Source organism: Acomys russatus, chromosome 22 (genome assembly GCF_903995435.1).
Source record: "Acomys russatus chromosome 22, mAcoRus1.1, whole genome shotgun sequence".
Lineage (NCBI taxonomy): Eukaryota > Metazoa > Chordata > Mammalia > Rodentia > Muridae > Acomys > Acomys russatus.
In genome coordinates, this window is record NC_067158.1 from 59,777,457 (window position 1) to 59,838,404 (window position 60,948).

Genomic DNA, 60,948 nt, shown 5'->3' on the forward strand with positions numbered 1-60,948 from the left:
ATACATCATAAACATACTTACTCGCATACATACACATCTACGCACACTACACACTCACATGCATACACACACACACACACACCTTAGTTACAGTCACATTTTTCTAGCCATCTCCACATAGATAATTAAACACTGGCCAACACCATTGGGCTACCTAATGTATGACACAAATTTGATCAAAATGTCCCACTTTTTCCTCTAACCCTCAGATTCTCTCCACAATGAGCTCCCCATGTCTTCTAATGACCATGTAATCCTCTCAAACAGCAAGCTAAAATTTTCCAGACTCTTCTCCTTTAACTAATGATCCGATTAGGTCTCCTAGATTTTGACACTCTTTCATAGAGCCTCTGGAATCATGTTTCTTGTCGCTTCTACTGTACTGCCCCAGTCCTGGCCCACCTTATCCTCCCTCAGCACATCTATACCGCTGAATGAGAAATAGGATTTATACTTAAGAATAAATATCAGCTGGGACCAGTGGTGCAAGCCTGTAATCCCAGCACTGAGGGAGGCAGAGGATCTCTGTGAGTTTCAGGCCAGCCAGATATACAAAACGAGTCCAGGACAGCCAAGGCAACACAGAGAAGCCCTGTCTTGAAAAAAAAGTTAATGCAGAAGCAGAAAGAGTCAAGTGGTATATACTCACTTATATCTGGACACTAGCCCAAGGGATATGTCCCATGAAAGTCTTCACTTACCAGGAAAGTGGGTCAGAAGGGAGGACATCCTATTGGGATTCTAGGTGAGAGAAGCATGGGAGAATGAGGAAACAGAAGGATCCAGAGAAACCTACAAGAAGAACATTATGATAGGTGGATCTGGGCCCAGGGGTCCTGCTCAAACTATGGCGCCAGCCAAGGACAATATGTACAGTAAACTTCAAACCCCTACCCAGATCTAGCCAATGGACAGGACATTCTCCACAGTTGAGTGAAGAGTGTGGTCTGCTTTCTCTTTTTTTTTTTTTTTTTTTTTTTTTTTTTTTTTTTTTTTTTGGTCTGACTTTCACACAAACTCTGGTGCCCCATATTTGACCACCTTCCCTGGATGGGGAGACCTGGTTGCACTCAGAGGAAGGATAGCAGGCTACCAAGAAGAGACATGATACCCTATGAGCATATACAGGGGTAGGAGGTCCCCTTCAGTAACAGTAATAGAGGAGGGGAGTAAGGGGAAAATGGGAGGGAGGGAGCAAGGGAGGGACGGAGGGATGAGAGGATACAAGGATGGGATAACAATTTAGATGTAATATGAATAAATTAATAAAATATATTTTTAAAACCAAGAAAATAAATAAATAAATATCACTACTCCACCGTACTATGTTATAAGAGACAAATGAAAAACAAGAGGGGAAACATGACACAGATGTGCTTTCTTGAGCTAAAAAAAAAAAAATCTCTACAGGACCAAGCCAACATTAGACATTAAATACAACACTGGATTCTTGGATCCTCTAACCAAGAAAACAAAGAGGTGCTTGTCTGCTTGAGTTATGGTGTCATTTTTAGATATTTGCTCCCTTACAGTGCTCACGTCTCCATAACTCCACTCAATTATGGTTAGCTACCTGCCTCTACCCCTTTACTCTTCTTGGTCTTTGTAGCTACATGGATTTGTAAACTCCACTCTATACATTGGTGCTAATGTTTTGAGTATGGCAAGGATTCTTTTTGTTTTGTTTTGTTTTGTTTTGTTTTTTGTTTTTTATTTTATTTGTTTTATTGTAAGAATTCTAATTTTGCACAGCATACATCCTGATACATTGTAACAGACACAATAGTAGGTACTCATACGTTTGGGTAACACTGAATTTACTATTACCAACAAAGATACCAAGTCTGCCCAGAAAGCTCAGAAGGCATTGTAAAATCTTCAGAAGGAAAGAAAAATGTTTTGTGGACTTGTGTGTGTGTGTGTGTGTGTGTGTGTGTGTGTGTGTGTGTGTGTGTGTGTGTGTGTGTCAGTTTTAAGTTATTCGTTTTCAATATCAGTGCTTTTTAATGGAAACAACTTGACCAAAAATCTGTCACAGAATTTTGAGACCCATAAGAGACATAAAGAAACAGGGATTTAAATTAAGCTTTGAAGATAACAGATTTATTTGATTAACATACAAATAAGAGAGAAATAATATTCAATAGAAAAAACATCCTGTCTTTTAATGTTCACTTGCCTAATCTTTAGTGGTTCACTTAACCTTTGTGAGACTCAGTTTTACTATTTGCTGAACTAGGATGATATAATGTATTTCATGGTACCCTACTGAAAAATAATATATAAATTATACAATATGATTTTAAAATATTAGTCATTAGCAAATGAAAAACTAAAATCTCCATAAATAAACAAACCAATGTACAGGGCCAGGGCATATTGGACATCCCACTTAGAATAGAACAAAACTCTTAATATGGGGAAACAATGGTAGATAAAAATGGAGGGCATGATGGCTCAAGCCTGTAAACCTGGCACTTAGGAGACAGAGACAGGAAGATCTCTGTGAGTTTGAGGCTAGCCTGGTCTACCAAGCAAATCCAGAGCAGCCAAAGCTACACACAGAAGCTGTGTCTTGATAAAACAAAACAAAATTTAAAATTTGGGGGGTAAAAATGGCTACACGCCAAATTCAGCCACCATTTCTCTTCATTGTCAAATACCAACTATATCATTAAATTCACTGCTGGAATTTGTTTCTTAGCTTTAATTTTACAGGAACCCACAGTTGGATTTTAACAAGTTTTAAAAGAGAACTTAGTCTTTTAAAATGTTTAAATTCTTTTTTTAAATATATTTTATTAATTTTAAAATGTTTAAATTCTTAAAGACTCTGAGACGTTTAAAGTTTTATTATGCTTTATATTGTGGTGTTAACAAGAGGTCTTGGGAATATAGATGAAAGGAAAGGTTATTGGTTTAGTCATGATCTGTTTGTCAAGTTGACAGGGAGTCACTTGTGCTGGTTAGTTTTTCATCAGCCTGACACAAGCTGAAGTCATCTGAAAAGAGGAGAGCTCAACTGAGAAGATGCTTCATCAGAACAGACTATAGGCAAGTCTGTGAGAGCATTTTCCTGATTAATGACTGATGTGGGAGGATCTAGCCCATTGTGGGTAGTACCAGCCCTGGAAAATAGTTCTGGATTGTATTTTTAAAAAAAAGAAAGAAAGAAAGAAAAGAAACAGCAAACTGAGAGAGCCATGAGGAGCAAGCCAGTGAGCAGTGTTTCTTCATAGTCTGCTTCAGTTCCTGGCTCCAGTCCTGTCCTGCTTTGATTCCTACCCTCATTACCCTTCCTGATGGATGGTAACCCGGGTGTTACCATACCATTTCCTTCTCCATGTTGCCTTTGGTGATAGTGTTTTACCGCAGCAGCAGAAAGCAAATGAGTACAAAAGGTGTGTGTTGGTTAGGGTTAGTGTTAATTTTACACAACCTAGAGTTACCTAGGAGAAGGGAACAATTGCCCAATTCAGACTGGGCTGTATTAGTGTCTTTGAGGGGACTGTCTTGACTGACAGTTCCTGTGAGACGTCTTGGCCCACTACGGGTAGCATCATACCTAGGAAGGTGGGACTTGGCTATATAAGAAAACTAATTGGCTAAGACAGACAGATAGCAAGCAGAATTCCTCTATGGTTCTTGTCTCCAAGTTTCTACTTGAGTTCCTGCCCTGACTTCCCACAATGGCAGATCACAATCCAGGAGTGTAAGCTAAATAAATCCATTCCTTCTCAGTTGATTTTGGTCAAAATGTTTTATAGCAATGTCTTAGATAGATAGAATTTCTATTGCTGCAACAAAACAACATGACCAAAACAAAAGTTGGAGAGGAAAGGGTTTATTCAGCTTACACTTCCACATTGTTGTCCATCACCAAGGGAATTCAGGACAGGAACTCAAGCAAGACAGGAACCTGGAGTCAGGAGGCTATAGAGGAGCACTGCTTACTGGCTTATTCTCTGTGGCTTGCTCAACCTGATTTCTTATAGAACCCAGGACCTCCAGGCCAGGGATGGCACCACCCACAGTGAGCTGGGCCCTCCTAATCAATCACTAATTTAGAAAATGCCTTACAACTATATCTTAGGGAAGCATTTTCTCAGTTGAGATTCTCACCTTTCAGATAACTGATTTGTGTGTCAGGCTGACATAAAACTAGCCAGCACAAAGAGCAACAGAAATCAAACTAGAACAAGATAAGTAGACAGATGATGAAAAATAAATGGAAGATAAGTCATAGGTGATGGAGATAGATAGATAGATAGATAGATAGATAGATAGATAGATAGATAGATAGACAGATAGATACATAGATAGATAGACAGACAGATAGATAGGTTGTACTGATGGATGGATGATGGATAGATGTTACATAGGTAACTGGTAGATGTAAGTAAACCTGATAGAAAGATAATAAATAAATAATAGATCTAGATAATTTTATAGATAAATAATAGAAGTAGATAGATAGATGTCAGTAGTTAATAGAGATAGGTAAACAGATAATAGGTAGATAGAAGATAAAAATAAATGACTGATAGATCACTGATAAGTAGATAGCAGATGGATAATTGATATTAATTGATGACTGATATGGAGAGATGACAGGAGAGAGACAAATGATAGGTAAGAAATAGATGACTAACAGATGCAGGCTGACAGTTGATGGGTAGATATAGAGAAGGTAAATAGATAATCATTTCTCAAAGTAGATAATTGATAGAGATAGCTGATTGAGATAAATAGATAACAGAGATAGAGGGTCAGTGGGCACATGGACTACTGAAAGGAATCAGTGTACACGAAACGAAAAGGATCAACGCGTCCGTCTGTGACAATCACAGAATAACAGTGAATTTCCTTGGTGAGTGTTTGGATATGTCGTCTCTGCCCTCAGGTTGATGCCCACGGCAATATTCTCCTCAGCACCCTGGAAATCAGGAACGAGACCAGCGGCTCCGAGGTGCTCACAGGTGTGAGTGACCCCAAGGCCACCATGTACTCGTACGACAGTGCCAGCATCCAGTATCGCAAGCCACTGAGCAGCCGTGAGGGCTTCGGGCGCGGGCTGGACAGGCACGGGGTGCCAGGCAAGGGGCGCATCCGCAGGCGCGCTTCGCAGCTCAAAGTGAAGATCCCTGACTTGACTGACGTGAACTCCATAGACAAGTGGTCCCGAATGTTTTTCCCCATCACCTTTTCTCTTTTTAATGTCGTTTACTGGCTTTACTATGTACACTAAGGTCAGTCTCATGGTTCAGTTTAGACTACCTTCCTCCTTGCTTTTTTTTAACCTCACAGGTTCCCAACAGCGATAACCGCTGTGGTTTTTTGAGGTAAGAGATTCATCCTTACAATTGGTTTTTGATCTTGTGTGTCAGTTTTTTATTATCCCATCATGTTTACTTCAACAACAACAACAACAAAAGGTATGTTTTCCCGTCTACTGTGGTCCAAGTTACCAGCTCTGTAAGAGTTCCATCAATTGCTTTGTTTACAAACACAAAGAGAGAGGTAGAGGTTGTTTGCAGTCTTTCCCAGTTGCTCTGGGTTTTACTGAATTATTTGAAAACGAAAATGTACAGTGGATCTTGCTGACTACCTGCACTGTGTTCTGGGTAAACTGTAACCATCTCATGCTGCCAAAAAATTAAAAAAAAAAAATAGCAAAGAAAAAAACATAACTTCAGCATCTCAGAAGAACAAAGCCATTTACAAGTTGCAGATTTCCAGGAAGGAGAGATACGACACGCACAGTTCCTGTCCACTCTGAAGTTTTCCTGAGTCCCTTCTAGAAAGGCTTGGCAACTCTGTGGAAGAGGGACATCAAAGCTAGTGTTGGTCACTTTTCCCCCCAAACGCACCCTACTACATTCATCTGACAATGACCATAAATGGATATTCCTAAAATGCTCCTTTCTCAGACTGCCCAGCTGTTCAAAGTCTGCAACAGAATCCAGCCTGACCTGTTAGTCACTGAGAACATTTTTCTTTACTTCCCAAAGAATTTGGGGAATAATAAATATTTTTCTTCCTGGCAGTAATAGAAAGCAGCCTTGATGCCCTAAAACCATGTGATCGTATGTCCACAGCCCTGGTTCCAGAGAGAGAGACAGGGAGAGAGAAAGAATATGTGGAATGCAGCTAGTGAGGGCTTTGAAGGAGACAGAGACCATTTTTTTTTTCCTCGAGAAAGAATGCTATTTCCCTCAGGAGAGCAAGACTTACATGCTGTGTAAAGGGAGCCTAGGAGGTTACCTACACTGACAAATCTTGAGTCAATTTGTACATATTTCTTAGCTTTCCAGAGTGCAGCGTGTAATGGCGACCAGCTCATCACACAGGACTCTTCTGGCGCTCTCTGATTCTGCTTTCTGAGCTCAGCATTTCAAACCACAAAATGAGTGGCCCAGGAAATGCTCACCCTCCATGTCACTGTCTTCCTCCAAAGCCAGACTTGCATGTTTAAGAAAATCTTTAAAGTAGCAAAATCACAGAAAGAAAAGAAACTCAAAATGGCAAAACACTGAGCCTTGAGCCATGCACAGGAGCCCCTGAAGTGTGGACCCTGTTGTCTACACTCCTTAATCACTGTCATTCTGGCACTGCCTCATCTCTGCTCATGGATTATTCTGGGCCATGGTTCTCATGACTTTGAGTAAAAAACATGCTCAACAAGCTACTGTTGAGTTCTTCCCATTTTGTGTCATTAAAACTTCATTTTCTTTCAGCCTGAGTCTGTAAAATTCTATATGTTTATTTGCATGGTTGAGTGGGACCACAAATTGACCAACCATGGATGAAGCCATTTTGGCACACAATTCGTGCATGTATGAGGAGCTGAAGGAATAATCAGGATGGCTCTCCTCTGAGAAGAGAGTTGATGTCCAGAGTGTGAGATGCTAACCACTGTGCTCAAGTGTGAGATGCTAACTCTGTGGTCACAAGCGGAAAGGGAAAGCTGGGATTTCTACTAATGAGCCCAAGGGGAGAATGTGAAAAATAGTCATTTAGAAAGCAAGAACAAAAGAGAAATCTTAAATAAGTGAGGGTGGGTGGATATAATAGCATACATTAGTAAAAATATTACAATCCCACTATATCTAAAATACAAAAACAAAAAAAAACTGATTATAGCAAGTTCATGAGGACTTTTTTTTTTTTTAAAGATAGGATTTCTCTGTGTAACTCTGGCTGCCCTGGAACTCACTCTGTAGACCAGGCTGGCCTCTAACTCACAAAGATCTGCCTCCTTCTGGAACAAAAGTCATGCACCACCACGGCCCGGCTGCATGCTAGGATTTTTTAAGACAATTTTTCAGCTAGGTTTTCAAGTCTGGGAATATGCTTCTCTGGCTGAACTACTATTAGCCTGTGACCATAGTTTCATCTGAATAAAAAGCTCTGCTCAGTTTCCAGTAGGCTGAGATGCTCTGCCATGGATAATGCCTGAACAGAGTAGAATGTGGTCCTGTCTGTAATGGGGGGTTCCTAACACTCAGGAACCACTCAGCATTCATTTATTTTAAACATAGGAAGGGAAATTAGGAGTCTGATGCTGAACAGAAATTAATCATTCTGATGTCAAAGCTCTTTAAATGGCTCTTAAGAAAGAAATACTAAATCAGAAAGTGTCTACTTAGATCTTCTCATAAAAGATTGTGATAATTTCTTTTCAGTACTATATTTTTCTTTTTAAAATATGAAATGGTATTGTTATAGTTTTATATATAAAACATCCTTTGCATAAAAAAAAAAGAAAAGAAAAACCATTTTGAACTCTTGAATTGTAACCCTTTAAATGTAAGATGACTGAATTGCCCACTGGGCATGAAATGGTATGAGGATGACAGCCACCATTGTGCAAATATGACTAAATGGTTTAGATCTCAGAGACAATGGAAGCCTGAAGCATTGAAAAGCTACACTGCTCCTGGGTCATGATCTTTGTCCTAACTTCTGAACACTTCCCAAACAAACCCATTCCTCATCGCTCCCTTACCCAGACAAACTGTGACAGGGAAGCAGCTTCCTTCTCTGTTTTTTCCCTCTCTTCTTGCCCAAAATGTTGTAAATAAAACATAAAAGTCATGAAACATTCTTAATGCCCTTACACTTGAAATATTCAGATTACATTATACAAAGGTTATTATTTAACAATTATTGAGTGCATTTCCTTTTGCCCTGGAAATAACCATAATCCCCTGCATCAAGGAACAGAAGAAAATGAAAACTGCAGACTCCCTCTCCTATGAATTCATTTACATCCAGGGAACCCCATGTTTCTACAGTTCAACTGTGGGACAGATTGTGTTGAAGACTTAGCCTGCTGTGGGCACAGTAGCCATTGCACTTTTCACTTGGCAACCATGACTGCATATGCATCCCGTCTTTTTATGTTTTTCCTTGGCTTAAAAATATCAAATGTTCCTTACACTTAGCAGTTCTGTGAGGCAAAGGCCCAGGTAAGGCTTACTTCTGTTTGCGTGATCCAAGATTAATATCTCCATCTCCTCTGTTGTCAAACAGAAAACAGCAGCTGACTGGCAAGTCTGCTGAGTGAAAAATCTGTTTGCATACACACCACCTTTATTGTACACTAAAGTCGATGATGGATTTTTAAAATGAGAAAACTGTGGTGCATAGAAAAAGAGTGATGGCTTTAGGGTCCTGAAGGATAGGCTTTCCTTTAAGAACAAGTCATAAAATGTTCACAAAATCCATCTTCCTAAAACCAATGACATTTTATGAATACTTATTTAGAGAAAGTTTGGTTACCATCTGCCAAGTTAAAGAGAAAAGATACAGGATAATCCTTCTAGAAGAAAGCAGTCTCCAAGATTTCTCATGTCTGAAATTTTAGGGCAGTATCATGTCAAAAGGTGACATGGCACCATTTGTTTCTTAAAGTCTATCTTAAAGTTTCCTAAAGTGTATCTTAGAAAAGGATGAAAGGAATGTGCAAGCATTTGCTCAAGATGGTCCAATCAGCAATTTCTGGGGTGAGCAAAAGAGAAATTTTTCCATTTATCTGAAAGAAATTGCAAAGGTACATTTGTTAATGGAATGTAGATTACTGTGTAAACTTCCTTGTAAATTCTGTACATAGTTCACTGAACTGTTCCCTGTGGTGTGGTGAACCTCAGCTTTGGATGGATGTTTGGGGAAAAAATTAAGCACTGTAAATAATGTAAGCTTATAAAGCATTTGCTTTTATTCATAACGTGAAATGATTAGTGATTTGGACCCAAACCAGAATCTCTCCAGCTCTTGCTCTCTCATGCATACAGTTGTGTGACTCTGCTGTAAGCCATAGCCAGGTGTCTGTGATCACTGCCTCATGCCTTTACCCACTGAAAGGGACAGCAGCTGCCTAGAAGGCTGCCAACCTGTGGGGCCAAAGAACAGAGCACCAGCAGAAACAAGACATCAAGGAGCAATCTTCTCCTTGCACAGTCACGAAAAGTAGATAAGTTGTTTTCAGTCACTGTGGCTATTTGGATCATCAGGAACTGACGTACCGATGTTGCTTAAGGGGTCATGGATGGAAGGGATGCTCAAAATCCACAGGTAACCCAAAGCTTTATTTGCACCAATAGCCTCAGCTTCTAACTTCTCTTCCACTGTGTTTCTCAGAATGTCTAATAATACTACAAATGAACAGAGTGGATGGGTCTGATCAGGGTAAATGGTAATGATCCAAAGGATAGGCAGGGTACAGGTCAAGACAGAAAAATGTCCTTAATAACACTAGGTGGCAAATGCATACCTGAAGACACAAAGGTATCCTATGTCCTTATTCTTAAAGGTAAAGAAAAACTTCAGTGTGAATGGACTGAGAAGGCAAACAAGGGTATTTAACTTGGGGAAGGATGTGTGTGGTGTAAGCTATTTGAGTTTGAAGAACCTGGTAATTAAATGTTTCCAGATATTATTATTTCTTCCAAGTTTTCAGAGTTCTTTCAAATGTGGACCATATGCCACAGAATGTGATTCATGCCAACTAGCAATTCCAGAAAGGGTGACAGCACCAACGGATATTCAGAATATCCAAGCAATTGAAGGCAGAGGTTGGTTTCTTAGTGTTAGAGGGAAAGGTGGCCTCCTTGAAGGTAAGATTTCTTGTGTCATTTAATGTTTTAGGAGAGTACACACAAGGAATCATTACTTTGGGACATTTTAATTCCAAGATGTGACCCACCACTGACTGGACACACAAAACACACCTTGTCAGAACAAATCCCTTCTGCCAATTTCCAGGTTAGAACACATTGTGATTTTACCTTAGCTTTTCTTCAGATAACATATCAGCTAGAATGATTGAAAATGTAATTGTATGGAGCTGTAGCAAGCATTTGATAGAAGTTCTTTTTAATAAAAGAATTACAAAACAGAAAATATTAAGTTCCTAAAAGGGTAAGAATGAGTGTCCCTTGTTTGTTTTGACAACTCCCATGACAGAAAGTTCCCATCAAAATCTAAGCCATCTAGCAGGATTTTCTTTTTGTTTCCCTTTGACCTGTTCAGATGTCTTTGGCATATTAAGGGTCTCACATCAAGGGACTCAGAACTATTTTGACTGGCTCCCATAACTCTTGTGTATTGTGAATTTATCAAACAAACAAAAAAGTTCCAGTGGGAATTCAAGTTGGGGAAACTTACACTCCTGAACCAGTTACAAAGCAACTGCATTCTCCAGAACAAGCTACCTGCACATTCTGCCCAGTGGACAACCAAACAAGTCAGCACACAGAAGAGAGGCCAAAGAATCTTGCTCATTTGCCTTATGGATTCAGGGTCACAGATTCATCTATTAAAACAGTCTGATTCCAAGCCAAAGGATGCAAGAGCAAGACCATTACCTAGCTCTTGCTGCTTTCCTTTGAGGAGAAAGAGGAAAAAGAAGGCATCCCCAAATATATTTGTATATGTTCAAATAACTAAAATATTATATGTGAATTTTGCAATTTCGGTTTTTATAAAATATATAAACCATTGTTTTATTATTTTCCAACTATATACCTAGTGAAATCAATTCCTCTATTTATGGTTCATTTTGTTTCTGAAGGTCATATGTTATCTTGATCTTGTTTAGGCAGCAGCTTCAATCTTTGGGCTTATATTATATTTCTTCATTTAACTCATGAACAATGAATTATAATAGATCTCCCCAATTGTTACTCATAATGCCTTTAAAAGGTCTTCAGAGGCGAACCTTTTAATCCTAGAAGTCTCTGAACACCCTTGAAGTATTTTATTTCTGTTCTCTTTGTAAAGAGTGCACACATTTACAAAAGTCTTCTTTCTCCCAATTTATTTCAAAACACAGTAGAATGAAAATAATGAACTTGACTTATTGATGACTACAGTATCTACACCAGAACTTAAAGTGAGCATCATTTCAAAAATATCACCAAGGTAAATGTATACTTGTTTATGCATACCCTCCATTAGTCTTAACTATATGGTATTTAAAATTTTACTATTATTCTTCCCAGAATGCCTTATCACTCAAGTAACACATCAGTGGTTACAGATAATCTTTTAGGGATTCGATGTAATTCATCATTTCTGTACCCTTATCCTAGACTGATACTTCATGTATCTCACCTCATCTACTCCCCCTTCAGCCTTCTAGCAGATTTTACAGTTAGCAATTGCACAAACCATTATGCACTGTTTAAATTATCACCAGAGCATTGTGTAAGATGTATTTCCTCCATAAAGCATCTCTAAATAACAGAGCTCTCTAAACATACAAGAAACAATATGCACTATAATACTGGAAGTTAACAGTATGTGGTGAAGAGAGGGAGATATTGATGAAATGCACATTGGAATCAGGACTTTGACTCTTGCTATGACAGTGATGACTTCAAGTTCTCTTTCAGAACCAAGTTTCAAAGATTATTTTAGAGATGATCACTTACATAGGAATTTAAACAAACGACGCAGGTGCACCATGGCCTCACCAATCTAATAATATTCTTTATCACATGCCTTTGAGAGCTGTCTACTTGGCATCAAGTGAATTGAGAACTAGCTCATATTTCTTCCAAACCTCATCAAATACAAAGTTAAGTAGGCAAGCAGTAAAATTATTTTATTACTTTTATAATATTCTATACTGCAATCCTCCATTTTAGAAAAGTATCCTTAAGGGACTCTCAGATACATTCATACATGTGATCTGGTCTCTTTTTTTTTATCTTTGGAATTGTAGATGCTCTTAGACCATCCTCCATAAATCAGTCAAGAAAAAGCCATAAAACTCTCCCTTGTGGATGGAGGATGGAGAAACCAACTTCTAGGCAGCATCTGAACCCAACTGCATTCTCAGAACCTCCAGTTTTAAACTTCACTTTTTTTTATGTCCCTAAAATGAACTGAGCAAATATGTGTGAACTTTCAAGCCAGATACAACTTCCCATATAGATGAGACTCTCAGTCTTGTCCCTCCCTGTCCCCTGTTTCCTACTATAACAGTTATCAATCAAACTGGTCTCATATTTTAGATACAGTCATAACAAAAACATGAAAGTTTGAGCCGGCTAGAGAGATGGCTCAGAGGTTAAGAGCACTGACTGCTCTTCCGGAGGTCCTGAGTTCAATTCCCAGCAACCACATGGTGGCTCACAACCATCTCTACCCTCTAATGGCCTCTTCTGACCTGCACGTGTACATGCAGATAGAGCACTCATACACATAAATTAAATAAATAAATAAATAAATAATTTAAAAAAAAACATGAAAGTTTATTGAATTGTAATTAGTCTTGCAGTTATTCTCCAGCCAATGCACCTTCTCCATCCCAGTCTTTGAACATGACCACCAAAGTGATTTCTGCAAGTATTCCTAACTTTTATTGAATATGTATGCTTCTGCTGGGAGTCTCATAACTGTTGAAAGTTGTTAGGATAGTCTTTTCCGACCTGTGTTTCCCATACATGTGGCTTTCATTGTATTCATGTGTTTCTTCTACGCCTTACTTATTGAAAAATTTTATCATTTATTATATTGAATTTGTAAAAGAAAATGGTTAGGATGATGCCCAGAAATGCCATTTTCTGCTGTATGTCAGCCTATGAATGGAACACCTTTTTTTTTTTTTTTCAATATTAGGTGAGTATTCTGCTCCCAATCTCAAACATCCTTCAAAGACAATTCTCCCAATCTCCCCATGTGCTGGTGGACTCCCGTTCCTCTTAAAGCAATGAGACCGTTGCATTCTTTTCTGCTTTCCCATGATGTTTGTAACCTATATAAGATGCACTCCTAACAGTATCATTTTTCAGAAGGAGGAAGAATTCCTAAGTGTTTAAATCCTAAGATGAGGTTAGTATTGACTAACATAGGTAAATCTGCTGAGAGCCACTCAGATGCAAGGGACAAAAGATGACTCTTCAAAGAATGCTTTACAATCAAAGCATTGTAGAGTGCTCATTGCAAGAATATAAGACCCAAGACCATCTTCTGATCCTCTGAATACTATCATCACTCAGCTGCAGCAAAGCTGCATAGACCATTCCAGATATCCACACTGATGTATAGAGGCAGAGTAAGTCCTGGATTGTTTTTTAATGGCAAGGAACTCCTTTTTCAACTCAGCCCCAGAGGCCATCCTTTTTGTCCCATTAGCCAAGGTTGAGTTAAACATCATGTCTGAATCACTCACTGAAGAGTGTGGTTACCATGACTGGCTGACAACAAATACCCAGAGTCACACAATGTAAAAATTAATCGATTGATTGATAACAACAACAACAAAAACTAAAAATGGCCTTAGGTAGATATCTAATAATAGCTCTGCCATATTAGACTAACATATAGAAAATACTTTCCTGCTACAACACAGCACTTTGCTCTATGCCCCAGCCCTATGAAGTAACTATATAATGCCTCTCTCTTTAAAAAAAAAAAAGTTCTTAAGAGTAAACACAAGACTTTCATGCATACAATCTGAGTAAATTTTAAAAAGAATGGCCCTGACAGTTGAGCTGACCCCATGCAGAGTGGACACTAGGACTTTTTCACTATGAGTGGGCAGACATAATGTTTATAATTCCTCCATTTTGCTCAAGCTCCAGCCAAACTAAGTTTTCCATCCTAATTCCTTCTGATTTTCCCTTATGGCACAAGGAATGTTTTCTTCCATAGCTTCATTTCTACCCCTACCAATCCATGCCTGCCTTATTAAAAAATCTTTCAAATGTATGTTCTATGGGGCGTTTGAAGTGGGAATGGCATTGCATTGTCAAGGGAACACTCCAATGTGAATTCATTCTCAAGAGAATAGTCATAAAAACGTATTTGTACACGTTTCACTTATTTCCAGTCCTAAGTAGAAGAATTGGCACTAGCAAGGAAGAATGGACAGTTTTTAACATTCACTGTTGCTTCTCAATACACTGAAAAGCAGGTGGTGGGAGCAACCTTCTCATGAACCTTTTGATGGCTGACTTTCCTAATCTGTTGTTACATGTTTCCATAAGAGAGACACACACTTTGCAAACCTAGTCTCCTAGTGACAATCAGATACCCCAGTTTTACTAGGTAGTCTGTTTTTACATATATTCTCCCCAATACATTGAATTCTGGTGTATTCAATTTTTTCTTCTTTAGCAGCACATTACTGTCTGATATTTTTAATCTTTAAAAAAATATTCACTGGGGAAGCTTGAAATGTGTTAGGCAGTCGTGCCCCTGAGATATTTTAGGAAAGCCCCTGCATCGTTCTGATTCACTGTAGTGAGAATTATGTATCCAAGTGACCTTTTATATTCAGAACATCTACTATTTTTCTAAGGGATGGGATGTTTATGATTTTATATGTGTATTTATTCGCTGTTGCTCAATCCCATATTTTAAAATAAACCAATAATCCTCTTGTTAAAGTTACCACGTGACACTTTTAAGAGGTCAAGAGTGCCTGAGGCTTTGGAAATTCCCAATGATTTAAATGCTTGCAAGGCCTAAAACTGCTTTAGCTCTTTAAAATAAGTTTTTGGTTTTCAACACCAGGGAGCATTTTGTGCCATTGTGATGGAAGCAGGATGGATGACAGAATGTTCGTACGTCATTTAGAAGGTTAAGAGGAATGAAAAATGGAGTTTATAGTGCTCTATAAACAAAAATCAAAGTGTCTTCGAGAGGAAAGCATCCTTTCACTCCACTTGAATTAACAAACAGGCTAACTCTGTGAAAAAGGCTTTCTATGGTTGTGGCTGAGAGGGGTGGGCGGAAGCTGGGAAATCAAGTCTTGTTAGGCTAAAGAATATGAAATGGCTACACTGCCGGCAGTGATTCAAACACCTCTTTGGCAGTTACTCCACTGAAAACTTAGCTGAATCCAAAACTTATCCAAACCTGCCAAACAAGAGTCTGCTACTTTAATTCATGGCACCCTGTGTTAAATAGCTGTGGCTTTCAAAGCAGGTGCTACACACACACACACACAGAAACTCACACCTTCTGTTGCCTCTCAGACTTGGGTAAGCTAAGCTCACCAACTATATCAGCAGATATCAAGTGGTCTGTTTTCCCTTGCATTTTTGAGTCTCTGCCAGTCAATTCTGCAATCTACCCTCCTGACAAATATGATCTAGCAAACTCATTATCCCAATTGGCATTACATAGTTCTTGTAAATAAAAGAATTCCTGTCTGGTTTTGAGAAGGCAAACTTCTGCAAAGAACCAAATATTTAATGATCTCTTCCTCTTTGACATAGCCTTTTCTTTCTAACATAAACTGGTAATACATTTTGTATACCTACCAGACCACTGAAGAGACTAAATGGCAAAGAACAGCATTTCTGAAAACCTATAGAAAAAAATTTTAACGAAATGGCATAGGCTTAAACAGATGCCAAGAAAGGAAAAGATGGACTCCTTTTATAACTCAAGATTTCTATTTTGTATCAATATATGCTGCATTTTCTGACTGAAATTGCTGTCTGTCTAACAGGATTTGTGATCTTCTGTCGCTTTTTACATTTGAAACCAAATTTCATAGAGTAAGCTTGTTTGTCTCTTTCTGTTCAGGATTCAATTAGATTTTCTTTTATTAATTTCATTCTTGTGTGATAAAAAGCAAGTAACATATGTCTTCATTATCTCAAAAGCTATCTGTGGACAAAATCCATGAAGCCTGCAGACTGTGATTTATACAAACAAAAGGTGGATGTCCCTGTAAACAGTGAATTTGTGAATAAGGGATTGTTCAATGGCCTCTGACTCCCACCTTTCATCCCTTCATGGCCTTTTTTCTATTCTGAATCACACATTAAGTAATTATGTATTCCTGTAAAATACAAAATCAAATTACATGCTATCAGGTATGGACACAAGAGACGCTAGCGCTCTCGATTTCAGGACTCACAGCTAACCCTCACAGTCACAGGACTGTCCTTCACTCAGTGTTTTTGTTAATGGTGTGGCTTTGCTATAAAACATGGTATTGTTTGCTTTGATATACAAAATTTAACTGTTGCAGCAAATGAAAGACAAATAGCACGTCTGAAAGGCTGGTGTCGGAAGCCATCAGCTCTGCTTGTAACGGAAGTTTCTGCAATGGAATTTACTGCTGTAAATATGTACAATTTATGTCAGCTTATTTCAATAAAAAATTTTAAAAATTAACTACAGATGCCTCCATATTAAAAAAACTTACTTTGTACTGTTTTAAAACATGCAAGATTTCAGGCATATATTGTTATAGTCCTTTTAAAATGCTTAGAATTCTGAATTTACTGTCAGACAGCTTTTATTATAAAAATTAATACAAAGCTAAATCCCTGTATATAGAAGAGATGTTTTGCCAGATTATCCAACAACTGGCAAGGGGGACGGGGGAAGAGCAGTGCTTTAGTGGGAGTTTGTTTCTGTGCTACTTTTAAACACATTCTTTAGGAAATGCACCTTATAAACATGAACAGATGGAGTGCTTCTACAGTGGATGGGGGGAAGGACATGAATAGTGTCTCCTTGTACCAAATTTGATGTCTAAAAAAAAGTCTTTAAGTATCCATTCGTAGGTGGCTTGTATCAGTTTTTTTTTTTTTTTTAAATCTCTACAGTACACATGAATATTAGAGCCATCTGGCAGTCTTTCCTTGTTCGAAGACCTCTAATTTCCAAACTCATTTTCTCTCTTGAGAAAGTGTTGACAATAAAATAATGAACAGCCTGAAGTTGTGGAGTTCATTTATCTGTTAATTGATTGTTAGCAGAATAGCTTTCCAATACAAGTCTAAAATCCAGCCTGGGGACAGAGTTAGCATCTATCTGACAAAATAACTGGGAATCACCACTTTATTGGAGCACTGAGCTTCATCTGAAGAAATGCCTTTTCATGGCATTCAGTATTGGCATGCATCCTCAGGAGGCTATTACAACATGGAGAGGTAAATACCCATGCAATTTTATCTAAATTAGAAAAGGAGCAAGTATGTAAGTAATGCATTTAGTAAGAAATATAAGAAAGATGGTTCATGTCTTTTATCTCTTCCTAAGCAAAGAAAAACAAAGTGTTATTAATTCAGGAAACAACTGGTAGTTATGCAAGGGCAATGGAGAAAGGATAGAGTGACAATGTAAATCTTCTCTGCCTCAGGGAAAAGCCACAATTTAGATGCATTGAAAAATGAACTAAATGAGACTGGGGCAAACTAGCACATTCACACAATCCCAAGGATTACAAGGTCAGCACAGAAGTGCTCAGGCAAACCTGGGTGAAAGCGTCCATCTTCTGCTGTGTGCAAGATGGCCTTCTGGAGGCCTGGGAATGTCTGTGCGGTCAATGTGTCTTTGCAGTCACCAGAATCCAAGTAATGCCACCCAAGAGTCCACATATCATTTCTCCCAAATCTGAAAATTTCCAAACACATTCATTTCTTGTGTTCTATACCAAGAATCTACAACTCACTCCAGCCAAGAAAGTACATAGGGCAACTGCAGATACTCACAGCTCTCTCTTCTCCTCCAGATCCATGCCCCAGTCTCATCACCAGGTCTATAGCAAACCACTTGCTGCAGTCTCCCCTGCCCCCTGCCCCCTGCCCCCTGGCCCCTGCCCCATGCCCCCTGGCCTCTGCCCCCTGCCCCCTGGCTCTTGACCCCTGACCCCTGACCCTTGACCCCTGACCCCGACCCCTGCCCGCTGCCCCCTGGCCCCTGACCCCTGCCCCCTGGCCCCTGACTCCTGGCCCCTGACCCCTGCGACCTGCCCTCTGCACCCTGGCCCCTGCACCCTGGCCCCTGCACCCTGCACCCTGCACCCTGGCCCCTGCCCCCTGCCCCCATCTCCAGTGGATCACACAGTTCTCCTCCAACCTTCTTCCCCACTCATCCTGTTATCCCAGCTCCCAACTCCATCAGGCCTTCCCTGGGAACCCACCAGCCAAGTCAGAGAAACAAATAGGCCACAGAAGCAGGTAAGGCAGCTTCAGATCTTCACTCTCCCTCTTTTCCTCTAAATCAAATCCCTGACTCTCACCCCCAGATCTGTAGCAGACTACCTGCTGCGGCTTCTCCTGACTCTCCGCCTCCATTCACAGGGGACTAAGCAGATCCTGGTGGAACACCCTACTTACCTCCCTTCTAGGGAACACTTCAGCCAGATCCCCTATCTCAACCCCATCCCTAAGTGTCAGCTCCCAATACCTATAAACACATTTTACCAAGAATCACCAAGGCCACACCTATAAGGTTCCCAGAAAAATTCCCTGCCAGGCAAGACACAACCATCACCCCCTTCTAAGAACCAGAGCGGTCAACAGAAATCAAGGAACCAAACACCCACCCAACAAAGACAAGACCAGATAGCAACACCTAGAATTACAATCTTCCCAATCCCAAGTGCCAATATGCTAGTGTAAAATATCAATAACAGCTGGCACAATATGTCTCCTCTAGAGCCCATAACCCTACCACAGTAGACTTTCTGAGTATTACAACATAGCTGAAGTACAAGGCAAAGACTGTAAGATAGCATTTCTGACTATGATAGAGATCCTTAAAGAGGAAATGAATAAATTCCTTAAAGAAATCTAGGAAAACTCAGTGAAAGGAAATGAATAAAACAGTTTGAGACCTTAAAAGTGGAAATAGACTCAATAAAGGAAATTCAAACTGAGGGAAAACTGGAAATGAAAAATTTAGGAACTTGAACAGGCTCTTCAAAGCCAAGCCTTACCAACATCAATCAAGTAATGGAAGGAAGCTGGAGAGGTGGCTCGGAGATTAAGAGCACTGGCTTTTTTCCATGGTCTTGAGTCCAATTCCCAGCAACCACATGGTGGCTCATAACCATCTATAATAAGATCTAGTGTCCTTTTCTGGCCTGCAGGCAGGCATAGAAGCAGGCAGAACACTGTATAAAAAATAAATAAGCAAACAAATAAGATATGGAAGAGAGAATCTCAGGCATTGAAGACATGATAGATAAAATGGATACTTTGGTCAAAGAAAATGTTAAATCTGTAAAAGCTCTGGCACAAAACATTCAGGAAATCTGAGACACTATGAAAAAATCAAAAATAAGAATAATAGGAACAGAGGAAGGAGAAGAAACCCAGATCAAAGGCACAGAAAATATCTTCAACAAAATTATAAAAGAAATTTTCCCTAACCTAAAAAAAATATTGCCTATCTAGGTACAGAAAGCATACTGAATATGAAATAGACTAAACAAGAAAAGAAAATTCCCTCAGCACATAATAATCAAAATGCTAAATGTACAGAACAAAGAAAGACTATTAAAAACTGCAAGGGGAAAAGCAAAAAAAAAAAAAAAAAAAAAAAAAAACTTATAAAGGCAGACCTATTAGAATGACACTTGGCTTCTCAGCAGAGACTCTAAAAGCCAGAAGGGTCTGCACAGATGTTCCACAGATACCAGTTCAGAAAATAAGACAGTCCACAATAAAGTAAAAATTAAGTAATATCTATCTACAAATCCAGTCCAACAGAAGGGGCTAGAAGAAAAACTTTAATCAAGAGGTTAACTATACCTAAGAAAACTCAAGGAATAACCTCAGACCAGAAAAAAAAATGTATATACACATACACACACATAAACACATGCCACAACAAGATAACAGGAATCAGCAAACTGCTTATTGATGACTCAGTCTCCACTGTTGCAACAACACAAATCCTGAGAGTGTTCAAATCCACTTGCTGCTCCTAAAGATGCACAATGAACAGACACCAGCAAGACTAAGAACCAGAAGATCCAAACTTTCATTCCTCACTAGCATCCTAGAGATACCAAGACAAACACACACACACACACACACACACACACACACACACTCGCAGACACACACGCGCGTGCGCACACATATTAGCTCCCTTCATAGGCAATTAAAATTCAGTTAAGACTCCGAGAGGCATTTTTCTATGCCATGGATCAGCTTTTGACTTGTCCCTCATCAGAACAGCTTTCTCCTGCAGTAGATAGGAACTAATATGAGATAACGTGGACAACTGGACAACACACAATGAGTGAGAGATCTTGGAATAAACACTCGGTCCTACATGGCATGACTTCATCAAACCCTCCCCTCAGGGCTTGGGGAACTACAACAGTACTGACACATATGTGAACTTACATATACTAGCAGCATTCATAGAGCCTGTACAGATCCAAACCAGATGAAGTCCCAGAGCAGAGATGGGAGGTAGACATGCGCTCCCATCCCCAAAAATGAAGCTGCCTCCAGTTGACATTCATGGGCAAAAGAAAATTTCATCTCTCTCACTGGGTATGCAAACCACACTTAAAGTAGCCCCCAGCTCAGCAGTACATAGCCAACTCAAAAAGAACTCAAAGGCATTTTTGGAGATTTTTTTGTTTGTTTGTTTGTTTTTTGTCATATATTGCTTTATCTGGCTTCTTTTTTTTTTTTGGTTTTTTTGTTTTTTTGGTTTTTTTTCCCACCTTACTGGTTTTTTGCTTATGAATTACGGCTCCCGATTTTGAGTTTTTTATGTGTGTGTGCACACACATGTATACATTTATAATGTTCTTTCTTAGTTCCTTTTTTGTTAGTTCATTTTCTTTTACCCTTTTTGTTTTGTTTTCTTAATTGTGTGTTTGTTTTCTTAGGAAAGAGAGAAAGAAGGTATAGAGTGAAGTGTGGGGTGCTGGGAAGGAGCTGGGAGGGGAAGTGAAGGAGGGAAAACCATGCATGATATATTATATGAAAATCACTTTATTTTCGATTTTAAAATAAAATAAAATTTAATTGAGAAGAATTTGGACCATTGTCCAGAGCAAAATTATCATCACTGATAGTAAAATTCCTTGCATTCACCTGCCTCCTTCCATCCTGCGATTCCATGTGGGACCAGCAGGAAGAAAGGCCCTATTCCTGGTTTCTCCCAAGGAAGAGAAACACTAGTATCAATCCAATATCATGGCACTTGGTAACGCTGCCTAGATAACAGGCTCCCACCTCAGAGAGTGGATCGGCCGTATGTCTAGATGCCAGGGCCCTGCTAAGAACAAAGGACAGTAGGCTGCCCCTGCTACTCCAGAAGCATGCAGTGTAGCAGAGATGATAAAGACCAGCAGCTTTGTGACAGGCTGAAGACCTAAGTCAGGGTAGGCTCCTGGGAGGATATGAGGGTGACTCTAGCTGAGGCCATAGAAACTGAAGAAGACACCCTCTAACCAGACAGGACTCCTAGTAGAAGGAGGGGAGCACCAACCCACCCACAGAAACTTTGACCCAAAAATTAGCCTGCCTACAAGATGTGCAGGGATAAAGATAGTACAGATAGAGCAGAGATTGAGGGAATGTCCAACCAATGCCTGGCCCAAACCAAGACCCAACCCATGGGAGAGAGCCAACCCCTGACACTATTAAGAGTGTAGCAGAGAAAGGACAGCAGGTAGCCAAGAAGAGACTTGATACCCTATGAGAATATATAGGGGGAGGTAATCCCCCTCAGGAACAGTCATAGGGGAGGGGAATAATGGGAAAATAGGGGGGGGGAGGAATGGGAGGATACAAGGGATGGGATAAACATTGAGATGTAACAAGAATAAATTAATAAAAAATTTAAAAATAAAAATAAAAATAAAAAGAGTGTAGCAGAGTTGTTCTTTGATGCTCCGCTCAACAGCACTTTGAAACATGCTGAGACTCACAGCTAAACATTGGATGGTGCATAGGTAGTCTTATGGAAAAGTGAGGGAAAGGAGAAGAGGACATGGAGGAGACAGGCGCTCCACAAGACCAACAAAAACTAAGTAGGGCCCAGAGGGGCTTGCTGAGACTGAAGCACCAACCAAGGACCATGCATGAACTGGACCTAGGCGCCCTACACAGATGTAGCAGAAGGGCAGCTCAGGCTTCATGTGGGTCCTCTAGTAATAGGAACAGGGCTACCTCTCACATGGACTTTGTTCCCAGCATTTTGATCACTTCCCTGGTGGGACTGCCTTGCCAGGCCCTAGGGGAAAGGGATATGCTCAGACCTGTTGCAACTTTATGAGCTGGGATAGATGGAAAGGTGGGCTTCCCTTTTCTGGGAAATAGAGGAGGGGGGAGGAGAGAGAAAGATGGGTATATGACCAGAATGTAAAGTGAAAAAAAAAGCCAGCAGCTTCTCACTGTGAGTAAAAGGGAACAGAAGAGCATGTGTCCAATGTTCTGGCTTCTCAGGGCTGTCTAAGATGATCTCTCTTTGAGAGCACAGACAAGATCCAGAATAGGATAGAAACTAGAAGGCTAGCTAGCTAGGTAGTTTGCAGCAGCCTCAGGGAAACTGCAGTACCAAAGTCAGACACCAGAGGGAGCCAGAATTTGAGCACCTGACAAAGCCACAAATCCCTCTAACTGGGAATTTGCAAGAAAAGATTTTATAGAATGAAAAAAGTCCAACCCCTCAGGAATATACGTTGCTGATATAGATATATGTACTAAGTGTAGGAGCACATAATATAAAAATCAAATCCTGACAGCTAACAGGAGAAACATCAACACGATAGCAGAATTCAATTACCCTATTTTCACACGCGCGCGCGCACACACACACACACACACACACACACACACACACACTGGCTTTTTCTTTGGCAAACATAGTCTTACTATGCAATCTAGTAGCTGTGCGTCTGTATATTACCCAATTATGCTATCTAAGGATGTTTACAATAGCTTTAGTCACAGTTGTGACAGGTTAAAAAAAAAAAAAGTATAGTGAATTATCAAAGAAGAAAAGGGAAATGATGAAGCCATGAACAGGAGAGGTGGAAACTTAGACACCTGTTGCTATGTGAAAGCAGCTACTCTGACAAGGCAGCATGCTACATAGTGCTACATGACACTCTGAAAAAGGAAACATGTTAGAGATTTAGAAAACTCCATGGTAGTCAGAAGCTCTCAGAATGGTAGAAGGACCAGTGGAGAAGGCTGGCCTAACATAGTGTTGAACTGTATGGTAGACACATGCATGATCCATTAGCTACAACTGATATAAATATTTTATACAAATGTATGCAGGTTTTTAAAAATTATCTAGCAAGTAGAAGGGTCCCAGGGAACGTTATGGTAGTAAGGTTGGCAAAAACAAAAAACAAGTCTAGCTGTACTACAAATGCATGGCACAACTCCACCGAAGCAGGTGGGCAAGAGTGAACAGGTGCTGACCTACATAACTTTGGAAATAAATCTGTAAAATTAAAGGTGAAAGTATGCACACAAGGACCAACAGGCCTACAGATTAATAATTCTAGTATTCCACATATGTGCAGTGGAATTTCACAATTAAATGACTGGATGGTACTTGCTAGGAGGCAGTGTTTTTATGGAGTAGAAATGTATAGATAAGGGTAAGAGGCCAAATGACTTGTACAACAATGGAGCTGGACATCAATATGAAGTCATTTAGCTTACTGTAGACACACGACTATATACAGAAAAACTTATAGTGTGTATATGTACACAAGGTAGGATTCACACACATACTTTCTTTGTTCTGTCTATACTGTGAAAGCCTAAGATATGCATCCCCCAATAGCAATGAGCTCAGCATACCTCAGTTCATTTCTAATATCTGTGTTCAATCAAAGGATCCTGGACTTCTTGGAGATTTAATATTACACAGGGGCTGGAGAGACAGCTCAGAGGTAAAGAACACAAGCCCCTCTTCCAGAGAAGCTAGCTAACTCCAAGCACCCAGGTGGTGGCTCACAACTGTCAATAGCTCTAATTCCAAGGGATCTGACAGCCTCTTCTGGTCTCTGCAGGTACCAGGTACGATCCCGATTCATCCAGGTAAAACATACACAGAAAATAAAAATAAATACATCTTTTATTATAAAGAAATGTTGTACAAAGAGGAGCTTAGAATACCTGCATGCTTCCAGAAAGTAGAGTGATGCCTTTCGAAGCAAAGATGTAAAAAAGAAAAGAAAAGAAAAAGCTTGCCCACCACAAGAGCCTCTCATGGGCAAGGTCAAAATAATGTCAATAATAAAATATATGATTACATCCCAAAGCCCAAAAGAGATTCTCATGAATCTATGGTATAAGGCAAAAATATTTCATGAGAGAAAAGAAAAAATTGTAAATGCCACATAATTTCTACAGACCCTTCAGCTGGGTACACCCCACCCCACCTCCCCCTGTTCTCCCACCACCCCCTCCCCATCCCCACCACCTCCTCACCAACCTCACCCGCAATCTCTACTCTCCCACCCCACCCTCCCCGCCCCACCACCCCCTACCCCCACTCTCCCACACTCCCCACCCCACCTCCCCTCCCCACATCCCCCACCCTTACCCCCTATCTCTCCCCTCCCATCCCACTCTAGTCCAGGCTCTAGTCCACCCAAAGAGAAGAGCCTAGAATGAGAAAGAAAGTCACTTCATGGTGAGGGAATCTAACAGGTATTACCTTCCCCAGGTGGTTAGAGTCAGCATCAGGTCACAAATCATGTGACAAAAATGACACTTTGGCTTTGCAATTTTCTCTCCCAAAACAGGTAACTCCAATCTAACTATGAGAAAAACACCGCTAAGTTCTTGTAAGAGTCACACACATTTCTCCATAGAATCAAGGTCATCAGAAACAAAGAAGTCTGGGGCACAGCAACAAAGAAGACCTAAAAATGGCATATTACATTATTTCAGGTGAACTAACAGTAAGAGGGAGAGCAGGTAAAATTTTAGAAAATCTGAATAACCTATAAAAGTTAGCTAACAGTAATGTTTTAGTTCATTGATTACAAGTGCCCTATACCAATGTAATCAGTTAAGAGGAGAAACTGCTGACGATATGGAAATTCTCTGCCACTCACCTTAATCCTTCTGTAAGCCTAAGGCTGATCTCTGAAATCAATACCATCTATTTACAGGAAAAAGAAAAGATCATGCAGTATGGAGAAGAAAGTATATGAAGCCCTGCATTTTGGAAGGGAATTGTCCAAACACAATACTAAGAAACAAAAGTAGGGATCTACCTTAAGGATGGGCAATAGCCAGAATGTAGTGGCACATGCCTTTAATCCCAGCACACGAGCGGTAGGGACAGGCTTTTGTGAATTTGAGGCTAGCCTGGTTTGCAAAGCAAGTCCAGGACAGCCAGAGATATGCAGAGAAAACCTGTCTCGAGGGGGGGAAAGGGGGGACAATTGATCTGGACAGAGTACAATGGGGTGTGCAGACAGCAAAAGCATGTTAAGAGATGATGGATGTAGTTGGTCATTAGTGACTGTTAGAAGCACAGTGAGATTCCACCACACACACCAAGGTAGCTGAAATCAGGAAGACCTGCCACAAGTATTGGTAAAGTGGATCAGAATGGAAAATGAGTAATAATCCCTCTGAAAAACTATGATGATGTCTTTAAAAGATAAGTATAAGCCTGTCACATGACCTAGCTGTGTCAATAAGAAATGCATCCAAATGCTCATAGCATCCTCTGTACTGTAATGGGCAAATGTTGAAGTCACCGAAAGGCTACCACTGAAAAACAAATTGTGACCATTATACAACATGCTGCTTCGACCATAAAAAGGTATGGAGCACTGATATGTGCAATTGGAATAAAACTCAAAACAATGCTAACATCAGGCATGCTGGTTCATAACAGTAACCTAACACTTGGGAGAGCTGAGGCAGGATGACAGTCATGAGTTCAAGACCCAGCCTGGTCTACAGAGTTGAGTTCCAGGCCAGCCCCAGCAATAGAGTAAGGCTGAGTCCCAAGCAAACAAGAGATACTGGGAAAAGCCAGGCTTAACTTGGCTTGCTGTTTGTTCTAGAGACAGACCGAGCTCGGTGATAATGCACACTACCCTGCGTTCCACTGCCAACAGTAAAGAAAATAAATACCATATGATCCCATCTTCACTAATCTGTGTCAACTAGAAGCCAGCAATGCTGAGCCGGACTGAAAGACTGCTGAGGTCAAGTTTGCAGGAGGGGCTGTATTCACGATCTTGACCACAGTGCTGCTTTCATGAGTATCCGTCAGTCAAAATGCACTGAACTGGCACCGTAAAGAAAGGCATTAGACAGTGTGTCAATCACACTTCAAAAAAGCTGTTAAATAGGCTGGTGGAACCACGTTGGGAGTGGAGGAGAACAAGGTGTCCCTTTGTAACGGGGCTGCACTGAAAGGAAGGATGCAACAGAGACCTGGACCAGGCCTCCAGAGACACTGCTGTGCAGGCTGTCAATGGCCCATCCTGACTTGAGGAACCGGCCTAAAAGGAAATCAACAACCACACTGAGCATACTGCCAAGATACACTTTCCATACCCAAAATTTCTTGATGAAAAAAGAAGTACGTTGGGGAACATTCTGGCCCAAGCTCCCTTCCTAATCAACGCTCTGCCACAGACCATAGGGCAGCACTCAATCCACAGTCTTGTTGAGCCTGGCCGCAGCTGTACAAAGAAAACAGTAATCATCATTGCTCTGATGTCCAGACTGGTGCCTAATGGAGCCACAGGACTGCAAACAGCAGGGACCAGCTAATTACATACCAACTGCTGAGCTATATGGGAAGTCACTAAAATCAAGCATCACATAAAGATAAGACCAGATACTTTTATTTGCTTAAAATGTTCATTTTTAAAGTTAGCTGAGGTGAAAAGTGGTTTGCATTACAATTAATGTTACCATCCAGAAGCTCAAATTTCAGATTAGGAATGTACAAAAACCAAACCAGTATGTGAGTAACAATATACACACCATAACATCGGTGACAGCTTTCTTGTTTTCTAAGACCATAGTGTCCTAAGGAAGTAAGGATGTGCAGAATAACAAAGTTATTCTCATTTTTTCTGTAGTTTGTCTTAGATTATCAAATTCTCATGAACTTTTATAAATTATTCAAATTATTCCCTAATTATTTACACAATTTTTCAATGTTTGCTTGTTCTTGTCAGATAACGAAATTTTCACCAACTTTACAACTTACATTCTTTTCTTTGAAACATGAAAACTACATGGAACCTCCTAAGTTGCATATGCACCTTATATATGCTTTAAAACATTATTTTCAAATATCACAAATTATATATTCATCATACATGTCCTGCTATTCATATTTAAGGAACAGTCCAGTATGTCTGTGCTTTCTTTGTGTGTTTATATTACTTCAGCATGTATTTTTATCTTTTGATAAAATGCTATTTACAAAAATTTCTCAAATATTTAATGAAACAAAACAATCGTCGTGAAATCACAAGCTGTGACGTCAACTTTTTCATCTTTCATTCTACGCATTTCCTAGCAGCCATACAATTTCCTCTTCTTTAGGGTTGCAGACAGATTTTCATCTTTGTTATCTCAGCTTCCGGCTCAGCCTGCTGTAACATGCACCCTCTGAATAGAGCATTCACTCTGCTACAGTGCAGCCTTCAACTCTACGAGCGTTGATATTCAGCACTTGAGGTTATTTTAACTGCAGGACCACCTTAAAACACAAACAGGGAAAAGCAATGTCAGGGCAGACCAGAATGATGCTTCCATCTGCTCCATGAACTCTGAGGCAGGATGTAAGAGCAGCAGCTAATGAGGACGATGGCTTACGGCTCCTTCCTGCCAAGATCTGTGCTCGGTCACGCTGAACTCAGACCAGGTTCCACCAAACCCACTTCTCTGAAGGTCACCACGCTTCCACTCCAAGCATGGTTACTGGACACGAAGGTTAATCATGAAGACAAAATTAAACTGTGAGCTACCGTGCAGAATAGAAGGAAGGTCATGTTTATAGAGCTTAAAAGGGCAGGAGGTTTAAGAAGCACCGGTGAGCCTCTGGGCTTTTCTTTTTAATGGTGTAACAATCTACAGTCCTTATGAATAACCAGTTAGGTACTTCTCTCTAGCTCCATCCTCTGACACCAGTGTTGAACCAAAAACGCTAGGTTACAACAACCCGTTGGACACTTCTCTCCTACTGATGGCTTCTTATTAACACAATTGCCATATTTTATATCCACTGAGCACTCTCCAAATGTGGAATTTATAAATTATTTGTATAATGAAAAGTATGTGCTGACTGTTGGGAAAAGCACATTACGGAAAATGTTTTCATTTAACCACAAAAGGTTTTGAGACAGAAGGATAATTCCTAACCCTTTTTTTTAAGAGATAAGAAGGCTGAGGTGGCAAGTGGCTAGGTGGCTGAGCTGAGTTAATGAACAGAAACTGGGACGTTTTATTCCAATGGCAAGGTAGCTTAGCAGTGACCTGAAGGAGTTTTGATAATCTTGCCTTAGCCCATTTTCTATATCTATAACAAAATGTCATAGCCCAAGTGTTTATAAGCAATAGAAGTTCATTCCTTTGATGGTTCTGGAGTCTGGGAAGCCTGAGATGATAGGGCCACATCTGGTGAGGGTCTTTTGCTGCATCACAGCATGAGAGCACACACAAGAATGGGAAAGAGGAAATACGTGCTTTATACAGACGCCCCTCCTGGAATACATGCTCCATTCATAAACTTGTAAGTGGTTCCATATTCTGCTGGGAGTCAGGAAGAAGGCTGTTCACACAAAGGTGTTTGAGGTAGCACTTGAATTCTGAGGCACAGGCACTTACTTTGACATAAATATTAGGTTAAAAATGTTAAAATATGGACTTAATCCCTAGCACCATAATGAAAAACAGTAAATATGTAACCAAATAAAAGAGTAGGGCAAGGCAGGAGGATCTAGAAGAGTGATAGAGGCTAAGAAGCTAGCTGCCCAGGAACAACTGGGAGCCAATCCCCGAGAGTGGACCTGTAAGAAATGCTGCCTAATAACAAGCAAACACTGATGGGGAAAAATCACATTTTCATCTTCCTCTCAGCAAACTCCTGCTGTCTAAACACTATTTCTATATACTAAACACCGGGACTGGCTGCTGGTGTTCAGCCTCAACTCTGCAAATATGAAAACCCATATTTTGTCATAACTACAGTTATAATTTATCTCCCACACTCAGAACATTTTAAAAGCAACTGTCTAACATTTGTCCATCCAAATAAGATAGTTCTTTTTTAAAATCATAAAGAATTTTTTTAATTAGAGAGACTTCAGAAGCAACTAATTTCATTGTCTCAAGGTAAAAATTTTCTCATTTTCTGTTTGGTTTTGGATTTTTGGTTCTTTTTCGAGACATGGTTTCTCTGTGTGGCCTTGGCTGTACTAGATTCTCTTTGTAGATCAGGCTGGCCTCGAACTCATATAGACCCACCTGCCTCTGCCTCCCCAAGTGCTGGAATTAGAGAGGTGTGCGCTGTTGCCCCTGGCTGGTAAAAAAATTTATTTTTAAGCTTAATGAATACTAAAAAAAAACCAAAATCTACAGTTTCAGAAGTAACTACTATATAATTAAATTCAGAACTTGGTAATTCAATGTTGTAAGTTATAATTAATTCAACATTTAGAGGTCAGAAATATTAACTTAAAACACAGCTGAGAGAAGATGACAGAAGCTAAAATAGTCAAGCCTCCGCAGGAGAACGCACATGCTTCCTGTGCTTGACGTAAAGTGAAGTGAGACACACTAAAACTCAGCCACAGCTCTGCTCTTCCTCCTCCAGGGTCGATTGATGCTTAAGCATGTAGACTGTATGATCCAACTTGAGCACACACCTTATTAGCTGCCTCCAAGGAGCTGATTAGACTCTGCAGCTCCTCTCTCGTCATTTCAACAGAGTACGGTTTCACGGTACCATTTTCCTTCACATCCAGATTCAGGTTTAAAAGGGGCATCTGTAATGTGGCAATCTTGTCACTAGAGAGCGCGAGCTGTTGAAAGTGAGGTGAATGGTACATGGTAAGCTGACAATACACAGCAAACATCAGAACTGGGTGAGAGCCCATCACATGTCTGCTCACAAATTCTGGAAAACAGGAGAAACAAATTAGACCTGTGACAAAACAACACACGTTCAAAGACTAGGAGGAGAAAGAAGAAGACAGAACAAGTATAGAAAAGTGGGCAGGAAGAAAGGAGCCGGCACTTTGTCCAAAAGCCAGTACCTGGATCAGTTTGTCTGGCTAAAAAAACATTCTTTCTTCAGGATCAAAACCATGTTTTATTATAGAAATTTATTATAGAAAAGTGCTCCATGTGCCCTATACAGCAAGAACCAGAATTGTTAAAGATAAGATTCTAAGATGACATCTCATGTATAAAACAGACTAAAAACACTCAGAATTTCTTAGAAATTAAGCAACTTAGTTCAGTAACAGCTATCAAAGCTGTTGATGAATATAATATCAGGTACTACCCAAAGGACATCTAGTCTTCTGAACATAACTACAGCACTGGCAACCGGCCTCACTGTTCCCAGGTACATGGTCTCCAGCGTTTCAAAGAAATGTCCCAAACCATGATTTTAAACTCCAGGTCATTCATTTCAGGTAGAGGGTCCTATTTGTTTAAATATAAGTCTGGAAGCCAAAACTAAAGAAATTATTAAATTAACACAAGAATGCATAGTTGAAAATAGTATCCCAGGAACCTTCTCCCGTCTGAAACCACTACACGTTTCAGAACAAAATGTAAAGCTGAAGCCGTATCCATTAAGGCACAATTTGATAAGCAAAAACAACTAAATAGCCTTCATGCATGCTACTATTAGCACCTCTCCCCTAGCATCCATACTTACTTAAATGATAAATGTTTATTTAAGTGAAAATCTTTTATAACTTATCACTGACTAGCTTGCTTTTTTATCATTTGTCCCAACAGGTATAAAATTATGTCAAACTTTGGTTGAATTGCATACTAAATATAATTCTAGTTTTGCATCAATATGATAACAATTAATTAATTATTAATGATAATAATAACAAAAAATTCTTAAACACAGCTGAGCCACAACTAGAACCACAGAACCCATTTCTTCAGTGAAGACAACTGTCCACAGTGGTTATTTATTCAGTTATGAGCTTACCTAACTGTCCCATCTTCCCAACCTGTGTCCTCTTAAACCACCAAAACAACATCAGGCACTTTCTGAATCTAAGACCACGTTAAAATCAAGAAACAGAACGTGTCTGTTACTAGTTTGGTATCTTAAAGAACAGAAAGCTGCAGCCAGGCGTGGTGGTACACATCTTTAATCCCAGCACTCAGGAGGCAGAGGCAGGCAGATCTCTGTGAGTTCAAGGTCAGCCTGGTCTACACAGTGAGTTCCAGTACAGCCAGGGCTACACAGAAAAATCCCTTCTCAAACAAACAAACAGAAGCTGTTCTGAAATTGTTCTTTCTCAGCTCTACTCAGCTTGGCCCTCTTTTCACAATTTTTAAAAAAACAAAAACTGTTGCTTTATAACATATACTTTCCTCCTAGAAGTAAAATCATATTTATCAATTTTGAGAAAACTATAGCATCCAGAAAACTCTTGTGAGGGCTATACACTAAATACATACCTCTCCATTTCTGACTGGTAGGCCTAGGAAAGTTCATTATCAGTACAATGCAGCAGGCCTGGTCTGACTGCCCAGAGTGCACTTGTCTCCAAGTTAATATGAAGCCAGTAATTTACATGAGCGCTGCTAGTACCTTGGAACAATGCAGTCTCAAAATAATGAATTTCAGAAACTTTAAGAGAATAAATATATTTAAATATACACATAGAAACATATAAATAACTCAATTCTTACCTTTAACTGCCAATCAAAATCCTGTAGCTGCCCACAAGAAATATCAACTATTTCTCCTAACAGGGCCTGCTGGATCTCATTTTTCCTACTCTTTAAGCATTTCATAACAGCTTCTTGATGACATGAATTCAGTTGGTCCAACTGCTGGAGTATCTGTGAAAACAAAGGGCCAGAGGTGAGTGAAAGAGACCTGCTGCTTCAAACGTTAAAAAAAAAAAAAAGTGCCCATCCTATTTCCATATACTTCCTAAAAAATGGCAGTATGATGAAAAGAAATATTCAATAACTAGGAAAAGCATAAGCTGAGAATGAGTAACCCAGACAAGTCTTAACACACTCCTGCAAACCAAAAGGTAAAGAAATGGACTAACTGACTAGTTAGCCCTAGAGAGCGACACACACACACACACACACACACACACACACACACACACACACACACACACACACAGAGCACCACAGCCCTTATAACAAGGACTTTCACAAGAAATAAGCGAAACTCAAGAGAAAGGCTAAAGCATACACCGCAGCAGAATTCTACAGTCCTAATGAAGGGAATGGGTAAAGCGCATAGTGACAGAGTTATTATCACAATTTTTAGTTATTGCCAGAAACTCACAGAAAGTGTTAGTGAAGTTTCAGAATGTAAGAATATTAACTTACACTTAATCAAATGGCATATACAACACCACACCCAACAGCTGCCAAACACACAGCAGTCCCAAACGTAGACAGTAAAGCACAGGCTGAACCACTGAAACAGAAACCACTGAATTGACAGTTTGTGTTACTAACAACTGCCATTAAAGAAAAGCTAATGAGATACATTTTCCCAATTTAAAAACTAAGTAACGCAATACCAATTAAACAAAACAAACAAGCAAATAAACAAAATCAATGGAGTACAAATTCTTCCAAAGGACAGGAAAAGAGAAAAAACAAAAACCTTCCCAAAGTCACTCCACAAACCCAGAACAAAACCTAAGACCTTGGCAAGGGTATCACAGGAAAGAATTCATGGCCAGTGTCACTGAAATAGAGATCCAAAAACTCTAAGCAAAATCCTGGGTCACCCAACCAATCCACACATGAATAATACACATCGTGACCAAGCTGGATTTATCATGACATTGCAAGCTTAGTTTACCATCCAAAAATAATCACTACATTAACACAAAAAAGAAAAATAATTCAGAAAATGCAGATAAAACGCAATAGCCACTGATGACTTTTTAAAAGTCATCAAGTTGATCTCCAGTGGCTGGCTGGCAACACCACTTTGCACGACTTTCAGTGTTTAGTGCTTTTAGAAGCAAACACAAGTGTGAAAATTTAGGATAATTACAAGTGCAATGCAGATGTCATCGCTAAAAAAAAAGCAAGTTGGAAATATAAGAAATATCTTTTGTAATTAATACCTATAAAATCATGCAACTAACACCTAGAAGATAAAATAGGAGGAGTGTGTGGGAAGATAGGTCTACTATCACTATTTTTTATTTAATATATATGCACACACATATATATATGAAAAATATTAGATATGGGGAAGAAGATAAAAGTTAACCATTTCTATGTCCTAACATTAAACAACTGAAAAATAAAATTAAAGAGTACTAAAACCACCATGTTTTAGAAATCTAACCAAATATTTGCAAGACTTCTACATTAAAACTTATAAAACACTAGAGAGAAACAGAAGCCAGCCTAAATAAAGAGACCTAGCCCATGTTCATAGGCTAGGAAGCTAAATACTGCCGCCAATTCTCTCCCCAGTAATATGGAAATTCCATGTAATTCACGGAATATGTAATATGACAACAGAAAGGATCATGGGAAGCCAAAGCAACCTTGAAAGTCTTCTTGTGAGGTTGAACTACCACCTGATATCAGGAACTGACTTAGCCATATCTATAATGTTGTGGAAATTAAAACAGTGTAGAAGCACCAAAAACAGATGCAGTGACTAATGGAATCCAGTAAGAGTCCAGAGTCAGGCCCCACACATGGTCACTTGATTCATTACCATGGCTTCGTAATAGCCCTGAGGCAAGAACAGTCATTCAGTAGACTGCCATCCAAATGGCAGTGGAGTCAACAGGATACTGCACAGAGAAACTGCAACAGGCTCTGTGCCCACAAAAATATCAATTCACAACATATCTGAGGTAAGATTACAGAAGCTGAAACAATCAAGTCTCTGCAGAAAAATGCACTGGATTTCATTAACCTCAGAACTTCTGTTCACCAAAAACCCCATTAAGACAATGAAAAGGCAAGGGGCATAACAGATTCCGTGTATATATATATATATATATTCAAAGAAATGCAGATCCAGAACATCATCTAAATCAACATGGCAAATACATAAAACGTCATCTGTTGAACAATTCATAGAAATATGTGCAAGCAATTCCTGACAAAGTTGCAAAATCCATGCCCCATGAGGTACGATGCTAACCGGCTAGTCACTGTAACCGGACCACACAGCCTGAGTCTTTAGCATCTTCCTTTGATCTGTAATGCTTTAAACATGTTACAGTGGGAGAAAACAACAACAACAAAGCTGCAAACCGGAAACTCCAATGCGGTGTTCCACTCACTCACATTAGACATTTCGGCTGCTATATCATATATTCGGTACTTACTGAACACATGGGTTGAACCCTGGAAACAAGGCTAGAAACTCTGAGCGGTGTTTACTATCAGGTAAAGAGATCAGGAGCGAAGTTACCTCCTCATCAGAAAATTTTTTTCCAACTACAGTTTTGAAAAACGTGGCAACATCTTCTAGAACATGCTTCCACTCCGTTGAGTTCCAAACACTGCGATAATCCTGCTGGACAGGGTAAGCTCGGCCACAGACACCATCAATTATTTTGTGAAGAAGCTGAGGAAAAAAAGGAAATAAAAGTACTTTAAAGTAAATGAAAACTGTCTTTTCTGCAGAACACAAATGTTGGCAGACATCCCTTTTATAAAGCCAGCTAAGACAGAAAGGCAACTATTTCAAAGATTTATTGTTTGCGGTTTTTTTGTTTTTTGTTTTTTGCATTTGGTTTATTGTTTTATTGTTTTGTTTTGTTTTAGAGACAGGATCTCACTTCTGTAGTCCAGGCTGGCCTCAAACTTGTGGCATTCCTGCCTTAGTCTCCCAAATGCTGGGGTTGCAGGTATGAGCTCCCAAACCCAGCTAAATCCCAGACTTTCCGTTAAGACGTCTGCCTTTAGAAAGTAAAATAATGTTAAAGGTATACTGCCATTGCTCTATAGTTCCTGAATGTAAAATGGAAGTTTAAAAGTTTTCCTCCATAGCTGGGTGTTAGTGGCTCATGCCTTTACTCTTAGCACTAGGGAGACAGAGTCAGGTGGATCTGTGAGTTCAGGACCAGCCTGGTCTAGGGTGAGTTCCAGGGCAGCCAGGGCTACGTGGAGAAACCCTGTTGGGAAGGGAGGGGCTTTCCTCCATCACTCTGAGGCATCGTTTCTATAATAACCAAATGTTCACAGCAAAGCTTCTTACTGGAGCTCTACGGACTTGATTCTGATGTGAGTCCCTCTCACAATGTCCCAATTCACTTTTGAGAAAGCAGGCCCTGGGCATTTTCCCCTCTTGTACATTCCCTTTACTCTGCACTACCAGCAACAGAAATCTTGACAACTTAACAAAAATCCAAAGACTGGATTTGGGACAGAGCCAGCTACTATGCCTCAGTTCTACTAACTCCTAGTTTTATTTAAATTTTCTGCAGTTCAAGTGTAAGAGAAAAATGCCATCTGCCCACATAATGTCATTTATTCACTAGAAACTATGTATAGTGTGTTCGTTTGTTATTATAAAATGGAAATCAACACAAAAGCACCTGTAATGGCTGCTATTTTCAATGAACCCCTGCCTAGATACCAAGCACTATCCTGGTACACCCTACAACCCTCTGAGGTAAGCACTGACTGTTCTCATTTTACAAATGAGGAAATTAGGGATAAGCAATGCTCTACCACAGTGTAGTTCCAATCTGCTACCCAAAAAAGTACATATATAAATGGATGTGATAGAGGAGAGTGGATATAAAAGATAGTCATAGCAGACACAAAGGAGCAAAGAGAGGGCTGCATTACAAGGAAGAGTTAGCTGGCAGGCATCCCCAGGCACAGCGATGAGCACACACAGGATTGAAACCAAAACCACACTGCAGGTTTGGGAACTGTGACGGTTGAGATGTAGGGACGGGTGAAAGGGCAGAGGACTTTTGAAAGGATGAGCAGGGGCCAAATCTTGGAAGGGCCTGAATACAAGAAAAAAGAGCAAGGGCTCAACTTTCATTCAAGCAATTATTTCATTATTCTCAAACTTTGCGAATGTATTGGGAGAGGAGAAAGTGTGAGACTAAGAGATCACAGGGTCAATAGAGGCAGAGCCGTTAAATAGGTAAAGGAAGATTGAAGGGGAGATCAAGGGTGAAGAAACTCAGATTCACAAAACTAGCTAGGGACAAACAGACGTGGAGAAGAGAGAAGCTGAGCTCCAAACAAGGGATTCTCCACAGCTGTGGCAGAAGGCAGAGGCTGGGGGAGAAGATTGCTGGCTCCACCCTGAGATTTAGGAGTCACAGACATCTACGGCAGTAAAATTTTGGCCATCCCTTTAAGAGAGGAAAGCAGCTGTGAAAGTTCGGAGCCTCCGGGCAGAGATCGGAGCATAAGTTTCAACTTTGGCCCTGGTTAGCTGGAACCCTCTTGCAAATTACTAAAACCTGTGGCTGACATCTCACTGTCCCTATTTGTAAAAGCAGACAAAATGTTTAAGATGCATTTTTCTAGACAATGGAAGGAGTGAAGTTACGTTTCTTTCACCTACAACTGGAGCCGATTTGGGGAAGGAAAACCACATGAAAGCTTGGGTAAGGCACAGTGCCACCATCAAATCACTTTCACAGGGGTCTGGACCCAGATGTGCTGCAGAAAAAGCTTGGGACCCACAAGCCTGGCTTTGTGGGTGAGTTGTTTTCAGCGGCTGCAGTCTTGCACCCTTAAGTTAGTGGCCGGTTCTCTTCTGGTTAGGAGTTGGTTCCTGCCACCCTCCATAGGTTCGAGTACTCACCGCACCAGCTGTACTGAAAGATGCTCAGGCGACCTTCGGGAGGTCTGAGCTCAAAGAATATAAATTACCTACTCGCGGACGCGACAGATCTCAGGCTCCACCACCCGAGCAAGGAGACCCCACACACACCGAGGCCTGAAGCACTCCTAGGACTGTGCAAAGTCCTTGAGCCGCCATTCCGTCTCCAGGAGCCCGGGAATAATCGCCCCGACCCGGCCCTCCCGTTCTTTGCTTCCCCGTAACCCCTCACCCGGGCCCCCTGCGCCGGAGGCAGCTTCTGCAGCCGCCAAAGCGGCGTCCCCTCTTCCGGCTCCATCTGGGAGAAGCAAAGATACTTGTCACGTGACAGGCCTGGGTTTACGCTACGACGTGCCTGCGTGATTTCCAGGAGGGCGGGGCCGGTGGGCAGGCCCAAAATCCTTGTGCGTGCGCGCGCAGGGCCCCAGCTATAGGTTTTCCCTGTAGACAAGTGAAAGCAAGCGAATTTTTGCTCCTTAAGGAGTAGTCTCTTACTTGTCCACTAGCCATTTGGAGGAAGATTTACACACCTCAGCTCGGTTGCGACTATATTCAGAGACCAATCTCATGAACTTTCATCACTGCAAAAAACCATCTAGTAAGGGTGCCACAACTTTCCCCCCAGAGATCTGACAGTCTCCTACTAAAGGATTTTGACCTCAAAGGCAAACTAAAGTTAGATTTGTTACCCTAAGAAGATATTAGTTTATCTCTCACTTGCAAACAACAAACCTGATCCATGATGGAGCTCATAAAAAGGCGAAGCAAATTGAATGTTAAATTTCAGTATAACAACTGCATAGCATATGCTTAAGCTAAAAGCTTATTATTTTTATCTAAAAGTCTTACTTAATTGCGTCAACTGTATTTTATCAGACAACTCAAATAGTCATTACCAAAGCTAAGAAACAAAACCAACCTCATGTTAAATAAAACCCACGTCTATACCCATACATTTACCATGGGACTAAGCCTGAAAGCCACGAAGCCTTTCTGTTATTCTGTCCAATGTAATTTCGATCCAGAAAGTCCTTGACAGAATGCACCCTGTCAAGCAAAGACTCCAGAACGATTAGACAGAGTGGGCAATTGCAACCCGATTTGTAGCACTAGGGGTAACAGTATCAGGAAGTGCTGAGACACATATAGAAGAAAAGGGAACTGCCCAAACTGTCCAAGCTGCTCTGGGGAAAACTGCCCAGGAGCACTTCCAAGGTCAACCTCAAATTCCTTTCTCCAGTCTGTGCCCTGGCCTTTGGTAGTGGATGGTCTTGGGGCTTTAGCTGTCTCTCACTTAAAACATTTACTATTTCCAAGCTTTACCATAATACAGCGATATTCACAACTCACATTGTTCCTGCTAAAAGGTAATTGTCTTAAAATGCTGGGAACAGGGAGTCCCCAAACACTGCTAAGATGAGTACCTGCTGGAACCCTGCTCAAGTATGTCACTAAATCTAGTGCTGGGTAACATCACTTAAGGGAGTTGAATTTTACACAGGTAAGGCAAATGTTTGTCAATCATGTAATAAATGATTTATTTTGTCATACTCATTTTCACTAGAGCCTGCTGTGGTCAGCATTTTGTCCATATTAAAGATTAGGATTCAGATTTGGCGGAGGAATATATGCCTTGTCCAAAGTCACATGTATAATAGCTGCAGAATTTGAGTAGATAATTAATGCTTTACCTGTATAAAGGTATACAGAATGGATGATTTCATTGTGGCCATCTAAGTTAATAGAGCAAAAATGACACATCCAACGGGACATAAAAGGTAACAAAAATTAAATCCAGACTTCTCTTTCAGGCAACAGTGGACATCCGTTGGGATGTGACTATAACAAAACTGAACTTTGGCAGTTATTGATTTTAAAATAGTATATAAATTGAGAGGGAAGAGCCCTTAATATTTGTTATTTTATTAGTAACAGCTTATCCTCATGTATGTAATCTAAGGCATTTTTTTTTTCAGCTGACTGAGGAATGCTGCACACGGCTCTTCTACCTACATCAGCAGAATCCATTTCCATGCAATGACTCAGCTATCATGGATTCTGAAGAAGGAATCTAGCTGTGCTTCTAGGAAGAAAAAGAACACAAGTTGATTTTGAATATATGTGTGCCTGGATTGTTTTTGTTTTTGTTTTGTGGGGAAAGAAGAGAGCAAATTTGTTTGGTGAAAGTAAGCATTATCCAAAAGAGACCAGATGTGCAAGGTGCTGTGGGAAGGAAGCCTGGAAAGCATGTGGGACCACACAGAGATCTCACACTGGGCAAGACACAGGCTCCAGATATGGGAATGCTCTCAGCCACTCAGCATCACCTCCACAAGCTCTTTATAGTTGATACAACCATTGCTGCCTCATGCCCTGCCACCAGCATCTCTACTTCTTCCTCTGTCATCTTCTCACCATGGGACAAGGACATGATGACATGATGGATTTTAGCACCCATGACAGTCCCATTCTCTTCCTTGTCAACACACAAAGGCCTTTAGCATACTGCTCATGAGTTCCTTGGTCCTCGTACTTGGCCGCAGTCTGAGCATGTGCGGGAAGTACTCAAAGGCCCGCACCTTCACATTCATCTCCTCTCTCTTGGGTTCCCCAGGACCTTGAGCACCTTAATGTTGATAGGGTTTTGGCCCAGGGCCCTTATCATGTCCCCACGTTGGCTGGGCAGGATTTTATCATTACTTCTTTGGTCAAGCAGCTGGAAGGCATCCTTGAATTCTGGTGCCTGGTGAAGTCACAAATCTTGGCCAGGAAACTTTCCCCTAAATTTATTATTTCTAATTGAGGATTTATCAACACTGTTAGCAACTATCAGCCAAATGTAACCCTGGACTCCAACTAACAATGTGTACCTGCTATACATGTCTACAGATTCAGACTTATGGGGGGGGGGGGAGGATGAGAGGTGAGCAATCCAATCAAGCCTTTTTCACCATATCATCACAATCAGATTAAGTTAAAAATTGTAATTTTAGCTGGATAGTCGGACAGCCTTTAATTCCAGTACTTGGGAGGCAGTGGCAGGTGGATTTTTGTGAGTTTGAGGCCTGCCTGGTCTACAGAGGGAGTTCCAGGATAGCCAGGGCTACACAGAGAAACCCTGTCTTGAAAAAAATGTAATTCTAGCCAGGCATGGTGGCACATTCCTTTAATCCCAGCACTCCAAAGGCAGAGTCAGGTGAATCTCTTTGAGTTCAGGGACCTATATAATGAGTTCCAGGACATCCAAGGCTATGTAGAGAGACCCTGTCTCAAATAGATAGGTCCATAGATAGATAGATAGGTGGATAGACAGACAGACAGACAGACAGATAGATACTGTAATTCTTAAAGTTACATCTAAGGAGGTGGGACTATTTAGGTCAGCCTCTAGAGTGTGCTAATTCCCATATATTACACGAAAGGGCAGATCCACAGATCTTTGGGGTTCCTCAGTCTTAATTTTATTATTTAATCCAAAGGGGCTGACTCATTACAAGCCAACCACAGGCTGGTTGAGAAACCAGGGCAGTACAAGATTGGAACACTCCTCCCTGGGACACTCCTTGATCAACAAGCTCTTTTAGTGAGCTGAAGTTTGGTCTGAATGGTGCTCAATGAACCTAAAACTGAATGAAATAAAACAGAATAGTGCCTATGAGGACTTGCTTTAAATTGTGATCATATGACAGCTGATGTCACTCCATGGATACATCTGGATAAAGAACCAAGCAGCCTTTCCTCATGGTTAGGTAAGAAGGTTAGTTTCTTTAACTAGATGCTACAGCCTCCTATGTAATTGCTCTAGAGAAACTCCTGGCCAAGCTTTAGGAAACAGCTAGAGTTTCCTGCTCCAGAAGGTTAGTCTGTGTGTTACAATTGCTCATCGATGAAAGTTGAATTTTACTGGCATCAGAAGAAAGCTTTTGGGTTTCCCCAAATTCTGTGGCTTCATGATTTTACTATCTGTGACCTGACATTAGTGCTGTAGAGTTTCTGGCAAAAGTACTAGGAACAAAGGAAAGATAGTTATTCTTTATTTGGTTTTGTTTGTTTGTTTGTTTGTTTGTTTGTTTTTGATACAGGGTTTCTCTGTATAGCCTTGGTTGTCCTGGAGTCACTTTGTAGACCAGGCTGGCCTTGGACTCACAGCAATCCACCTGCCTCTGCCTCCTGAGTGCCTTTATTTGTTTTTTAATCATTCTTTTTAATTAAAAAAACACTGTCTGTGAGCTTCTATATTTATATTCTTCATTCAAACCTGCCTTTCAGGTTCTGCTGTGGCTTGAACAACACCCTAATTAGGTGTGTTGTAACACACACACATATATAATTTGTTGTAGTCTAAATAAAACATTTCCCATTTACAAGCTATTGAAAGTAAAAGGGCCTAAAATTCAAAGGCATTTAGTTACTATCTTGTAATGACATGAGAGATTATGTTACATTGAGATTGTCTGTAGTGCATTGAGAGAAGTTATTTATGGCCAATTTGCAAAGATGAGGATGACACTGGATTTTATCTTGTCTATATAAACGTAGACAGATTTGGCTTCTGCTAAAACAGTTTCCCAGAAATCAGCTAGATATATATATCATTCCATCCCAGTGAATGAGCTTGGTAAACTTAAAGTCTCTGTCTTTGTTTTGGGAATTGATATGCAATTAAGGAATATTAACACTTCCTATTTCACTAGTTTTTGTTTTAAAATATTCCTGTAGCTTGAGGCCTGAAATCTTGCCTTAAAGAGATCTTTGAGTAGATACTTTGATTTTAAAAGTCCTCTGGAGATAGCATACATCAGTTATTTCAGCATAGTGCTAAAGAAAGGAATTCTAAAAGATCTAAAATTGTGCTGTTCAAACAAAACACTTGAGAGAACTGTCACTTTAGGCTTAGGAGAGAGCATGCATCACATCCTCAGGGGTTGTCCTTGTAGACCACATGTCAAGGGCTCAACTAGTCTTTCTGCAAAGGTTCTGTGGATGTGAGACCACCCTCCTCTGTTGTCACCCCTTGTGATCACTAGGCTGAAGGCTTGCACATCTGTAAGCTGTTAGGATTCCAGCCAGAGCTCCTTAATCAAGGAAGCACAGAAGCCAAGCAGGGACTTTTTGAGTGACTGATTCTTCACATTCAATCTGATACACTTTGTTTTTGTTTTTAAGAAGCTTTATAATTTATGTGCCATGTAACCTATCATTTCTAAAATAGTTTTTTGTGAGGCTGAGTAAATGTATACAATAACGCAACAACAAAAAATCAGTTAAATGGTGTTGTTGTGTCCTTACGTGTTTTGAAGGGCTTTCAGGATGACTTGGACATAACCACGCACACCTGGACTCCTAGAACTTTGGAAGTGGAGTCAGGAGGATCAGTTTCATCTGCTAGAGGTCTTGTTGCAAACTTAGGAACAGTGGCCAGATCCCATTCTCCAGACCAGCCACACAAACTACTTTGCTGTGCCAGGCACGGTGGTGACACACACCTGTAATCCCAGCACTCTGGAAGATAGAGGCAGGAGGATCAATGTACGTTTGAGGCCAGCCTGGTCTACTTAAGTGAGTCTAGGACAGCCAAGGCTAAGAAACCCTGTCTTAAAAAACAAAACAAACAAAATAACAACAATTTTGCTGTTACTACAAAACATCCCTGTTGTTTCTATGCAAATCAGTATTTCTGTGCATTGAGTTGGACACAACTTCCAAGAAAAAAAATGAAAATGTGAACAATAAATATGAGTCCTTACTGAAAAATCTGGTCATTCTAGACCAATGAGGTTACAGTGGTGGCGGCGGCAGCACCACCATCAGAAGCCTTGAGGACATCCAGCACTAGTGGTTTTCTGATCTATGGGATTTGTTCCTATTATTTACTTTACCCAGAACCCTCTCTCCATGGTCTGATGCCATTCTCTGCACATACATCAACTGAATAGAGTCAGACATAATTCCTATAGAATTTTAATTGCTGTCTCACCTTGGTGTCTGACACAGTTTTAATTTCTATTGTTATCTGTATTTTATTTGCATTATGACATGTATATTCTGTTTGCCCTTGTTTTGAGATCTACTTACATGACAGAGACCATGCCACATTCATTTTAATGGTAAGATAATGTCTGGAAAGAAGTGGTCTCCCAAAAAGTGCTTGCTGAATCCAGAAATAGAAGAGTTAATTTTGTTAACATACAAAACAAACAAACAAAACCAACAACTCTGAGAATCGTAAGCAATGATTTATAAACTTGACTGCAAATTAGAATCAAGCAAGGAATTGCAAAATTCTTATGACTATTTCATCTCTAGACTAATGAAATCACAATTCTTGTGAATGGAACCTGGCAGTTTTTACATTCTCCACTTGATTTTTAGTGAGTGGTTGAAATTAAGAATACAGCCCTAAAAGATGGCTTACTATCTCATTGATATTCCTCCAGGTTGTGTGAAATTGTTAGTTTTATGAGTTGAATTTGTTTGAAAATATCTCAGAATCCAAGTGAATTAAGAACTTATTTAAAAATATATCAAAGCACTAGGCCACTCAAGAATGAGTATAGGGACCAGCAAGAGGGCTCAGTGGGTAAAGATGCCTGCCCCCTGGCAATCTGAGTTCTCTCCCCCAAAATCCATATAGTGGAAGGACAGAATTAACTCCTACAAGTTGTCCTCTGACCTCCACACTCATGTTGGGTGTACACACACACACACACACACACACACACACACACACACACACACACACACACTAAATTATCGATTCAGTTGACTTACTTCTTTCTGATATCTCATTTGAGGAATGATTATGAAATAAGAATGTTATTTTGGGCAGAAAATTGAAAGCATAGAAAGGTTTACACTGGACAAGATTAAATAAACAAAGCAGCCTGTTCAAGACCATGCCAATATCAAAGGGAGGCTGGAGCCCAGTGAAAACCCAGTTCCACTGAAATGAAGGCCAGGGGAGTTCTGTGCTGGAGTTAGGAAAACAGGCATCATTCGTGTTTGCTGACTGACTGACTTCACCACAAAGAAAAGCAGGCTTTCTCATGCCACTGTGATAAGAGGCACTTCAGTAACTTAGAATAAAATTAGGTTCACAGGGCTTCTATCTCCTTTTGTGTTTAAACTTCAGAGATGTCTGGGAAGCATTTCTAACTTGTAAAACTGATGAGAGACTTTTTAAAAGGTTTGCTTCTCTAAGGGGCTTGGAAAATATAATTTCATGTTTGGTGAAGATGCTCTACAAAAATGAAGTTGAGGCCTAAAGACAAAGAGGAAGTGAGGCCAGAGAAGGTTAAGGAAGCCATCAAAAGTCAGATGAACAGGTACTTGTAAAGGCTACCAGCGAAATGCTACAACGATGAGCTTTCAGCAGGGAAGGTAGGTCCTCAAAACAACTGGAAAAGAAAGAACAGATTTTTCCCTGTTGCCCTGGCATATAGGAAGAAATGAGAAAGGGAACTTCCTTCTGTATTCCCTTATCATCGAAATGGAGCCCCAGGTCCATTTTCAGGCTGATCTCATCCAGTTTATACTTTCTGGTTTCTGCTAACTTACCGTTTTTCCATTGGGATGTAAAGACATCTCATCATTGTGGCTATTATATAACATTTATATAACATCCTGACGAAGATTAATGTAAAATATCTCCAAAACCAAAATTTTTAAATATATTTTATTAATCCATTCATATTACGTCTCCATTGTTATCCCTTACCTTGTATCCTCCCATTCCTCCCTCCCTCCCATTTTCCCCTTACTCCCCTCCCCTATGACTGTGACTGAGGGGGACCTCCTCCCCCTGTATATGCTCATAGGGTATCAAGTCTCTTCTTGGTAGCCTGCTATCCTTCCTCTGAGTGCCACCAGGCCTCCCCATCCAGGGGACGTGGTCAAATATGGGGCACCAGAGTTCGTGTGAAAGTCAGACCCCTCCAAAACCAAAATTTATACTGTGGTAGTAGAAATATTTTTCTTATAAGCCAAGTAATACAGCATACAGTATACATGCATATTATGACAGCATATCAATAATGACATTTTAATTGAAGTAACACAGGGTCGTGGAATGGAATGTTCTGTGCTCTTAGCCAATATAAACATATTCTATATCAATTATAATAGAATAGATGTTACTATCAGTTAGTAAAATATACGATATTTTCAGACCACATAACAGCCAGGTACATTACTTCAAATACAAGACAAAATAAGGAGACACATATACATGACTATTTTTTAAAGATCTGTAAGTTACATGTGGGCATATGGCTTCATTTTACTGCTGTAATAGTTCAGCAAAGAAACAAAAGATTTGGAGGCATGTAACCCAAAACAGTCATTGTAAGTCACTCAAAACAGTGAGAGAACAGAACTTTGTTTTGTGTCCCTCATACTTTTTTTTAGACTAGCTATGTTCTAGTAATGAAAATAAAAGCAATTGCCACATAATGTCATCCAGATGTAGGCCTCCCTGTTGAGGTCCTCAGAGACAAGGGTGTTTGATGGGTCAAGGAAAGACAGGGTTTGGAAATAGGTTAAGTGGCCACAGTACATGTGAACAGAAAGAGATGAACATTGAGTTAAGTGGAAGAAATACTCCAAACCCAAAACGCAATATAAACACTACTGCAAGTAAAATTTTAAGTCAAAAATTGAGGGCAAGAATGAAAAAACGTCTTCTCTTTATAGCATTATAAGGCATCTTAGATACAGATGAAACATTCTATTAAGACAGCCCTTGCACACATTGTTGCAAATTATAGAGCAGAACCGGAAAAAACAAGAACTGGGTCAGATAATCACAAGCAATTGGATATTTTTTATAAGTCATCTGATCCAGGATCTCCTATAGAAACCAAGGTCTCCAGATATTAATGTTACCAGAGCATTGACTGCAACATCAGCATTTTCAGACCTAAGAAGGGAAGCATTCTGATTGTAGCCACCTCCTTCCTCTAATCCTTATCCCACCCTCCCTCACTCTTCTCCCTACACCCCCTCAGCTACTCCTCAGCACATTGAGTTGCACCAGGACTGAGCACATCCTCTTCCTCTGTTGCCTGATAAGGCAGCTCTGCCAGAGAGAAGTGATCAAAGAGCAGGCAACAGAGCCCATGTCTGAGACAGCCTCTGCTCCCCTTATTAGGAGACCCACACAAAGCTGAAGCTGCTCATCTGCTACATCTGTGTAAGGAGCCTAGTTCCAGTCCATTCATGGTCCTTGGTTGGTGCTTCAGACTCCACAGCCCCTCTGGCCCCTGGGTAGTTTGCTCTGTTGGTCTTCTTGTGGAGCTCTTGTCTCCTTGAGATCCATCTAGCCTCCCCCACCCCCCCACTTTTCAACAAGACTTCCTTTGCTCTGCCCAACTTTTTTTTTTTCTAGTTTTTGTTTTAGTTTTGGAGGGAGGAGGGGGTTCAAGACAAGGTTTCTGTCTGTAGCCTTGGCTATCCTGGACTTGCTTTGTAGACCAAGCTAACCTCTAACTCATAGAGATCCACCTGCCTCTGCCTCTGTGAGTGCTGGAATTAAAGGCACCACCACACCCAGCTGCTCTGCCCAATGTTTAACTGTTAATCCTAGCATCTATTTTGAGGCACTGCTGGGTGGAGAGCCTCTCAGAGGACAACTCTGCCTGACTCTTGTCTGCAAGCATAGCAGAGTATTCCTACTCCTGTTTCAAGCACCATTTAAATCCTATACTAAATCCTTTACTAAATGTTTGACACCCCTACTTCTACTTTTCTGTGGCAGAATTCATCCTTTCCTCCTACATTCCCATGATATTCATTCCTGTGTCAATCCTAAACAGTGTTCAATTAGCACCTCACAACTCAGTGCTGGGTTTGTATTTTAGCAAAGAGAGCGAAGGACTCTTTTAAAAGACTACCGCTGAACCATGTATGGAATCATCTTGCCCTTGTAGTGGGGTGTGTGTGGGTGTGTGTGTATGTGTGTGTGTGCGCGCACGCTTGCAGATAAGGGAAGGAGTTGTAATGTTGGTAGGCCTATCAGTCCCATGTGGAATCTTCCTTTCACTTTGGAATGGTTTTATTTTTGGTTGGTATCTTTGTCTGTTGCCCACTCTATGCCCAAAACCAGTATGTAGCTCTTCTGACTCCAAACTCATGGCAGTCATGTCTTAGCATGGGTCAAAATGCATGAACTATCTGCTTCTGCAGTTCCACCCATTTTCTGGGCCCACTTAGGCAGCAGTGGAGCCCCCCTGTGGGCTCAGCAAGGCCTGAAAGGGAAATGTGAAGACAGAGGAGAAGGGTACCCTGCACAAGAGGTACTAGGGCAATGCTGCATTCAAAAGGAAGGTGATGTGAAAATGATTGAAAGCACATTGTAAGGAAAAATGTATAGGAATTCCCAGGCTATAGATAGACTTAACTAAATTAATGAAAATGAGCTCAGAAGACCTTGGAAAATCATGTAAGTCTGAGGGAAAAATAATGATGAACATTCATTCATCTGTTTATTTATTCATCATTTATGTGTGTCAGTGAGTGTGTATATATACAGATGTGTGTGTTTACATGCGTGGGTATAGACCGGTATGCATCAGTGTCTGTACAAGGTCAGAAGTCATTTTCCATCACTCCCCAGCTTATTCATTGAGGCAAGGTCTTTCACTTGAACCCAGAGTTTGCCAATCTGGCTAGTCTGGCTACCCAGCCTCCTCCTCGGATTTCCTATCTCTGCCGTCTGAGTTTGGGAATCACAGGTGAGCAAACACCCTCACCTCACATTTACAGAAGTTCTGGGAATCTGAACTCTTGTCCTCAAAGTTGTGCGGTGAGCACTTTAGCTACTATGCCATCTCCCCAAACCTGCTTTTTCTTTTCTTTTCTTTTCTTCTTTTTCTTTTTCTTCTTCTTCTTCTTCTTCTTCTTCTTCTTCTTCTTCTTCTTCTTTTAATGTAAAAGAAATTCCCAGCCCACAACCTTTTTAAAATCAGGAACAAATGCCAAGGAAAAGCCCAACAATTCCTCAAGGGAGTTGCAGGGAGTAGCCATCAAAGCCAATCATGATAATGAAAGTATTACTAGACAAAGGCCTATCAAGAGACAGTTGCAAATCAAAAGTGGGATTGAAACCAAATTGCAGAGATTAAGGAACTGGTGTGTTTAAGATGTTCTGGCTAACTCTAGGGCGTGTGGTAATGAGAGAGAGGAGGCCACCCCTTGCTTGACCCTAAAGACTACGATGCTCTGTTTGACCTCTATCCATCCCCTGGATCTCTCAGGCTCAAATTTTTTTATTTCCTACTTCTTTCCTTCTTACCCTTACCTTTCTATCTTTTCTTTTTTTTTCTTTCCTTCTACTTTAAAACATTATATAAAAAAATACACATTTAAGCTCTTAAGAATTCATAACTTATAGGAGAGATTTCCTGACAGAGAAATGATTGGAAGAGAAACAATAATGGAGGCATAAAGCTCCAATGAGGCAAGGGTTGGTAGACTAGAACATTAGCTTCATAGAGAAATGGAACTGCTTTCTCTAAAGAAGGAGAGACAGCTTCCATATAAATGCAGACTGTCGAGAGGGGAGAAGTAATGGAAGGTCCATGGCAGGTGGCTGGACCCCATAATCAACTGTAGAAAGTGAGAGTGGTAAGGCCGAGTATAGACAGCAGGGGCCAGGCACCTGGTAGGTACTTGTTCCTTCATGTTTGTTTGAACAGAAATATTCTTCATCAAGAGTGTACAATCCACCAAGACAACTGAACTTTCTAGGGGAAACAACCATTTTCAGGAAGTGCTCCTATCACCCATTCCTGCAACAAGGCCTGGCAATGCAATGGGAGGAAGCAACTAACGGAACATCACCTTGGCTGATGACTAATTAGTAAAATAGACATCTAGTAGGTGCATTTAAAAAAAAAAAGGAGTAAAAAGGAAGGGTATGACTACTCCTGGGTATGGTGCAGGAGAAAGTTTATTGTGGATAAAAGGGAGAGCATAGCCAGAGGCAGAGACACCCGGGGGGGGGGGAGATTAGGGGGGTGTCTAATCAGGTGCAGCAGCCAAGAGGGCAAAAGGTAAAAAAAAAGAGGGGGGTGGGGGTGGGAGTAACCAAAATGGCTGGATTACATAGAGAAGAGCCTTGAGGGGAAAGGCAACCCAAACCGTGGGCTGGAGAGTTGGGAATGAGTGGGGTAGGGAGCAGAATATGCCAGCCATAAATTGGAGGGACTGAGAGAAGCTGGGAAAATCTGGCAGCCAGGTCCACTTTGATATATTACACAGACACATCAATTAGCCATTTGTCCTAGTGTTTAAGACTTAACAGTAGAGAAGGAGACATTAGGAATCCCAGATCAGGTAGGATACAGAGCCAAAACTGCTAGTCAGCAATGCAGACCAGCCAAACCAAAGACGTCTCTGTCAAACCAAAGGTTCCAATATCTGAAAAGACCTCTACACTAACTAGTGCCACATACATCCTTCAGAATCAGCTTTGATATCCCTCTGGGTCCAGAAGGTTTCCTAGTTTACCCTCAGCCAGGCTACTTCTGTCATACTTTACCTTCCACACTTTGTGAGAGTTTCACACACTGCCTTCCAGATGTGTGGTCATTGCTCTTCTACAAATCTAGAACACAGATTACATAGCAAGGACTTGGGTCATATTTCATGGCTAGCAGCCAGACTTGTAGCAACCTATAAGTCTGTGCGTACAGGATAAATATATGAATTCTCTGCACACCTTTTTGCAAGAAGGAGAAAGATTGATGATATGTCCACAGAACCCATAAAGGGAGATGTTCTAAACTAGGGACACATGAACATGAATTATGAGGTTTAGAGCCCAGGAGATGGATCAATGAGCAAAGATTTTCTCCTTCAAAGCTGTCTTGGATCCTAGCATCAAACAATGGAAGGAAAGGATCGACTGCCAACATCTGTAGTTGTGTAAAAACATGCTTCCATGCAACTGGCAGAAATACTAATCAACATAAAGCCCACATTTTTGAGTCATCAAGATAGCTATTCCTCAAAGTAACTTCCCAGCTGATGCCATTGAAATAATGCATAATAATAACATCACTCCACACTCCAGTATACCCAGGCAAATCCTGGGGTTCTTTCAAATGCAAAACTTAGAAAGACCAGACATATGTCTTTGTTTTTTGGTTGGTTGGTTGGGTGGTTGGGTAGTTTTGGCTTTTTGAAACAGGGTTTCTCTGTGTAGCCTTGGCTGTCCTGGACTTGCTTTGTAGACCAGGTTGGCCACAAACACACAGTGATCCACCTGCCTCTGCCTCCTGAGTGCTGGGATTAAAGGTGTGTGCCACAATGCCCAGGTGTAATTTAATTTTTTACAAGCATCTCACAAGAAAGAGTAAGATCACCCAACCACCATACTAAAAGGAAATCTAATAATATCTATAAATTTGAATTTAACCACAGGGTAGCAGTTTTTGAAATAACACAGTTGACATTATTAGCTTTTCTGGAGACAATAGGCTGTCCTAGCCACTGGTTTAGAAGACCTTAGGAGGTTAGGATCTGAACTCCAAGTATCTGCAGGATCATCTCTAAGTTGTACAAGATGGTGACACACATTGTGTGATTATTATCCCATCCATATATGAAGAAGCCAATAAAGTCTTAGCTTAATCACCTTTGAAGGTCATATCTAAGTGTAGATGACATGGTGATTTAGAAACAGCAGAGGTTCAAACAAGTATGTTTGAAATAAAAAATGTCAAAATCATAGAGTTGGGGTGTGTTGGTAGAATACTTGCCTAGGAAAGCCCAAAGCCCTGAGTTCAGTCCCCAGAAACACACACACACACACACACACACACACACACACACACACACACACACACACACACACACACCTGTTAACAAAAAATGGATCAAGTGTTTTAGACATTCTTAGGTTTGTTAGTTCTTGTCATCACAATTACTCCTCGACACCATAAAAAGAGATCTCTTCCTGAGCAATAGGCTTAACGAGGTGTTAATGTCAGTTTTGCTATTGATAATATGTTGTTTCTTTTGGTGACCAATGCAAGAGCTTGAAAGGAGGAGGAAGAGAAGAAGAAGACAACTGATAAAACAAGCAAACAAACAAAGCAGGACATGGTGACTCCAACCTGTAATCCCAGCACTCAGGCAGGCAAAGGCAGGCAGATCTCTGCGATTCAAGGCCAGCCTGGTCTACAAAGTGAGTCCAGGACAGCCAAGGCTACACAGAAAAACCCTGTCTCGAAAAACAAAACAAAACAAAAGACAGGAAATCCCTTCTAGCCTTTTTAGCCTTATCAGAAAACAACATGAATAGCTGAATTGGAGTATTTTAATCTTCTAAAAGTCAGATAATCCTCTTATGAGCCATTCTATTTCTTTCTTTCTTTTTCCCTCCTGATGTTAGAACATATAAATATTTGTCAGCAAATGCTCTTTTGTTATATTTTTGAGCATCTAAGTTAAGAACATTCTCTCTAGATAATTTATGTCTATAATTTCTCCTCACCTATCCATGTTCTTTGAATTTGGCCTTGAACTTTGGGCTCATATGGATTCAAAAGGCCAATCGTAGATTCCTACTGAAGCATATGAGGATGATGACAGACCATGATTCTCAGTGTTCTGGAATTTGGGTCTTTCCATTTCCAACATGAACAAGCTGAGGGAAGTCAGACAGCAAAATATGGGGTTCTGTGAACTTTCAACTCTGAAATCATTACTTCCTGCTTTTATTTATTTATTTATTTATTTTTACAAAATTCAGCTAAATTGGAGGAGAGGAAGTCCTTGGAATGTGTTTACTAAAGTGTCTAGATGGGAGATGGTTAAGAAAAAGAATGTGTAGCGAGTGTTAAAGAAGTCTGCAGCAATCTGATTAGGGGTTAATAGTGTCCTGGTTTGCTTGTCCTTAAAGGAATATTGTACTTTGTGTATATCTCAGTTCCAGGAAATCAATTGCCAAGCACTTATGAAAATAAAACAAAGGCCTTAGCACATTGACTTTGCATATTTACTTCCTTCCCCATCAAGGTCAGATCTAACCCCAGCAGCAACTAGGGATCAATCATTCTGAGATAGGCAATAACCAAGTTGATTAAATAATGTTCAGGCCCAATTATAATTATTCTTGACCTCACTATCACTAAAAATTCACATAACAAGCCAGGCACAGTGACATGTCTCTTTAATCCCAGCACTTGGAGAGGCAAAGGCAGGCGGATCTCTGTGAGTTTGAGGATAGCTTGGTCTACAAAATAAGTCCATGACAGCCAAGGTTACACAGAGAAACCCTGTCTCAGAAAAACAAAACAACTCATATAACAATTCAATCATCTCTATCCTCAAAACATACATTTAAACAGACCACACCACCTTCACAATCACCATTCTGAACTAGGCCAAAGTCATCTTTTTTCTGGGTTAATAAAATTATGTCTTGATTGATGGCTCAGTCATTGTCCACTATTGTTGATTGTCAACAAGAACTTAAACAAGCCCTGTTAAAAATGGATTGAAGTTCTCTAGGCCTTTCCAAAGTACACAGGGCAACACCTAAGGACTTCACAAAGCCCCGAGAGGCCTTCCAAGAGTTCCATCTTTCATGTTTGTTTATTTTACTTTCCATTCCCACCATTTTTCTGCCCCAAATGAACTAGGCACATAGTGTGGTTGTTTGAATAAAAATGGCCCCACATAGGCTTACAGGGAATGGCACTATTAGGATGTGTGGTCTTATGGGAATAAGAGTAGCCATGTTGAAGGAAGTATGTCACTGGGGATGGGCTTTGCGGTTTCAGATGCTCGAGCCAAGCCCAATGTCACTTTCTCTTCCTGCTGTCCATGGATCCAGATGTAGAACTATCAGCTACCTCTCCAGCATCATGTTTGCCTGCATGACACCATGCTTCCTGGCATACAGATAATGTATTAAACCTCTAAACTGTAAGCCAGCCCCAATTAATTGTTTTCCTTTAGAAGAGTTACCATGGTCATGGTATCTCTCCTCAGCAATAAAACCATAAGGAAGACACGTGAGTACTTTGTTATTCTTCCAATGTATCAGGCAGGCATGTCCCTGCCTCAGAATCTTTGCACTGAATGTTTTCCTTGCCTTAAATATTCTACACCCATATATTCTATGACTTGTCCATGGCTACCCATTCCTTCTGATCTTTGCTTATATGTCACTTTCTAACTAAATCCTTCCCAACACAGAAAGCCATCAGTTTGTTCTGCTCTACCAGTAAACCGTCTCCTTCCTTGAGGCAGTCTACATACAAAGCACTTGTTATCTTCTGATGTTTTAAATATTTACAACCATTCAATGAGGTCAGGGGAAGATATTTGTTTTGGTTTGTTTGTTCCTGTGTTCCCCGAACCTAGAATAGCCGCTGATACATGTCTGATGGTTTATTTGTGTGTGTATGTGTGTGTTTGTGTACACATGTGTGTGTATGGAGGTGAATGTCTGCCATGTCATACATATGAAATTCAGAGGTTTACAATGTTCAGAAGCCAGCTCTCTCCTTTACCATGTGGGACCAGGAGATTGAGCTCAGGTCATCAGGCACCTTTGTCCACTGAGCCTCCTTGCCGGCTCCAATGGATATTTTTTTAAATGAGTAAGTAAACAAATAATTGGAGGTTTAGGGAATACTTTTAAGAGGAGTTAAAACTAACTTCTAACCTTTCTAACCTTGCTGGGATTTCCAAGATCATTTTATCTCTTAAATTCAAATAAAACACTAAGACCTCCTTGTTTGTGAGAGTCCCCAAAAGGTCTGAGCCCCATAGCTCCCCCAGTTTCTAGCCCCAGGTGGTCACACTGTCTCTAACTACCTCCCTTAGGCATAGATGTTTCTTTGTAGTTCCCTCAAGGCTAGTTAATGGGGCTAGCACATCTTAAACTTACTATGGAGTACAGGATACTGTGACATGGAAGTTTCCAACACTTGCAGTATGTTAACATTCCCCAGAATGAGTGTTTTTATAACTTACCAAGATGGATAGGCCCATCCATGTGGGACTTCGTGCAAAATTCATTGTGTCTTCTTTGTACAACAGATTATGATGATTGTTAAAGTTTATATTACTAGATTTTGAACATATATAAAACCTCCTTATAAAAATACTTTACATCTTTTATTGAGAGTTTTTCATTTCCATTGGTGAACATTTTTCTTACACTACTACTACTACTACTCATTATTATTACTGAGATATTATCTATGTATAATAGATTTCACCCCCTTTCAAGTACATTCTCTTTGAAGTGGTTTAATTTCAAAATATTTTCATCAAACAATTAAGATACTTTGTACCAACTAGCAATCACTTGCCTTTCCCCTTCCCTGTGCTGCCTAGCAATCACTCTATTTCTATGTTTGTAAGTACACACACTCTAAAGCATTTGGGAAAGAAAATCATACAGTATGAAAACTTTTTTGTTTCATTTCTTCTTGTGAACACTGTTATATGCTTGAAATAGCCACATACAAGTTTGGATAACTACTAAACATTTCTCCAAATCTCTAATGATTATCATCAATGAGACATTTTGATCACTCAAATTTATGACAAAACTTTATGACTGACTTTTTTCTTTTACAAACTTGTGACTTTTTTTCACAATGGTTCATATTATAAAGACCATAATGGTCCTTCCTTTTATTGGCTGAATTTCATAAGTTTGTGATTTTTTTTTCTATGCCAAAACAAGTTTTGTAGTTGCAGTTACATGAGGTCCAAACTAGTAGTTCACTGGTCAATGTAATGTTGAAAATCTTAGATTAATGGAGTTCTTAGCCCTTTTTCTAATGTTATAGGAGTGTTTATTTGGACTTATAGTATTAGATTAATAAAAGCACATGACTGTGGTGTTTTTTTTTTATGGTTTTGTTCTCTTTTTTTATTATTATTAATTTATTCATATTACATCTCGATTGTTAGCCCTTCACCTGTTTCCTCCCATTCTTCCCTTCCTCCCATTTCTCCCCTTCTCCCCTCCCCTGTGTCTGTGACTGAGGGAGACCTCCTCCCCCTATATATGCTCTCAGAATATCAAGTCTCTTCTTGGTAACTAGCTATCCTTCCTCTGAGTGCCACCAGGTCTCCCCATCCGGGGGACATGGTCAGAAAAGGGGCACCAGAGTTCGTGTGAGAGTCAGATCTCACTCTCCACTCAACGGTGGAGAATATCATGTTCGTCGGCTAGGTCCTAGTAGGAGTTCGAAGCTTATTGCCTATATTCTCCTTGGCTGGTGCCTTAGTTTGAGGAGGACCCCAGGATCCAGATCTGCCTGTCATAAAGTTCTTCTTGTAGGTTTCCAGGACCCTGTGGGTCCTACTATTTCCTCTTTCTTCCATGCTACTCTTGCCTAAAGTCTCAATCGGATATCCTCTCCTCTGACCTGACTGTGGTGGTTTTAATAAGAACTGCTCCCTATATCCTCATTTATTTGAATGTTTTGTTACTAGGAAGTGGCACTATTTGAGAAGGATTGGGAGGTGTCACCTTGCTACAGTAGGTATGCTCTTGTTGGATCAACTACACCACTGGTGTTAGGCTTTGAGGTTTTAAAAGCCCCAAGCCAGACCTAGTCTCTCACCTATGCCCTGCAGATCAGGATGTAGCTCTGAACTATTCTCCAGCATGTTTCTTGCAATAATGATAATAGACTAAACCTATGAAACTGCAAGCAAGCCCCAAATTAAATGCTTCCTCTTATAAGAGCTGCCTTGGTCATGGTGTTGTAGCAATAGAAAGTGACTAAGATGATGGTAAAGTGGAGACATGGTGGTTGGAGTAAGACACTGGGTGCTCACATCTTCATGTTGCAAGCATGAAACAGAGAGAGAGAACTTGAGATAATGCAAGTCTTTAAACTCTCAAAGCTACCTCCAGTGACACACATCCTCCAACAAAGCCATACCTCCTAAGCCTTCCAAAACATGACCTATAGATGGAGGACGAGTATTCAAATACCCCAGACAGTGGGAGACATTTCTCATTCAAACCACCGCAGCCCTCATCAGAGAAGCCTTTTTAACCTGACAATGGACAGTGAGTAGTGAAGAGATTTATAAGTGGTCAACATGCAGGGAAGAAGTGACTGTGGTATTCTCAGCTCTTACTGGAACATGTGTATCACGACCCCTACTCACTAGGCTCAGAGAACAATGCAGAAGAGGTAGAAAGGAGCCGGAGGATGAGGATAGCTACAAAATGGCATCTTCTGGACTCCCCAAGGTTGTTGTACCTGTGAAATCGCAGCATCTGTGGTTGCCTGCACATCCCCTGCTTGGGGAGCAACAGTTTTCTTCAGAGGTGTGTTCTTAATATGTTGCCTATGTTCCAAGGGATACTCCTACACCCTTGAACATACAGGCCACGCTATTGTACTCAATGAGTCATAACAAGAAAAGGACAGAATTTAGATGGGAACATAGTAGTAGGAGGTCTCTGAGAATTTGGAATGGAAGTTTAGGGGTCTATATGATCAAAACACATTGTGTACGTATGTAAAACTCTCAAGTAATAAATAAAAACATTTAAAAATAGAATATATTGGGGCTAGAAATATGGCTAGATAGTAAAGAACACTTGCCGTTCTTACAGATACTGAACTCCAATTCCAAGGCGTCTGATACCTCTGACATCTGTGGGCACCTGCATTCATGTGTGTATCTGTATACACACACACACACACACACACACACACACACACACACACACACACACACACACTCATTTAAGTGGTAAAATTTAGAGACCAGAACATTGCTAAAAGGCCCATAGCTAGAGTCATGTAGCCTCCACAGGCACTGGCCAATCCCAGCTGGAGTCAGGTAGCCTCCCTGGGCAAATCTCAGTTAGAGTCATATAGCCACAAATAGATTCCCCTAGAGGCCTCTAAAAGAGCCTATGAGCTCCTCCTCGGGGATTGCTGCCATTTTGTATGGATGGTTGACTCCTGCATGATGTCTGTTTCTACAGAATAAACACTCTTAGTTTTTACATACTATTTGAGTCTGGGGTCTCCTTCAGAGACTTTTCAGGCCCTTACAAAATAAGTCTTTTAAGCATTGCAAAAATCTCTGAGATAGCTGTTTGTTGTGTTTGGATGATGTTATTTCTTTGTCATCATCCCCCTCTGGCTCTCCCAATCTTTCAGCTTTTTCTTCCACATTGATCTCTGAGCCTTGATGGCATAAGGGCTTGATAAGAAGAGCCTATTTAAGCCGGGCGTGGTGGCGCATGCCTTTAATCCCAGCACTCGGGAGGCAGAGGCAGGCGGATCGCTGTGAGTTCGAGGCCAGCCTGGTCTACAAAGCGAGTCCAGGACAGCCAAGGCTACACAGAGAAACCCTGTCTCAAAAAACCAAAAAAAAAAAAAAAAAAAAAAAGAGTCTATTTAGGACTTCATAGTCGGAAGTGTCTCACCCTCTGAACATTACCTAGCTGTGGCCTCTCTTAATTAACATCTACTACTAGAAAAAAGTATCTCTAGTGGGGGTTAAGTAATATTTTGCTCTATGAGTATAGCAGTATGTCATTAGGAGTCATTTAATTGCTAAATTTCTTTAGCAGAATTATAGCAGTAGGTTTTTTTCCCCTAGGACCCATGGCTTTCTAGTTTCAGGTTGTTCAGCATCATTTAAAATGATACTGCCATTTTAGCAGTATTCGGTTTGGTTTCTGTCTCACAGAGTGAGCCTCAAATCCAACAACAACAATAAAGTTGTTGCTTTACTCCCATAACATTTGTGTCACTATTATATCAGCATATCTCGCAAACAGGTCTCTGTTGTAGGTTACAGGATTGTATCTGGGTGACATTGACTATTACTTTCCTCCTCCAGTAGTGTGCAAAGTACCTTTCAGCAACATGAACATTCATCATAGAAATGAAGCTTCTAGTTGGACACCAGCTCAATTTGTCCATGTTTAATGACTGAAGAAAGTGGTGTCTTCAGCAATAGGGTCTTACAGTTTGTGGAGGGTAACCAGTATCCTTGGCTGTAGTCTGTGGTTAGGAGAGGGTCTCTGAGATCCCTTTGACCAATGGCTCAACAAGATATAACCCAGTCCTAGAACTGAGGTTTTACTTGGTGACATGAGATGTCTCGTTGGAGCATTCTCTCCCCTATGATATGGAAACTTCATTTAAGTGCCTATCACATATGTATATATTTTAGGAAGCTTCTACAGTAGTTGGTTTCCACGTGACTTTTTTTTCCATGTGACTTTTTAAAAGACCTTTACTATTAGTTGTTACTCTCCCATAGTCCTTTCTTTTCCCTGCCTTCATATCGCACTCTCCTCACTTAATCCCATTTTCCCTTTTATCTCTCTCCAAAACTGTGTTCTATTTCCCCTTCCTCCTCACCCACATTTTGGTTCCTTATAGTTACTTAACCTCTGCTATTTTTCTGATTGAAGCAAACGTGTGTTAAAAGCTAACATCCAAATGTAAGAGAAAACATGCACTATTTGTCACTTTGGGGGTTAGGTCACCACATTTAAGATGGTTCTATTTCCATCAATTTATCTGCAAATTTCATAATTTCATTTATCTTAACAGTAGAATAATATCTCACTGTGTAAATGTATAATATATTTATAATCCATTCATCAGTGATGGACATCTAGGCTTTTTTCTGGCATTATGAATAGAGTAGTAATGGATATGGATAAGCAACTATCTCCATATTAAGATGTCAAGCCCCCTGGGTATATAAACAAGAATGGTGTAGTTTGATCTTGAGGGATACCCATTATCATTGACTTGAGGAACTGCCACATCAATTTTGATAGTGGCTGTATCAACCAATTTGAATAAGTGTTCACTTTTGTCTGCATCCTCACCAGTGTGTACTATGATTTGTTTTATCTATTGTGACCATTTTGATTGGGATAAATTGAAATCTCAGGCTAGTTTTGTTTTGCATTTCCCTGATGATAAAGGATGTTGAACATCATTAAAAGTATTTCTCAGTCATCATCAGAGAAATGCAAATCAAAACGACTCTGAGATTCCATCTTACACCCATTAGAATGGCTAAGATAAAAAATTCAAGTGACACCACATGCTGGAGAGGATGTGGAGAAAGAGGAACACTCCTTCATTGCTGATGGGAATGGAAACTTGTACAACCACTTTGGAAATCTATCTGGTGCTTTCTAAGAAAACTGGGAATAGAGCTTCCTCAAGACCCAGCTATTCCACTCCATGGAATATATACAGAAAAATGCTCCACCACACAACAAGGACATATGCTCAACCATGTTCATAGCAACCTTATTCATAATAGCCAGAACCTGGAAACAACTTAAATGTTCCTCAGTAGAAGAATGGATAAAGAAACTGTGGTACATTTACACTATGGAATACTACTCAGCTATTAAAAAACAAGGAAATCCCAAAATTTGCGAACAAATGGATGGGAGTAGAAATGATCATACTGAGTGAATTAACCTGGAAGCAGAAAGACTCACATGGTATATACTCACTTATACCTGGGCACTAACCCAAAAGGCACGTCCCACAAAAGTCTTCACTTACCAGGAGATTGGGATAGATGTGAAGACATCCTACTGAGACTCTAGGTAAGAGAAATATAGGACGTGGGGAAATAGAAGGACGCAGAGGGTTCTAGTAACGTACAAGAAGAACATTGTGATGGGTGGATCGGGGCCCAGGGGTGTCTGCTCAAACTATTGCACTAACCAAGGACAATACAATAGCAAACATCGAACCCCTACTCTGATCTACCCAATGGACGGAACATTCTCCACAGTTACGTGGAGTGTGGGGACTAACTTTGACATGAACTCTGGTGCTCCATATTTGACCACCTCCTCTTGGTGGGGAGGCCTGGTGGCACTCAAAGAAAGAATAAGCAGGCTACCAAGATGAGACTTGATAGCCTATGGCCATATAGTGGGGGAGGAGGTCCCTCTTGGTCATAGACCTAGGGGAGGGGAATAGGGTGAAAGTGGGAGGGAGGGAGAAATGGGAGGATACAAGTGATGGGATAACAATTGAGTTGTAATCTGAATAAATTAATAAAATTAAAATTAAATTTAAAAATATTTCTCAGCCAATTTGTTTTTCATCTTTGGAGAACTCTCTAGTTCTCTATACACCATTTTTCAACAAGGTTATTTTTCCTTCATGTTTAGCTTTTTTTTTTGTAGTTATTTGTATATTCTATATATTAACCTTCTATTAAATGTATAATTGGTCTTTTGCCAATCCGTAGGCTACTGTTTTCCTTGAATGATGGTGTCCATTTCAGCTGTGGTGGCATGCACAAGACCTGCACAGGTTCAAAACAGACAAAATCCCAGCACTAAGAAGAGGAAGTGGACATAAACCCCATCCCTAGCCAAGAAACTGTTTACAATTGATATCTACTGGAAAAGGGAAATTACATTTTCTTCAATGCAGTGTCACTGGGTACATCCTTGGTGGGTTTCTTTGGGGAAGGGGTGAGTACTTTTTGTCTTATTGAATAAGTAGCAAGGTTCAGGGGTTCTGAGAAAAGTTGGGGGAGTGGGAAGAATATGATCAAAATATATTGTACGTAACAATGTTTTTAGTTAAAAAAGTAAAAATTTAATGTGAATGGATTTTTAATCCAGTTCAAATTTTCATGCAAAGCTCTAATCTGCAGCATGTTTATGCTAAACAGAATTCC

At 40.3% G+C, this 60,948-nt stretch overlaps 2 protein-coding genes and 1 pseudogene across 2 annotated transcripts in view; 1 reads left to right on the forward strand and 2 right to left on the reverse strand.

Moving 5' to 3' along the window:
* Nucleotides 1-5,691, forward strand: part of Gabrb1 (gamma-aminobutyric acid type A receptor subunit beta1) — a 444,703-nt gene extending 439,012 nt beyond the window's left edge. Inside the window, exon 9 of the mRNA XM_051165291.1 lies at nucleotides 4,904-5,691. Coding sequence (XP_051021248.1) covers nucleotides 4,904-5,248 — 345 coding nt within the window. The 3' untranslated portion in view covers nucleotides 5,249-5,691. The remainder of the gene's footprint in view (nucleotides 1-4,903) is intronic.
* Nucleotides 5,692-29,908: 24,217 nt separating this feature from the next.
* On the reverse strand, nucleotides 29,909-37,611 carry Commd8 (COMM domain containing 8). The gene is made up of 4 exons (XM_051165015.1): nucleotides 37,487-37,611; nucleotides 34,870-35,025; nucleotides 32,136-32,288; nucleotides 29,909-30,268 (listed from the first exon to the last, which is right to left on the reverse strand). Exons 1-4 carry the CDS (start codon nucleotides 37,550-37,552, stop codon nucleotides 30,074-30,076), a joined length of 570 nt encoding a protein of 189 aa, XP_051020972.1. The 5' UTR covers nucleotides 37,553-37,611; the 3' UTR covers nucleotides 29,909-30,073.
* Nucleotides 37,612-39,563: 1,952 nt separating this feature from the next.
* Nucleotides 39,564-44,838, reverse strand: LOC127205766 (myosin light polypeptide 6-like; annotated as a pseudogene).
* Between the last annotated feature and the right edge of the window lie 16,110 nt (nucleotides 44,839-60,948).

What these genes read in the sequence shown, in the direction of transcription:
- Commd8 (XM_051165015.1), bottom strand. Translation starts at nt 37,552, where the DNA reads ATGGAGCCGGAAGAGGGGACGCCGCTTTGGCGGCTGCAGAAGCTGCCT. An exon ending in CTCCGGCGCAGGGGGCCCGG is followed by an intron (nt 35,026 to 37,486) that starts GTGAGGGGTTAC and finishes TTTTTTCCTCAG; the next exon opens with CTTCTTCACAAAATAATTGA. An exon ending in AAAAATTTTCTGATGAGGAG is followed by an intron (nt 32,289 to 34,869) that starts GTAACTTCGCTC and finishes TTGTTTTCACAG; the next exon opens with ATACTCCAGCAGTTGGACCA.